General features: G+C 38.0%; 1 protein-coding gene, 1 long non-coding RNA gene and 1 other non-coding gene across 3 annotated transcripts; 2 read left to right on the top strand and 1 right to left on the bottom strand.

Moving 5' to 3' along the window:
- The first annotated feature begins 34,293 nt into the window (after positions 1-34,293).
- On the top strand, positions 34,294-34,400 carry LOC127124686 (small nucleolar RNA R71). Its single transcript, XR_007804146.1, has one exon. It is a non-coding gene; the product is annotated as a small nucleolar RNA R71 (small nucleolar RNA).
- Positions 34,401-39,209: 4,809 nt separating this feature from the next.
- On the bottom strand, positions 39,210-41,053 carry LOC127118930 (3-ketoacyl-CoA synthase 6). The gene has a single exon (XM_051049164.1). It carries the CDS (start codon positions 40,914-40,916, stop codon positions 39,435-39,437), a length of 1,482 nt encoding a protein of 493 aa, XP_050905121.1. The 5' UTR covers positions 40,917-41,053; the 3' UTR covers positions 39,210-39,434.
- Positions 41,054-41,619: 566 nt separating this feature from the next.
- LOC127121315 (uncharacterized) lies at positions 41,620-63,172 on the top strand. The gene is made up of 2 exons (XR_007803392.1): positions 41,620-41,806; positions 62,886-63,172. It is a non-coding gene; the product is annotated as an uncharacterized LOC127121315 (long non-coding RNA).
- The last annotated feature ends 8,917 nt before the right edge of the window (positions 63,173-72,089 follow it).

Raw genomic sequence — 72,089 nt, 5'->3', positions numbered from 1 at the left:
CTTCAGTAAGTAATACCACTTCTGTCCCATACTGAATGAGAAAGGCGTTGCTCCCATAAACGCGCGCATCTAGGTTCGGTACCCGGGGTACAAACTTTGTACTTAGCCACCATTGCTGGTGTATTCAAAGGTTATCCGGGAAACACTAACTCATTCACCTTAACCTCCCCCATCAAACATCAGAATTCGTTCGAATTCAGGGTCAGGCCCCTCCTCCGGGATCGGTCCCTCGCAATCTTTCGATTTGAGGACCTCGAGATGTCCTCATCAGGGAACTCAAACTTCCTCGGTTGATGATCCTCAATGGGTTATTGTATATCATGAATCAATCAGAATTATTTTCCATCTCGCAACCCATCCAGTCGATGCTAGCTTCTCAAGCACATACTTGACCAGATCCGTCTTGGACATCCACAAAGTGGTATGAACCAGCATAATGTCTCAGTCGACGAGCAGCCTATGCCAAAGTACATCAAGTTTTTTCGAGTAGTGAGTGTATTGTTTCACAGTCGATAAACTTTTTGCTAAGGTAAATTGCATGCTCTTTTCAACAAGACTCGTCATGCTGACACAATATGCACCTCATAGACCCCTCGAGGGCTGTCAAGTACCAGATTAACAGAATCAGAGGTTCCTGCAACTTATTCTTTTTGTTTTTCAAATGCCCCTTGGCAATCATTATCCTACCTGACCGTTTGATCTCTTTTCCGTTCAGGCACTTCTGGCTTACTTTTTTCTTTTTTTTCTTTTTTCCTTTTTTTTTCTTTTTTTTTTTGCAGGATCGACCTCGATTCCTCTTTAGTTCCCAATAAGCCTCGACAACTTACCGGACAGCACTCCACAAGTACACTGATTCGGACTCAATATCCGTCTGAGTTGTCTCAACCCGGTCAAACAACTTGCCCCGGATTCCCCAGATGCCCCACTTCTGCTTGGGACTTTGCCATCATGTCATCAACATGGCATTTGATTCCACGATGAATCATATCATGAAACAAAGTCACCCTTGACCTTCGATACGTGACACCGGCCTGATGACACCATCTTATAACAAGAAATGTGCCCCTTGGTGTGATGGACATTATTTACTTCATATCATCTAGCAACAATTCAATTCGACTTTGGCCAAGAAAGCCATCCATGAAGGTAGACACCGAGAACTGAGCAGTATTATCAACCAATACATCAATGTGAAGTACCGGGAATTCATCTTTCGAACTAGCTTTATTCACGTCTCGATGGTCCACACACATTCTCATTTTATCATCCTTTCTCGGCGCCAGCCGCTTCTCTGGAGGACAGTCCTCTCTTAATGGTAGCTTGTGCCCCCCAACATGGGTATTCCACCCTGGTGTATCTTGATGCAACCAGGTGAAGATATTACAACATTTTTCCAACAGGGCTACCATTCTGCTCTCGAATTGCCTCTGAAGCGGCCCCAACTTTCACTTCCTTTCTAACCTCGGCGGTGGCTGGGATAGCAATCTTGACTCGCTCCTCGTGCGGTTGAATCACCTTCTCCTCTTGTTTCAACAACCTGGCTAATTCCAACAGATCACTCTTCTTCGCCCTGTTCTTCGGCATGATAGATCGGATTGTCGAAGTCATACAAAGGTGTAACCGAATTGTTATCAATGAGATCAGGAGGATAGTCGCTTTTGAGGTCGGAACAAGACGAATCAAAAGGAAAGAAAAATGAAAATAAACATTGCCATTTTTATTTTTTAAACTGCAAAAATAAGTGAAAAACAGGGAACACCGTTTTTAATCACAAAAACATCCATTTATTCATGATGCAAAATGTTGCACAATGAAATACATGAGATGGCCCTTACAATGGACCATTACGTTTCGGGAAAAATGTATGGCTTTCATGCAAACAAAATTAACCCAGAAATACTACTCTTCGGGATGAGCGACAATGATGCTTTTGGAGGCTTTCCAGTTGCCTGGTACGCACGACTTTATCCATAACTCGAGCTCGCGGTCACAGTCGATCTCTTCACTCACTGAACAAGCATGATCAGCATCCAGCATTCCTGCACTGACAAATGTATACGGTGGACGACGTCCTCTATTTGGCCTAGACGACTCTTGATCCAGCTGATACCCGACCCCAAACATGTCTGCCTTTACCACTATGTCAATGATCCTGCCCCAGCCTTGGGCCTCTTGGTTCTTCACCACCTCTAGGGCTTGTTTATAAGAAGAGATGGACAGCTTCTTTTCTTTCTCAATACCAAGAGCGTTCTCCACCTTGACGGTTTCGATTGCTTGACTTGGTGTTTCAACCTTTTCACCGTCCATTTCTACTTCCATTATGCTCTGGATCTTATCTCCCATCACTACACACCCTTTTGTGGCGACAGCCGCACAACAATTATCAGCACTAGGGAAAACTCCATCCTTCATCGGAGGTTTTGGGACCACAGACATTGGAACCTTTAACTGATCCTCCTCAGTCACCTCCATTCTTCTCTTGTCTTTTTTCACCATCTTTACCCTTATAGGTCCCTGCCTGGGCACGGGGTTGACCTCGCCCTTCATTATCTGTGTCAAGCTGATGGTCTTGGAATCCACCAAGTCCTGGATGACATGTTTGAAAGCTCTACAACCTTCAATGTTGTGTCCGGATGCCCCGGAATGGAAATCACATTTAGCATTTTCGTCGTAGTTTGGAGGCCTCCGCTGCCGTTCTATGGGAATCAATATCCTTGGCCGGACTAACCCCAGATCCCTCAACCTTTTGAATAGAAGGGTATACGTCACAGGCGGCTCATCAAACTGACGATCAACCTTCCCCTTATTCACCAGGCTCTTAGCTCTTGGTGCTTTCTGTTGAGGTGGTGGGTGTTGCGGTGGTACAGGTGGATTACCAACAGGAGTGGTTACAGCGGCAGCATAAGGGTGATAACGATCCTTACCGCGTTCTTTCTTTGTCTCCACACCTCCTGATTCAACCTCCTTTTTGAATGGACCAATGCCAGATGGTTTCTTTGTTACTGTACCAGAGGGGTTGTTTGTTTCGGGCGACGGATCCTTTCCCTGAACTTTCTCCTTGATCATCCATTTCTCAATCTTTTCCAATCTCTCAGCCATGGCTTTCTGTCCCAAGGCAAGCCCTTGCACAACACTGAACAACTCCCTCATCATCTCTTTCATTTCAAGAATGTTGGTGTTGAGTGGATCCATCAGTTTGGATTTGTCGCCCCCAGCAGGATATCTGAGCAGACGAGCTATGCGCACCGGTTGACACCTACAAAACAGCAAATGGGTTAGTATGACTCACGCATGCAATGTCTGTCCGTACCAGGAATATCCTGTCCTTTGACTCTGGCGTCACTGAGACAAATAATTTTTCATCAACAACATTCTGACATCTGGATATCTCTCAACCAGAATCTTAATCAAAAATGGACCCTGAGTACGGATAGACATGGGTTGAATGCGAAATGATAATGATGCAAATGCATGAATGCAGGTCACTGTGTCATCAAGTCAACTGAAGACCCATCAAGTCTCTGAACCAGTCACAGTCATCTGAGGGACTAAGTCACCATAAATCCAACTTGGGGAGTTCTGAAATAAACGGAACCGAAGATTATATCACTATCATCACAGGAATATCCACTGAACAGACGACAACCAGATCCTCTGAACGAGTACTCTCAAATTCAACCCGGGGATCCGAAATAAACGGAAGCCGCTGATAGATATCACGGACAGAATTCCGGCATGACAGAAGTAAGTACTCACAAGTTCATCTGAACCAAAGTCACCATCAGTACCCAGAGTCACCCACAAGTCAGCAACAGTACCTGTAATGATCATTCCCTCCCCACTCACGGGTGTCATCTAGGCCAGGGTAAGGTCGAAAGAAACGCAACATAAATAACCTTTCGCAGAATATCATCATATACACACCCGAAGTATGTAACGATAATATCCCACCAGGGTCTGAACTGCTCGTGATATCAATGTTCCGCTAAGTGGCGCATACCACCCGCTTCCCATGAATCACTCTATTCCTAGGTTTCCTAGATTTCACTCATAGCCAAGGTATTGGGCCTTTTACCTTGAGTAACTCCCACCCCAACAGAGAGACAACACAGCACAGATGAATATGAATGAATGCAAACATAAATGCAAACAATAAATAAATGAATGCAATACATGAAACAGCAAAAGCAACCAAACCCTATCCTAGAGAGCGCTAGGAGAGACTCGCTTAGGGAAGATGGACCAGCAAGAGGTCAACTTCTCTATATCCCCAGCAGAGTCGCCAGCTGTCGCATTACGCGAAAAACTGGCGGGAAAACGAAACAACAGAGCCGCCACCGTGCGTTATTTATCCCAAAGGAGGGAAAGGAAACGCTCGAAGTAAACCTGGAAAAGATATGGTCTCGCGACCAGAGAGAGATGGGATCGGGAGTCGGTTATGCGAAGGGAAGGTATTAGCACCCCTACGCATCCGTCGTACTCGACGGGATCCACGCACAAAAGGAAGGATAAAGGTTGCTAAACGCTGCTCAAACATCAAACACTGGCTGAAAGAGACACAGAAAACAAAAGAAACTAACTCGGCAGGATATCGCATCCTGGGCCTACGTAGTCTGTCAGGCACAGACATCAGAGTCGACGTAGTTCGGGACGGGGGAAACGTGCTCGCTAGGATATCGCATCCTATGCATACGTATCTTCTCTATCTAGAGAAGAATCAGAGCACTCGTAGCTCGGCTAACGCACGCCAAACAAAACCACACAGGAAACCGACTGCCAATCGCTGGACTTACGTCAGGCTCCACGTAAATAGGCAACCATGGACACCGAATGCCAATCGCTGGACTTACATCAGACTCCGAACCAACAAACACACACTGGAAACCAACTGCCAATCGCCGGGCTTACATCAGACTCCAACAAGCAAACACAAACTGGAAACCGAATGCCAATCACTGGGCTTACATCGGACTCCAACCAGAAAAGGAGAAACAACTCACACAAACAAAACAAAAAGGGCGCCTAGAGAGATCAGCTCATCTCCTGCCTACGTACCTCATCTGGTATGAGGATCAGGGCGACGTAGTTCCCCTACGCAGGGACACAGGACTAGCCTAACCAGATACAAAGGGAGACACAAACTACTAGGGAGACTACGACTCGAGCCTAGAAGTTGTCATGCATACGATCCCTAAGTTAAGGTTGCTATCTAACTTGCATAGGGAGCAAGCTATCCTAAACAGCACAGGAAAAGCAAACAATCACAAATAGCACACACTATATACACACAAAGTGGGCTCACACAAGGGTTAGGCTGTGAAACACAAGCCAACTGTAATCGGGTGATGTTAGCTCTTAACCCTAACATTGAGAGTTAGGGTGAAGCAGATGAAATAGGAAGTGAAGATAAGACTTCACAACTCTTATCCCTGGCCTGGGAGAGCTTTAGACAAAAGAATGTGTGGGTTCAGAAAGTGGGAACCCTTCTACACATATGACTGACACAACTGTACAAGGATCTTGGGTTAATATCCACAATGCATCAACACAAGGTGTGTGAGCAAAGGGATGACTCAACAGAATAGCAGGAGATGGATTGCACATCTCTTGTATCTGCCAATTGCCTTATCAAAGGTCTTTTCCTGCTTGGGGACAAAAATAAACAATCACAAGCATTGCCTCTTAAGGAGGACTTCAGACAGGTGCCTGACCAAGTAACAGGCCAGGTCTTCCAGACTACATGAAGTTAGAGACATTATACCTCAATGATCAAGCTATCAAGCAAAGCAAAAGCAAGTTCACAATGAACTATAGCAACTAAGGTACCTGAAAACAATCCAACATAATCAGTACTCAACTCAAACAAAAGTCAAACAGACAGTTACAAGTCAACAGTTAACTGTACAAACAGACAACAAGCAATGCATCAAGCAAAGCATAAGCTCAACTCAAAGGAGCTAATCCACCTACAAAACAACCTAATGTTAATCAATCATCAATCAAATATCAATCCAAATGAGCAATTGAATCAAGCTCCTCAATGCCATATGCTTCTTGTCCTGAAAACACAACTCAAACATAAGCACTAACCACTAGGACATGGCCTAGGGTCAAAGAGGGAGAAACAAATCAAAACAGAACATGAAAATTGGCAAGAATCAAGATTAATCCAATAAGAACAAAATCCAAGTGGTCTCATATCCATAACATTCACCAATTTCATTTCATAAAGCAAACATGGCAAAGCATGCAAGTTCAAAGCTCATAGAAGCAACCAGAATGAATCAATTAACATTAACTCAACACTAATTCAATAAATCCCAAGAAAAATCATGGCTAAACAGAATTAATCATAGGATCATCACACCAAAATTCAAGTCATTTGGATAAGTGGAATCATGTCAAATAAAATCCATAAAGCAAGGCAAGGCAAAACAAGCTCAAATAGGGCACAAACCCATGCATCAACTTCACACAAGCATAAAACAGAATTGGTACAAGATAAATGCATCAAACCAAAGCCATAGCAAACTTCAAAGAGTCTAGAAAACATGTGCAAAATTTCAAGCTCATAGGATAAACATCAAGAATTTCACAAATCATCTAAATTCATGACTCACAAAAAGTCTACAAATGGTCAAACAGAAAAGAAATTCTCAAACAAATTGGAAATGCATCCAGAAATTCCACAAAATTTCATGATCAAACTTAACATCCAGAAGAGTCAACATGCAAAAATTCACATCAATTGAAGTTCATATGGCATGGTAAATAAAATCAGCAAATTGGACAAGAAATGGTGTGACACACATTGTCACACCTCCAATGATCAGCTCATATCTCAACAACCAAACATGCTAAAAATACTAACTCAAAGCCAAAAGATCAATCAAAGTGTCTAGATTAAGCATGTAAATTTTCAGCTCCATTGGATTAAGCATCATTATTTCACAATGAAAATGGAAAAGCATATCAAGAAAATACACACATGAACAATCCCTAAGCCAAATCAAATTCCATCCAGGCACAAATTATGGAAAAATACTCATTAAATTCTAGACATCCTGAGGAATATCATGGAAAAAATCTCACATTATTTGGACAATCCATCATGAAGTTATGAATTTTTATAATGAAGAAAAAAAATTGAAAAACATGTGAAATGGCATAGTATGGACAAGGAAGCATAAATGAATTAAAATGTAAAGCCAAATGCGAAATCACCATCTGCCAGAATCGAACCGTGTGTGTTTAAAAATGGCGCCACTTAAGTGAAACGCTGTGTTTCACTTAAGTCCACATGGCCATGTGAAACTCGCTACACCAATCAATCTGCCACGGCGTGTCCAAGTGGACCAATACATGGAAAATAACAGAAATTCACATGCACAACATACATTGAAGGATCAAACATGCTTCTGGATAAGAAAAATTAGGGTTCATGCGTGTTTTTCATCAAATCCAGGCTCAAGAACATTTTATCACCAAAATCAAAAATGAATACATCAATAGCTTCATCTTTCCAAGCACATTAACAATCCATGATCAATTAAACCTAATTCGTGCTAACGTGTCTGGATCGAACAAAAGAAGATTCACATCTCAAACTTAAAATCAACATAACTTTCACAATTCTTGATGAAAATCAATGCCACAAAGCTCAGAATACTCATGGATACAAGATCTACAAAAAGCATAGCATAATTTCAACAATTGCAAGGATCGAATTCTAACCTTCAAAGGATTGCAGAACTAGATTCGTGTTTTTCAGGCTTTGGAAAGTTGAAACAGAAGTTCCTTAATGCTCAGGTAGATGAATGGATGAAGGAATGTTGCTCAATTGTCCTTGATGATGCTCAAATTTCCAGCTGCCATGGATGAAGCTTGCTTCAATAGTTCAAGAATTTGCTCCAAGATGATGAATGCTTGCTTCAATTCAACTCCAAAATGCTTGTGGATGATGGAACAAACAAAGATCAAGCAAGGTTTGTGAAGAAATTTGCAGAAAAGTGGAGAGAAAAAGTTTGTGAGATTTGCAATTTTGATCTAGATCTGGTTAGAATGAAATGTTAATCCCAAATTCGGTTAGAATTATCCTTATATATGTGATGTTAATCATTTTTCCTAATCACAATTAGCCAAGACCAAAGTAATTAAGTGAAATGCAAGCTTATGCAAAATGGCCAAAGTCACCTCATGTGCATGGAATGCATGCTACAGTGCACGAGTTTGTGCTCAATTCACCTTGAAATATCATTTTTAGCCAAATGCCAATGAAACCATGTGTGGAAAATACTTAGTTTTCAAATTCAACTTTTCCCTCCAAAATTCAAATTCAATTCAAGTGAAAAATGCCAAAATTTTGTGATGAGAATTGATGAAATGTGATGCATGATTATGATAGCTCATGTTAAAACAAGATTGTAGCAAAAAATCCCACTTCATTTGGCCTTGTGGTGTGAAAGTTATCCTCTTTTGAAGTTCAAATTTGCTTGACAAAGATCAATCCATAATTTCTCATCCACACGTGGGAAATTCATGTTCTTGGACTTTTTGGAAAGGTGAGAGCAAGATCTTCAACTTTCATGTTGGACAAAATTTCATTTGAAGCTCCCTTGGACATGTAGTCTTGAGGAGAAGACCTTTCCATTTTTGGCAGTTTGAAATTACAGGTCACTTTCTATTTTTGGAAAGTTTTCATCTGACCTCAAATTCTTCAATCTTGATCTTTGAAATGTCAAATGAGACTTGTATGGACATGAATGAGGCCTTTCCAACCATCTCCCACCTTCAAATCCATGATTTCATGCACAGTTGACTTTGGTTGACTTTCTAGGGTTTCAGATGCATTGTGCAATGATTGATGACTTCTGAACATCCAACCTTTGGCCAAACCACTTCAAAATGATCCCTAGGTCATATGAACTTGTTGAATCAACCCTAGGGCTTTGCTTCAATAGGAAATGCACTTTCTTGCTTGCTTGACTGGATCTCCTGACCAATCTTGACTGATGATTTTGCACTTGGGCAATGGACAATGCAATGCTATGCAGTGGACAATGTTAATGTTAATGACCTAACATGAAAATGAATGTACAAAATGGGGTTCAAATTTGAAGTGCTACAACCGGTTAGTAGGTAGAAGACCACAAAGATAGGACTTACAACTACCGGTTAGTAGGTAGAAGCCAACAAATTCCGTTGAGGATAAAATGAATGAGTGTCGGTTAGTGAGCAACTATTCATTTATACCACAGGGAAGCACAAGAGACAGCCACAAGGAAGCCAGTTTAGGATCGATCCAAAAAGGCAGACTGAATCAAGACTCATCCTAATGAGGAATGAACTCAATAGGGAAAACCCATCCCGTTATAAGTGCAGGGAGGGAACGGAAACAACCGTCATCCACGAGAATATAACTCAGCGGGGAGCGCAGAAGGAAATGACAGGCACTTTCTGCTTAAGGGGTCGACTCTACATGGAGAGATCAGACACACCCACATCTGCTAGGGGAGGATCTACTGGGGAGATTCGTATCACTAATTAGCAGGAGACGACCATCAACAGATACATGGCAATAGATGCAACATGAGTACCTGAATGTTATGATTATACATGTATGCATTATTGTTGATTCCTTAGGATTGGCATTAATTTTAGAAAACAAATAATGTAATCATCTCTGTTGTGTTAATATGTTGGGTTGAAGAAATTCAACATCTGGACCAACATGTCATGTACGATGTCACGACATCAAGTCTGTGACATCGCACATGTGTAAAAAATTGAATTAATTAATTCAGTATATTTTCTGGGATCAGCAAGGATATCTGGTGAATATCCTAACTCCCATGTGGAGGTCTTGAAGACTAAATCAGAATATATATAGGCTATAAATATGAAGATATATATGGAGAGAGTTTAGGAACTTGAAGACCTTGTTTGTAGCAGAATTTTTCTGCTGAAGTTGTAACAGCAAGAACAAGTCTGCTGCAATCTTCTGAAGGCCCAAATCCAGTTGGGTGATTAGGTTATAAATAGCTGATTGTAATCTAGTTTTTGTAAGCCTCTTAGAATGAATTTTTAGGGGTGTGTGTAAGGTAAACCTCCCAATCTGTGGGAAGGTTACCATGTGTATCTCAGTGGTAAATCCTGAGAATGTTGTAACTCAAAGCCTGTAGGCAAGAGTGATTTTGTTCTTGAATGAAGCTGTGAAGCAAGTTCAAGGTGTGTTAACATTACATTGTATTTGTAGTGATAGGAATGGAAATTGGAGGTTTCTATCTAGGAGTTCCTAGGTATAGATTGCATTGGGTAGGGATTAAGTGATGAGTTGTAAACGGGTGAGTTTAACTCTGAATTGATACTACTAATAGTGGATCTTCTTCCTGGCTTGGTAGCCCCCAGATGTAGGTCATGTTGGACTGAACTAGGTTAACAATTTCCTGTGTTTGTTTTCCTTCTGCATGTGTTTTTATTACTGTCATAACTCAGCAGGTATTCCAGTCAGCTTATCAAGATGATAACAGACTTGGCATATAACCTTCTGTTTGAATGTCAATCAGAATGTTGTAACATTCATCATGGACAGTAGATACTGAATGATGAGCAGGTTAATTTCAGTTCAGTATTTATTTAAGTCTGTTCTTTTCAAGGATAACAGACCTAGCTGAAGGATCATTGTGAAACTGTCAAACTGGATGTTTTGACAGTTGATACTGAAGGTTGATACCGAAGTAGAGACTAGTTAGTCTTTTACAGTACTGCAAACTTAGCACAGTACAATTCCAGGAACATAACAGAATCAGCTATGTTCTGGATGTCGAACTGAATGTTGTGACATTCATTCCCAACAGCAGGTGCTAAAGTGTAGGATGATTAGTTTTTTCTGGTTCAGTGTTTTTCTCAGGCTATTCTTCAGGGATTCAATAGCTTAGAGAAAAACCAGGAAACCAACTACTAACCTACAATTAATGAACCTAACAAATAGCCAAATTGTTAGTAATCTAATAAGTGGAAATTAGATTAACATGTTCAACCTTTAATTCAGGAAATACAAGTAAAAGATACACACACTGGAACAATGTAACAGATGATGTCCACAAACAACAGTAAGACATCATGCTGATAACTATGGAAGAAAACAACTGAAGTGAGTGCTAGGTTTGACTTCTGTTGAGTCTTTCTTCCTGAAGCACAGAACCAGGGGTTCATACATTCTAGGGTGACATAGAATGAGATGTCGTGACATCTGTGAACCTGTGCATATTAGTACAGTGGTTAATAACTATCTTGCTGTATTAGTTACAATGTTAGATCAGATGTCATGTCGTGGTGGATAACATCTGAATTCTGACTACACCAGAATTTCAATTGGTATCAGAGCAGGCATCCTGTTCTGCTTCTGGATGAGATCCATGGGTGATACTTTCTGGTATCTTGCAAGGAGTTATGTTAGTACTGATGCTGGAACCTGTGAAAGGTTCTGTAATTTCCCTGAATGGTCCCTTGAAGTAGGTGGATGGACTGTTCATGACAGGAATGGTGTATACCTGTCTCTGGAGGGTGGAAATTGGCCTGTATGTGGGACTGTTGTGCCAGTATTGAATCACATTCAAACTTGGTATGGTCTTGGAGGCTGATCTGGTGAAGTGTGTGTTCATAGGTTGAGTTGTATTATGATTTCCGCTGCATAATACCTGGCAAAACTCAAACTCTGATGTTGTTTCCCCTCATGTGGATGAAAGGCTGCTGTATTCAAGATCTCATCATAATCTACTGAAGATGTCAAAGATACTTGAGTCTCCTCAAGTCCACTCATCATGACGTTCTCACTTCAGGATAGTAAGAATCACTTAATCACTGATTCTTTTACTCACTTGAGTAGGGTGTATGAAGACCTTGAAGACCTTCAAGGAAGGTTTGTTCCAAGGAGGTGGAACTAATGGTCTATGCGATGTTAGAACATGTTGTTCAACAAGTACGCAGCTACTGGTTGAAGAGCAAATGGTTTTAGGTATCAAACAAAGGGATACTTCTGTTTGGAACCTACTCCTGACCTGGAAGAGGAGACATCTGTGTGTGCTAAGTTGACAAGGGAAGGGTCAACTGTATGTGTGCTCAAGAAGGTCACCTTTAGAAGTCTGATCTCTAGAAGTTGAGCTGGTTGAGATGTGGCAGTGCGCAATCTCCTGCTGTTTGGCATATTCCTGTAGATTGAGCAGGGTTGGATAGGTGTTCCCTGAAGTACTATGTTGTGTTGGAAGACAAGTCCCCTGGATGTTATCAGTCAATAATGGGGTAACCTGATTGCTGTATCATCTACGAGGATTGGAACCATGAATCATGTTATTCAAACACCACGTGCAGAAGTGGCAGTTCTGTCAAGGAGTAAGAATATGAAGATTCAGGGGTTGGTTGAAGTAGTATGCCCTGGCAATGCATAACTACTATTGACTGGTATTGTGTGTCTCACTAGTACTTATGGTCAGCTGGAGTCTGATTGGAGGAGTTAGTTGCCACTGGTAGGGATAGTGTATGTCATGTTGAGACATATGTGTACAATGCATGGATATTGGTGTGGAGTGTCCATGATTGTTAATTTGAGGGGGAGCCTTGGTTAACCTCCTCAAGTCTGGTCAGCCTAGGGTCTGGTTGGCTGTTGACCTGTGTCACATGGGTTCTGGTGGTTGTGTGACACATTTGCAAGGAAGAATTCATCTCTCTTATTCCTAAGGGTGAATTTAATCTGGGAAGACTTTCAAAATTGTCGAGGTGCTTGCAAGTAGAAGATGTTGACACAAGAAGAGTACTTTCAAAGTAGTCTTATGGTGGAAGTATCTGAAAGGATAATTGGGAAAGGATTTAAGATCAATGTCTACTTGTGCCAAGTACAAGTGTTTAATTGATTATCCTTGGAGCTCAAGATAACTGATGTTCTTAAAGATGTTGGAACATCACTTCTTCAAGACCCTGTGCAGAATCACAGGAAGGATAGTACATTGGCTTATGATCTATCTCTTTGGTGGCAGCAAAAGCATATGATCTCTGAAAAGGTTTCCTGGCAAGAAACATGTTCAGCCTTGGTACATACAAGAAGAAGAAGACATCATAGTCTTGATGGTGGTTACTTGGATCAGTTTATTTCTGATCTAGGTAAGGAAGTGCATTAGCTTATGCACACTGTGGAGTCAAGAACAAGTGGCAGCATTCTTGACATCATGGAAACAGCCTTGCCTTAGGATGTGGAATCCTTGGTAGAGCTGAAGGGTTAGGTTCTAACTGGTCCTTCTAAAGACTCATACATCAGAGTGTCTGATGTCTTTGGAGAAGAAGCAGGGATTCATCAAGGTGTGAGCTTGGATGACTTAACTGCAAACCTGCAGGATGGAGGTTGTTTACTCAAACTTGGTTCCAAAATCAAGTCTATGAGAACATTGAACTCTTGTTCTGTGAAGGGAGGAAGTTCTTTCAAGTGGCAGAAGAAGGAGCTGAATTCAACAGCTAGATGTCAAAACACAATGTTGTGACATTTGGTTCAACATCAGACTCTTAGTTGGTGAAGTGGCACATCAACTTAAGATAGAAAGGTCTACAGGGTTGTAGATTGGATACTTCAAAAAGCTTGAAGTTCTAGTCTCACTTGAAAGGTCAGAATATCTTTGGGAGAAGTCTGATAAACTTGGGGAGGTCAAAAAGCAGCATTTGACCTTTTCATATGAGGATTCATGAAGGAGGTAATCAACCAGTGGCAATTGGTTTACCTCAGAAGTGAGTTCGAAGAATCAAGATAATCAACATATGGCAGCTGATTATTCTTGAAGAAAGTCTGAGACAAGTTACTCTTGAGTAGAAAAGTAGTAAGTTGAAGACTAAAGGAGGTGCTTTCTATTCATCCCTTGGAGCTTGTGGTAGGAGTTCTGAGCCATCTATGGAAGATTATCTCTTGTAATGGGATGAAAATGTATATGTCCCAATTTAGGTCTGGGGTCTTCTTAATCAAGCTGATGACTCAGTGATATCTGAAGACTATCAGATGGTGCTCCTCGTTGTGAAGGATGTCCCAGCTGATGTTAGAACATCTTGTGAAGTGGTCTTCTGTTCTGGTTAGAAGAGAGATTGACACAGAGTGTGAATGTGTTCAGCTAAGAGGGTTGAACAGAGGGTGTGCTCTTGAAGACATGAAGATGCGTCTTATGTTTTCCATTCATCAAGTGGTCTGGATTCTCTTTGAATCAGGAAGTATGTGAAGGTCCAACTTTGGGGTGTTGGATATGCTCATGTGTGATCTCCAAGTTTCAAGAGGAGAGTAGGGCGTCCATGACAGGGGGAGTTTTGTCCTTGAAGCTGCAAGTAATCATCAAGCTTGTGGTCTATGTGTACTCAGATAACTAGGTATGGCACCTTGTCAGTTATCAGGATACTGTGATGTATGTCAAGGCTGAGTGAGCTGAAGAATGTCTGACCGGATGTCATGACATTGACCTGGACAATGCTGCTAATTCCTTCTAAAACTTAAAGTCAGTAGGAATTATGAAGGTGAGGTGTCAAATTCTGGTAAATCAGAATAAGCCAGATGGCTACAGCTGTGTGGTACAGGGGGAGTAACCATCTGCTGAAGTGTGGGAATTTGACTGTATCAGTGCCAAATGTCAAGTCTCTACTAGAGATATGACTGGAACCTTGGAAAATGTTGAATACTAGCAGAATGTAGGAAAAAGCCACGTGAAATGTTAAGACATCGCGTGCAACGTGTCTGACTGCATATATGGAATAGTCTTCATGCACTGGAACGGCTGTTTTGGAAAAGAAACAGTCAGGAGCTATAAAAGGTATTCAAAGATAATCTGAGATTTTGTTGGAGATTCTCTGACTGTTTCTCAGCAAAAATAAATGCATCTTGACCAAGCATTTATTTCTACCGGAAATTCCTAGGCACGGGCTGGACTATTTAAAGGATGCAATAGCCCTCTTCCTCTCACAAGAAAAACACTCCATTCTCAGAATCATGGGGTATGTTAAGGTTTGGGCAAGCTGCGCCTGGATCTGGTTTTGTGAAGGGTGCCTTTACAAATGTTTCGCTAAAAAGGGGGAGAGAAATATAATCCTGGGGTTGAGAATGTACCAAAAGCAAGCCAACTGTGGATGTGGCAGCAAACAGAAGTTGGCATCAGGCACAAAATCCACCAACTGGGGTTTCCACTTGTGTCTTGTGATCTGAGTTAAGAAGACAGTTGTGCCTTGTGATCTGAGTTACATTGTCTATGTACTCAGCATTACATATTCTTCTGGAAGCTCTCTGGTTGAGGGGAAGGGTTCTGGTACAACTGAGTATTGTCCCTCTTCTTCCCCATGTACACCAACTTTGGTGTTTGTGGTGGTGGAGCCAATGACGGAGATGAAGAGCATTCCCAAATTGGGATGTTTTGTCCAGTGTATTGTTTATTTGTTTTAGCTAAAATTTGCCAAAGGGGGAGATTGTTGATTCCTTAGGATTGGCATTAATTTTAGAAAACAAATAATGTAATCATCTCTGTTATGTTAATATGTTGGGTTGAAGAAATTCAACATCTGGACCAACATGTCATGTACGATGTCACGACATCAAGTCTGTGACATCGCACATGTGTAGAAAACTGAATTAATTAATTCAGTATATTTTCTGGGATCAGCAAGGATATCTGGTGAATATCCTAACTCCCATGTGGAGGTCTTGAAGACTAAATCAGAATATATATAGGCTCTAAATATGGAGATATATATGGAGAGAGTTTAGGAACTTGAAGACCTTGTTTGTAGCAGAATTTTTCTGCTGAAGTTGTAACAGCAAGAACAAGTCTGCTGCAATCTTCTGAAGGCCCAAATCCAGTTGGGTGATTAGGTTATAAATAGCTGATTGTAATCTAGTTTTTGTAAGCCTCTTAGAATGAATTTTTAGGGGTGTGTGTAAGGTAAACCTCCCAATCTGTGGGAAGGTTACCATGTGTATCTCAGTGATAAATCCTGAGAATGTTGTAACTCAAAGCTTGTAGGCAAGAGTGATTTTGTTCTTGAATGAAGCTGTGAAGCAAGTTCAAGGTGTGTTAACATTACATTGTATTTGTAGTGATAGGAATGGAAATTGGAGGTTTCTATCTAGGAGTTCCTAGGTATAGATTGCATTGGGTAGGGATTAAGTGATGAGTTGTAAACGGGTGAGTTTAACTCTGAATTGATACTACTAATAGTGGATCTTCTTCCTGGCTTGGTAGCCCCCAGATGTAGGTCATGTTGGACTGAACTGGGTTAACAATTTCCTGTGTTTGTTTTCCTTCTGCATGTGTTTTTATTAATGTCATAACTCAGCAGGTATTCCAGTCAGCTTATCAAGATGATAACAGACTTGGCATATAACCTTCTGTTTGAATGTCAATCAGAATGTTGTAACATTCATCATGGACAGTAGATACTGAATGATGAGCAGGTTAATTTCAGTTCAGTATTTATTTAAGTTTATTCTTTTCAAGGATAACAGACCTAGCTGAAGGATCATTGTGAAACTGTCAAACTGGATGTTTTGACAGTTGATACTGAAGGTTGATACTGAAGTAGAGACTAGTTAGTCTTTTACAGTACTGCAAACTTAGCACAGTACAATTCCAGGAACATAACAGAATCAGCTATGTTCTGGATGTCGAACTGAATGTTGTGACATTCATTCCCAACAGCAGGTGATAAAGTGTAGGATGATTGGTTTTTTCTGGTTCAGTGTTTTTCTCAGGCTATTCTTCAGGGATTTAACAGCTTAGAGAAAAACCAGGAAACCAACTACTAACCTACAATTAATGAACCTAACAAATAGCCAAATTGTTAGCAATCTAATAAGTGGAAATTAGATTAACATGTTCAACCTTTAATTCAGGAAATACAAGTAAAAGATACACACACTGGAACAATGTAACAGATGATGTCCACAAAGAACAGTAAGACATCATGCTGATAACTATGGAAGAAAACAACTGAAGTGAGTGCTAGGTTTGACTTCTGTTGAGTCTTTCTTCCTGAAGCACAGAACCAGGGGTTCATACATTCTAGGGTGACATAGAATGAGATGTCGTGACATCTGTGAACCTGTGCATATTAGTACAGTGGTTAATAACTATCTTGTTGTATTAGTTACAATGTTAGATCAGATGTCATGTCGTGGTGGATAACATCTGAATTCTGACTACACCAGAATTTCAATTATGCATGATAAATGTATGATGAATGCTGACGAACAGACATGCTCAACACACATATATCCAGGAATCAACCATCTGGTGCTACTCCTCCAGAGGGAAGGCCAAAATCACCAGAGAGCAAAAGAAAGTCTGCTGGAGACTGGGACATCAGGGAACAACATCATCCTGGAGATCAGAGATACCAAGAAGCAACCAGATCTCTGATGAAGATAGATAGGCATTGATAAAGCTCATCATGCCAACAACTCCGCTGAGGAATCTATCTGAGGGAATGCCGGATTACTGGGATGTCAATTCACCAAATACCGAATCTTCCAAAGACAAGCACCCATGTCGGGGAGAGGAGAAGACTGCTCTGCTGGAGAGACGAAAGTTGAAGTCTTCAATAAACGCTCTGCTTGGGAACTGGCCCGCAAAAAGGCTCGAACAACAACTTTGCTGGGAATGCCCCACGGTAGGGCTCAAACAGCACTCTACTGGGGATACACCACAATAGGGCTAACAGGGAATTGGAGGAAGAATGTTGCACTGCCGGGGACATGAAGATGAACAACTTCAACCAACACTGCACTGAGCAACCTCGCTGAGGAGAAACCATAGGAGGTTCTACAGGAAAAAAGATATAGTTATGCTCGAGATACGAACAAATGTCTTACCTGTTGGTAATCATACCACCCTTGGGAGAGCACTGCGGATCTCCTAAGTATCCTTCCATCATTGTGAATGTTCACTTTGTTTAAGAATAATTTTTTGAAAAATTTGTTTATTTTGAAAACAATGATACTTTATCAATTAAAACATGCAAAACATTTGTTGAGTTGAAACAAATAAGAGTGCAAATAATTGGATAAAAGCTCAAATTGATGTGATGGAATGGTAGTCTGTAAAGGGCAAGACTCCATAGATCTATACAAGTTTGAAATCGGTGATATATATTGGAGAGGGCTTCATTGAACATAATGACCTTTTCTCTACCATTCCGAATTTCGATGTATCCAGAGCTTCAGTCGACGACGAATCGAGAATTCCTGACGGATGACAGATGTAGAGCACAGTCTTGTCATGATGCAGTTACTTGCCAAATCCCTAATTTTTGCCTAGATTGCCCCAGTGTGAGGTGATCAATCTAGCGGGATGCAAATTCTTTTTTTTTTCTTTCAATGTCTCTAACTTTTGCCTGGATCGCCCTTTCGGGTTTTCAATCCACCGAGACGCTCCTTTTTGCCTAAGTCGCCCTTTGGGGTGTTCGACTTAGCGAGCTACTTTGTTCTTTTTTTTTTTTTTTAGGCGAAGTATTTCTTGACTGCATCAGAATTCACAGGACGAGTGAACTTCTCCATCCATTGTTGTAAATGTCAAAGTACCGCCTGAAAAGGCTCTCTTGACAACATATGGACATTCATAGCTTGGGGTTCACTTGCCCCTGGAATCGGGCATGAAAGACAAGACTTTCTTGAGCACAAGGTCACCTTCTCGGAACACACGAGGCTTGACCTTCTTATCGCATGCTTTCTTCACTCTCTGCTGATATAACTGACCATAACACATGGCAGTTAATCTCTTCTTTTCGATCAGATTCACTTGGTCGTAATGACTCTGAATCCATTCAGCATCAGTCAACTTGGGACTTGAGGGTGCTATTTTTCCTTTTGTTTCTTTCTTTCTTTTTTCTTTCTTTTGATTTCTTTTGATTTTGATTTCTTCGGATTTTGCACCCTCCTCTTTCTTTTCTCTTTTTTTTTCTCTTTTTCTCTTCTTTTTTTTTTGTAATGCCCCAGTTGGCTGTTCTGCTGATTCTCGAGATGCAGCTGAGTGATCTTCTTTTCTTGCTCAAGTCGGGAAATCTCGTCAGGAATCCCTTCAACATCATCTTCTTCCGTTTCGAATACAGGGAATTCAAAATTGGGAGATGACGTCGGATCATTATGTTCAATGGGTTTAAGAATCAACCTGCATAATGATTTTTATATGAAAAGCTTTTTGGAAATCAAACAAGACAATCATTATGCAGATGAAAAGATTGCTTTTATTCTTGTTTTTAGGGTTTTTTGTGATCACCAATTTCATGCAAAAAGTGAAAAGGGAAAACAAATGGAAAAACAAATGTTTTAACATGAATTTATTTGAATGAAAATATCATTGCTCAAAATGCTGCCAACAATGTCATCACTTCTCCTTTTGGCATGGGAGAAGGTTTTTTAAACAAAGTGATTATTACTCTGACTTGGGAACAACTGTAGGAACACCCACAGTGACCCAATTGTGACAGATCCCTCCAGGGATGACAAATGTCAGTATCCTTTGCACCAGCAGCTTCTGCTTTTGAACAACCCTTTTCGTTGAAGACCTCAGAAGACAAGTCAACGCCAGCCCGGGACTTGTTATCTTCAAGCTTGATTAACATTGGGACCTAAGTCCTCAAAGCTCAGAATCCCTGATCTGATAAGGTCCTGCACCTTATTCTTCAGCTGAAAGCAGCTTTCCACATCATGACCAGGAGCACCCGAATGATACACACAATGCTGATCAGGCTTATACCACCACCGAGGGTTGACGGGTATAGCCGGCGGGTCTCTGGGAGTAATCAAGTTCCGCTCTATCAAAGAGGGATACAACTCTGTGTACGACATAGGGATCGGATCAAAAATGATCTTCTTCCTCTCATTACTTGTACTGGCTTGACTACCATTATGAGGCTGGTAAGCCTGCTGCTGAGGACGATGTTGCTGAGGTTGATATTGCTGAGTTGGTCTTCTCTGCTGTTGTTGAGTTGCTGGAATGGTCACAGCAGCAGCCTGACGATATTGTCCTCTGTTCACATTCCTTCGACGGTGCACAGCATTTGTTTCACTCTCTCCCCTTTTGGGTGCCCCAGAGTATGTCTTTTTAGAATTCGAAGAACTTGAAGAGCTAGGATCTTGTATCTTTCCTGCTTTGATAAGACTCTCAGTCCTCTCCCCACAGGCAACAACGTCAGAAAAGCTACTGAACAGGCAACTCCCCATGCGGTCCATGAACACACCCTGCAAGGTCCCGATGAACATGTCAGTCAGCTCTCTTTCCAACATTGGAGGTTGCACTCTTGCGGCTAGCTCACGCCACCTCTGGGCGTACTCTTTGAAGCTTTCAGTTCTCACGACTTCATCATCCTCACTGAGGAGAGTGAACATATCCTCCTGTCGGCCAACCAACGGAGCAGGATGACGAATCGGAGCCCGGGTACCTCTAGCATTGACAGTCTCTGCAACAAGAGGTTGTTCACTGACTCTGATCCCTCAATTCATCCCCTACAGCGTAGCCATTGACGGGAGCAGCAGTAACATTCTCATGAACGGGTACACCCACTGGCGACGCTCGGTTGGACTGCGGAATCGCAGTCTCCTGTCTCTGGGCTAAGGCACGCAGCTCCTCTTGCCCTTGAACAACACCTTGCATCATCGTCATAAACTGGGCCATGTTTGCCCTCATCTCAGCCAATTCTGCCTGTACTTGATCCATACTTCTCTGTTGATTGAGTCTGGTTGAATACCGATGCGGTCTCTGATCAGCTATCCTGCCTGACACAGGAACCAGAGTGAGAAGTCACGAACTAGAACACTTGTTATGCAAAATGATATTAGTATGATGCTAATGCATATGATGCACATGATATGCTCATTTCTCAGGCATTCAAAGAGCCTGATTCATCTTCAAAAAATGGCAACCTGCAGCAAGAACAACACAGGAAGCACAGAAACAACATACACAAGAGCAATGAGTACAGAGTGAAACCAACAATCTCATATATAAATGAGCAACAGGATCATACAGCACAATCAACAAAGATCCAAATGATTCAAAAATACAACAATGAATCCCATCCAACAAGCCTGGAGGTGATTCCCAACATAAACATCAGGAATACAAGCTAAGACAAACGACTTCCAGGAATGAGCGTCTTCAAGTAGTGACACTGGTCTATCAACAAGTCACACTCTGAACATTTTGGTAAGGGAGTGAGCTTCTCCTTCAACTGTCTTCTGAGCTCCACAACTTCTGCTCCAAGTTGGCTCTCTGATGCATGTTTCAAGTTGACTTCCTTCTTCAACTGGATATCTTTGTCTCTGAGTTGCTTCTCCAGGTCTCTGATCTTCTTCTGATAACTAGCTTCAGCTCTCTGCAACCTCAAACACTCTCGGTGCTCTGCATTCAGCAAGTTCTCCATCTCTTCATAAGATCTCTTCTTGCTCCTTACTCCACCCATATCTACCCCCTGGATGTCTCTGAGTTGATGAGTCAGGTTCAACCTATCATCTTTGGCTTGATACAACTCCATCTGGGCATCTTGCTCTTTCTCCTTCAACCTGCGATTCTCCATCAGGGCTTGCTTGTACTGCTCAGCGGGTACATTCTCAGCAAGAATCAAAGGCGGTTGCACTTGCAAAGGATTCATTCTATCATAGGGTAACAACAAAGTTTCCACTCTCTTCTTGACCCACTCAGTGTAGTCAGGCATAGCAATGGCAAACTTCTTCCCTAAGACAGCTCCATCTTTAACACCAATAGACTTCCAAGCTCTTCCTATTTTCTCCAACCTAACAGGGTCACTTCGCTTCTCAAAATACACACTCTCAGCTATCTCAGCATCGAATGGTCTTCCATTCATCACAAACCCCAACTGGCGAAGAGACAGAACTGGGTTGTAATTGATGCAACCCCTAATCCCTACAAGTGGCACGTTCCGGAACTCTCCACAACTCATAATAACATTCCGCACATCCATCCGGTATGACTGCCATCTGATATCATATGAAGTAAGAGACATGACCCTCTGAGTCCACTTGTAAGTGCTCTGAGCATCCACAAAAGGTCCACTGACTGGCAGGAGAGACATGAACCATCTGAGCAACAGTGGAAGGCAACATCTGATAGCTCCACCCTTACCATGCCTACTGTGAATAGCATAGTAAGTGTCAGCTAACAAAGTAGGAACCGAGTTTCCTCCAAGACAGATAATGACTGCAGCGTAGTCCACAAAGTTGGGCATACTCGGGAACAAAACAATCCCATAGATCATAATGGCTAACTGAGCATGAAAAGCTTCCCAATTTCCCTTCTCTGCTTCTTCTCTAGCTACCCTCAACAGAAACTTCAAAGGCAACCCTACGACATCCCCACTGGACTTTCAATTATCACTGACCTCTTTGATACCCAAATGGAGGGCTCTGGAAACAACTCTGAAATCAACCTCTTTATGCACATCCAAGAAAGGAACCTGATATCGGATAGGAATACTCAGCAAGATGGAATATTCCTCAAGAGTAGGCGCCAACTGATAATCCTGAAAGGTAAAACAACGAAGCTCTGGGTTGTAGAACTGTAGAAGAGTCTGCAACGGCACTGGATCAACTACCATCCTCAACAGTGTCAGAATATCCCCATACCGATCAACGAACCCCTTCTGATTACCACTGATCACAAAGTTGCTCAACTCCATCAAAGACGTCAAAGGCTCACGGTGAAAAATGTAGGAGCAAATCTTCCGTTTTAACTCTGGGACTGTTGCCATCTCTATCAGTGAATAGACTCTGGAATGTACCTGAGAAATGATATGCATGCAGAGATTAGCTTTTTTCTTTTTTCTTTTCTTCTCTTTCAATTCTTTTTTATTGCGTATCTTTTTGAAAATAAACATGCTATGATGCAAATGATGCAGACAATGTAACACCCTTCTAAAATACCCCAAAATTTAATTAAAATAATAAACATATAACAATCAGAGTAATTATGTCATTCAAGGGTGTCACACAATTATTCAAACTATTCACCAATTATAAATGTCATGCTCTTTATTAATTCAAAACATAAGCATTTGCATAAAACGCAACGGATAGAGATCTCATCAATCATGTACAACATGTAACATTCACATGTAAATTATTCAACAAAATAAAACGTCCCATCCCGATGTTACATCTATCAGAGCACGACCCACTAAGGAGACTACACTAGACTCCAATCATTAGCTCCCACTCAACTCAGTTCTCGTTACCTGAAAAACAGTTGTAAGGGTGAGTTCCTCAATCGATATAATAAGCATTATAAAATATCATGCAATGTTAAGTAATTTAACACATTAATCACCCTAATCACAACATACAATCAGTAACAGCACATCAGCTCACATCATACTCAACATTCCATAATACACAAGTATAATCTCAAATCATACTCTACAACAACACAAACACACGTATAATATTGGAATACATCCATTCATATTATACGCCATACATACATTATGCAATGAGACTCAACACATGCGGTACCGACTATTCTTGAACATATAGTCCAAGCTCACCGATCAAATCCAGATACGGCTACTAAGCTCACTAGTCCCACTCATTTGAGATCTAATGACTCACTCACTAATTCCTCACCATGGGAATTAGCTACAGCCCCGAAGGCTAGACTATGCACACTAATCATCTAGCATGCCAACATCAACAACAAATCCACCATGATTCACTCACTAATTCCTCACCATGGGAATTAGCTACAGCCCCAGAGGCTATGCCATGCACGCTAATCATCTAGCAATGCAACATCAACAACAATTCAAGAATAGACATATGCTCACACTCTAAGCCATACAACAGTCCATTCACACATACATGCATAATATATACATTCACGTCAGTATGCATATCATCACACATCATCAACATGTAAATCAATTAAACACAGTATTAGCACACTCTACTAATACCGATACTGCTCAAAACAGCGGGATATAATCCCTATTACATCATACGCCAACATAGGTCAACTCTCAATTATGTACACAACATTAAAAAGCCAATTTTCCACTCTGCAACAGTGTTAACCGGTTAACGCCCTGGGTTAACCGGTTAACGCAGGCAAAACACATTTTCTGGCAAAACGCAACAGTGTTAACCGGTTAACGCCCTGGGTTAACCGGTTAACGCAGGCAAAACAGCACATTTTCACCAATTATAACAGTGTTAACCGGTTAACACCCTGGGTTAACCGGTTAACGCAGACAAAACAGCAGTTCCTGCGCTAACACAAGGCAGAATGCAGAATTCTCCGCATTTCCCGCCGTTGGAGGACTTCCGGACCTCCGATTCCGATTCCGTAAAAAACTATACGTTCGGAATTTCACAACTAACCCAACCACAGATTCAATTACAGTCTAAATACAGTTTATCCCACATAATTCTTCAGCATCAACAATCCCAATTAGGGTCAAATTAACGGCTTATCACTACCCATCACATATTATCCCATAATACCCATTAATCGACGATAAACCCCCCTTACCTGATTAATCCGGCAAATCTTTGAGCTCCAAGCTTTTCTCTCTTCAACCTTCAGCCCTTGCTCTGTCTCTTTGCCCTTTTCCTCTTTCACGATCGTCTCTCTGTTTTCACGTGAAACTTTCTTTTTACCAAAATGGGATTCTTTCTCTTATTTCCAACATATATATATTTTCCGAATAATAATAATAATCCAAAAATAATAATAATAAAATTTCCAATTATTTAACTAAATTAATAAATAAATTATTAACTCAATTTAAATAATTATTTTATTATTATCGGGGTGTTACAGACAAGACTGTCAGGCTGTGCGTCTCGGAACACAGTATCAAAGCTTCGGCTTGAACTCGGAACCACAATTCATCTGAAACCCAAAGTCATCTGATAAACTGTCATCTGAAGAACCAAGAGTTACCAACAGGACCACAAGTCACCAACAAGTCACCGACAAGTCACCAACTGTACCTGTAATAATGATCATTCCCTCCCCACTCACGGGTGTCATCTAGGCCAAGGTAAGGTCGAGAGAAACGCAGGATAAACAACCCTTTCAAGAATATCATCCTGTGCACACCCGATGTATGCACCGATAATATCCCATCAGGGTCTGAACTGCTCGTGATATCAATGTTCCGCTAAGTGGCACATACCACCCGCTTCCCATGAATCACTCTATTCCTAGGTTTCCTAGATTTCACTCATAGCCTGGGTATTGGGCCTTTTACCTCGAGTAACTCCCACCCCAACAGAGAAACACAACACAGCCAGATGCACAGATGAAAATGAATGCAAACATTAATGCAAACATAAATGCAAACAATAAATAAATGAATGCAATAAATAACAGCAAACAACAACCAAAACCCTAACCTAGAGAGCGCTAGGAGAGACTCGCTTATGGAAGATCGACCAGCAAGAGGTCAACTTCTCAACTTTTCTCCCCAGCAGAGTCGCCAGCTATCGCATTACGCGAAAAACCGGCGGGAAAATGAAACAACAGAGCCGCCACCGTGCGTTATTTATCCCAAAAGAGGGAAAGGAAACGCTCGAAGTAAACCTGGAAAAGACATGGTCTCGCGACCAGAGAGAGATGGGATCGGGAGTCGGTTATGCAAAGGGAAGGTATTAGCACCCCTACGCATCCGTCGTACTCGACGGGATCCACGCACAAAAGGAAGGATAAAGGTTGCTAAACGCTGCTCAAACATCAAACACTGGCTGAAAAGAGACACAGAAAACAAAAGAAACTAACTCGGCAGGATATCGCATCCTGGGCCTACGTAGTCTGTCAGGCACAGACATCAGAGTCGACGTAGTTCGGGACAGGGGGAAACGTGCTCGCTAGGATGTCGCATCCTATGCATACGTATCTTCTCGGACTAAAGAAGAATCAGAGCACTCATAGCTCGGCTAACGCACGCCAAACAAAACCACACAGGAAACCGACTGCCAATCGCTGGGCTTACGTCAGACTCCACACAACCAGGCAAACATGGAAACCGAATGCCAATCGCTGCACTTACATCAGACTCCGAACCAAACAAACACACACACAGGAAACCAACTGCCAATCGCTGGACTTACGTCAGACTCCAACAAGCAAACAAGACACAGGAAACCGACTGCCAATCGCTAGACTTACGTCAGACTCCAACCAGAAAAGGAGAAACAACTCACAGAAACAAAACAAAAGGGCGCCCGGAGAGATCTGCTCATCTCCTGCCTACATACCTCATCTGGTATGAGGATCAGGGCGACGTAGTTCCCCTACGCAGGGAAAGAACTTCTAACCTAACCAGAGACTGGGAAATGACAAACTAGAAGGGAGACTAACTCGAGCCTAATAGTTATCATGTAAATTCACCATGGTCCTAGGTTGAAGTTTCTATCTAACTTGCACAGGGAGCAAGCTATCCTAACAACACAAACAGTCATACAGAATCACAAATAGCACACACTATATACAGACAAAGTAGGCTCACACAAGGCTAGGCTTTAGTCAAGGGGTCATGTCAACCTCGACAAACAAGCCACTGTAACAGGGTGATGTTAGCTCTTAACCCTAACATTGAGAGTTAGGGTGAAGCAGATGAAATGGGAAGTGAAGATAAGACTTCACAGCTCTTATCCCTGGCCTGGGAGAGCTTCAGACAAATGAAAGTGGGAGTTCAGAAAGTTGGAACTCTTCTCCACATACGACTGACTCAACAAAGATCTTGGGTTAATATCCACAATGCATCAACACAAGGTGTGTGAGCAAAGGGATGACTCAACTGAATAGCAGGAGATGGATTGCACATCTCTTTTATCTGCCAATTGCCTCATAGAGGTCTTTTCCTGCTTGGCACAAAGATAAACAAACACAAGCATTGCCTCTTAAGGAGGACTTCAGACAGGTGCCTGCCCAAGTAACAGGACAGGTCTTCCAGACTACATGAAGTCAAAGAGATTATACCTCAATGCTTAAGCAATCAAGCAAAGCAAAAGCAAGTTCACAATGAACTTAAGCAACTAATGTACCTGAAAACAATCCAACTCAATCAGTATACAACTCAAAAAGTTAAACAGACAGTTAATAACCAATGGTCAACAGACATTGTCAAACAAGCAAAGCAACCATGTGCAAGGCACAAGCTCAACTCAAATGAGCTACAAGCCACCTACAAAACAAGTCAAGATTAGCTAATCATCAACCGAATAGTCCAACTCAAGCAAATGAATCAATTCCCTTATGACCATATGCTCCTTATCCTGAAAACAAAGCTCAAACATAAGCACCAACCACTAGGACAAGGCCTAGGGTCAAAGAGGGAGAAATAATTCAAAACAGAACATGAAAATTGACATGAATCAAGCTCAATCAATTAAGAACAATATCCAAGTGGTCCCATGTCAATAGCATCAACCAAATTCATTTCACAAATCAAATAAGGCAAAGCATGCAAGTTGAAAGCTCATTGAAGCAACAGAATGAACAAATCCACATTAATTCCAAAATGGTTCAATTAATTCCAAGAAAAATCATGGCTAAACATAACACACAACATGATCAACACACCAAAATTCAAGGCATTTGGACAAGTATAAGCATGGTAATCAAATTCCATAAGGCAAGGCAAGCACAAACAAGCTCAAATAGGACCACAATTGGTACATCAACTTTACACAAGCCTAAAACAGAATCCAAACATGATAAAGACATCAAACCAAAGCCACAACAAACTTCAAAGTGTCTAGAAACAATGTGCAAAATTTCAAGTTCATATGATACACAACCATCATTTCACAAATCATTGAAGTTCATGACTATTCAAAAGTCCACAAATGGCAATCCAGAAAAGGAAATTCCAAAAAAATCAGAAATGAATCTAAAAATTCCACAAACATTCATGATCAATCCTAACATCCAGAAGTAGCATCATGCAAAAAAACACATCAATTGGCATTTATTTGGCATGGCAAAGAAAAACATCAAATTGAGCAAGCAATGGTGTGACACACGTTGTCACACCTACATTAACCAGATCATATCTCAACAACCAGAAATGCTAAAAATGCAAACTCAACACCAAAAGGTCCCTAAAGATGTCTAGTTTAAGCATGCAAAGTTTCAAAGCCGTTGGATTAAAATCCATCATTTCACAAAGCATATGGCAAGGTAGGTCAAGAAAACACATACATACACAATCCCTAAGCCAAATTAAATTCCAACCGTGCACAATTTCTGGAAAAATAGTCATAAAAAACTAAAAATCATGAGGAACAACATGCAAAAATTCCCAGGTCATTTGGATCATCCATCAATGAGTTATGAATTTTGGAAGTGGAAAGAAAAATAAAAAATGTGAATGAAGCATGTTCATGAATGGATGGAATAATATGAAAAAAATGCAAAAGGCCAAATTGGATATGTCTCAGCGGGGAATCGATCTGTGTTGACATTTGAATTGAGGCGCTCAACATATGAAACGCGCCGTTTCATTAAAGTTGCATGGCAATGAGATGCGCTCGTAGCCAATCATTTTGACACGCAAGCCTCGGCATAACCAATACATGGCCATTAACATAAAATCTCATGCAAACAGGCGTGGACAAGATCAAACACAGCCTGGAAATAGAAAACCCTAGGATTCATACAATGTTCATACGTGTTCTTGAGCTCAAGAACAAAAGTGCTCAGAAATTCACAACCAGCACACCAATGGACTCGTCTTTCATCATACATCATAGATCAATGATTAATTTGTTCTAATTCAACCTAGGTTCAAAGATTCGAGCACGAAAAGTTTCATGCATCAAACTTAGATTCAACATAACTCACTCATCTCTCCATGAAATTCGATGATACAAAGCTCAGTGTACTCCGTATTCAAAGATCTACCACATGCATATCACAATTTCAAGAATTAAGGCACGCAATTTCTAACCTTAATGGAAGTGCAGAACTGGATTTGCTGCTTTCAAGCCTTGTAATGTCCAAACAGTTGGTCCAACACTCTTGTACAATGGAATGGATGAAGGTTTAGAGGTTAAGCTTGCACGATTTTGCTTGAATCTTCAACTGCCATTAATGGAGGTGAGCTTCAACAGTTCCAAATCAGCTCGAAAATTGGTGAATCTTGCTTCCAAAAATGTCCAATTATGCTTGTGGATCAAGGATTGATCAAGAACAATGCAAGGTTTATGGAAAATTTTGATGAAAAAGTGAGAGAACCAAGTGAAGAGAATGATGCAAATGGATCTAGATCTGAGCAAAATGAAGTGTTAATCTCATTTCTGTTATGATTATGCTATATATATGTTGTGCTAATGAAACTCTTAATCACAATTAAGCCAATGCAAGTGGATTAAGCTAAAACCAAGTGTTTATGCAAATTGTCCAATTCACCCTCATGTATGTAAAGCAATGCTACAGTACCCGAGTTTGGCTTGGAATTCATTCAAAAATCTGTTTTGAAGCAAATGCAATTGGTGGGAAGTGAAAACAATGCATAATTTTCAAATTACCATTTTCCCTCCAAAATTCAAATGAAAATGCCATGTTTTTGTGATCAAAATGCATGGTATGTGATGCATGAATTGGATAGTACATGACAAGAGAGAAATATTGCAAAAAGAACCACTCCATTTGGCTTTATGGTTCAAAAGTTATGCACTTGTGAAGTTCAACTTTACTTGACCATGATTGATCTATATCTCTTCAACCACACATGAGAAATTCATGATCTTGGACTTTTTGGAAAGGGGAGGGAAAGATCTTCAACTTTCATGTTGGACAAAGTTTCATTTGAAGCCTGCTTGGTCATGTAAACTTGAGGAGAAAACCTTTCCATTTTTGGCAATTTCCAATTACAGGTCACTTACTATTTTTGGAAACTTTTCATCTGACCTCAAATTCTTCATTGTTGATGTTTGAAATGTCAAATGAGACTTGTATGGACATGAATGAGGCCTCTCTAACCATCTCCCACCTTCAAATCCATGGTTGAATGCACAGTTGACTTTGGTTGACTTTCTAGAGTTTCAGATGAACTGCATCTTGACTGATGAGCTTTGAACATCCAACCTTTGGCCAAACCACTTCAAAATAATCCTTGAGTCATATGAACTCATTGAACCAACCCTGAGGCTTTGATCTCATGGAAAATGCACTTGCTTGCTTGCACAACTGAATTTCCTAACCAGTCTGACTGATGACATGCAATGAACTATGTAATGAACAATGCAATGTTAATGACCTAAAATGAAAATGTATGTACAAATGGGAGGTGAAAATTTGAGGTGCTACAGAGGGTTGAAGGCCCAACCATAACCATAGGTGTAGGTCTCGGGTTATCATAGGGCATGCGGTACGCAAAAGCTCTCCTCCTCATCCACGAGGTATAGGGTTCCAAAGCAATACAATTCTTCGGACCAAGCTCTTTCATTCCCTTCCTATGGATCTTGCGCCAAGCGTGAACGATTATGCCCTTCAAGTTTTAGGGATCTTTACCCTCTTGAAAGAATACACCTTCTAACAAAATGTTATTAGGTTTGTCCCTTAAGGGGAACCCAAGCTGACGACGTGCCAAAATAGGGTTGTAGTTAATTCCACCACATGTACCAAGAAGAGGCACATTAGAGAATTCACCACAAGATTCAATGATTTGCACACCATCATATACACGGTTATACCAAAAGATATCACCATTAGTGAGAGACATAAGTCTCGTGGACCACCGTAGACATCCTTTGTTCTCCTTGAAGACGAGCGTCCGTGGCAAGTGCGAAATAAACCACTTGTACAATAGAGGCAAATAGCACACAATGGTACCACCACCCTTTGCATTCCTCATATGCAAAGAGAAATAAGTGTCGCCCAACAGAGTAGGAACGGGATTAAGAGTAGAGAAAATCCTAATAGCGTTCACATCCACAAACTTGTCGATGTTGGAAAATAACACTAGCCCATTGATGAGAAGTACAAATATGGCCTCCAAGGCATCCTTACTCATGGCCTTCCCAAACATAGTAGCTTGAGCAATGAGGAAATCAGAAGGGAGACCTTTAATTCCACCTTTGATAGTCATATGAGCACCAACAATAGATTCTTCTATATGCAACAGATCAGCAATCTCTTGGGAAGAAGGAACTCTCTCCAAGCCACTGAATGGTAACTGATCTAGAATAGGTATACCCACAAGATAGGCATACTCCTCAAGCGTAGGCAAAAGCTGGAAATCCGAAAATGTGAAGCAACGGTACAAGGGATCATAGAACTGCACCAACACACTCATTAGACCTTCATCCACTTGAGTAGCAAGAATAGACAGAAGCTTCCCATGGCGAGGTTTGAACTCCAAGGGATCTAATACATAGGATGTCAAACTCCTTAACTCTTTCAAGTCGGGTAGTCTGAAACTGTACTTCTTCGTATTCCTTCTTTGCTTATCCATGTCTGAAAATTTGCAAATAGACCTCTTAAGTTCCTTGAAACTTTTCTCATTGTTGATGATATGGATGTGTATGAATGCATGAATGCATGGATGCGACAATCACACTCAAGGATCAAGAAAATCACACCACACAAAGGTCACAGGATGGATCAAGTCATCCTTAATATCAATCGTCCATTTTGGTGGATTATGGTTTACACCTTATCAACACCCAAGTTCCATTGATATTAAGGATATACAAGAACGGATCAACCATGAATCAAGGGTTTGTTGCAAGTCACGAGCATGGAGTCTCGGTTAAGAACCACCCAAAGGGAGGGTACTATGGTTAAACCTGACAATCATGTTATACAAGAGGTTCCCATAGTCATCATCCCATCTTTCAGATATTATCGGCAAACGTTCCATAAGGGCATGTAAATGTTGTCTTCTCTTGATAATCTGGGTGAATAGGAATTTGGAAAAATCTAGAGTATCCATCTAAATAAAAAAAGTAAGAATGTCTAGCTAGACGTTCAAGCATTAGGTTAATAAATGGAAAAGGGAAATGGTTTTTCCTAGTTACTTTATTAAGTTTTCTATAGTCGATGCACATACGCCAACCGTTTTCTATACGTTTAGCTACTTGTTCTCCTCTCTAGTTTTGCATGACCGTGACACCTCCCTTTTTAGGTACCACGTGTACAGGGATGACCCACTTACTATCATAAATTTGATAAATTATTCTAGCCTCTAGTAATTTTAGCACTTCCCTTTTCACTACATCACTCATTATGGGGTTTATCCTCCTCTGATGATCTCTAGAGGGTTTAAAGTCTTCCTCCAGCATTATCCGGTGCATGCACACAGATGGACGTATCCCTTTGAGATCTAAAATGTTATAACCTAGAGTTGCGGGATACTTTCTCAAGACATCTAAGAGTTGATTGGTCTCGTCACCATTTAAGGTAGCTCTCTAAGCTCTATTGATGGTTTCTTAGGACATGGCTCCTAGGTCCATATAAGGTTTTGTTGATCTATATAAGGTTCTGTTAATCTTTCAAATCCGTCATCCTCCATTATGGGGGTCGAGGGTAATTTAATTGTTTCAGGTTGTTCTCCTTGGTCTAACTCTCTTATGCATTCATCAATGATATCGGTGGCATAACATGAGTCATCTATGACTGGTGCCATTAGGAATTTTGATAGTATAAATTGTACTTTTTCATCACCTACTTCAAAAGTTATATTTCCTCTCTTGACATCTATTATGGCTTCACTTGTTGATAAGAATGGTATACCTAGGAGGATTGGGATTTCGTCGTCTTCTTTAATGTCCATGACAACAAAATTTGTTGGAATATAGAGTTGGCCAAGCCTAACTGGGATGTCTTCTAATATGCCTATTGGAAATTTAACGGATCTATAGGCTAATTAAAGGGATATCCTAGTTGGTTGCATTTCTCCTAGGTTTAACCTATTACAAACGACTAAAGGCATTAAGCTTACACTGGCTCCTAAGTCTAGAAATGCTTTATCGATAACATGATTCCCTAAAACACAAGGTATAGAAAAACTTATGGAGTCTTTCTCCTTTTTAGCAAGTTTGTTTTCAGCAATAGAGTTGCATTCCAAGGGTTTAGGATCATCAAGTGTACGTTTGTTGGTTAAGATGTCTTTAAGGAATTTAGCATAAATGGGTATTTGGGTAATAGCCTCAGTGAATGGAATCTCAACGTGGAGTTTCTCAATCACTTTTATGAACTTTTTGTATTGGTTATCTAATTTGGTTTGTTTTAATCTTTATGGATAAAGAATTGGTGATTTATAAGGAGGGGGTGGTACATATACTTCGTTATCCTTCACTCCTTCCTTATCTTTGGTTTCTTCATCTTTTTGTTTCTCAGGCTCTACTGGTTCCTCTAGTTGTTTCTCATGTGTAGTCACAACAACTTTCTTTGGGGGTTTTGGTTTATTCAACCTAGGCTTTACAGGTTCATCATAAGTGGCTCCACTCCATAGGGAAATAGTCTTAGCATGCCCCTTGGGGTTGGGTTGAGGTTGTCCAGGAAATTTCCCTCCTATCGTAGTTTGAGCAGCTTGTTATTGTTCCACTTGAGAGATCTGGGTTTAAATCATTTTATTATGGGTAATCACAAAAGTGACCTTGGTGCCTAATTGTGTAATCAACCCATATATATGAATGTTCTGGTTCATGAATTCTTTGTTTTGCTTAGTTTGAGCTGTAATAAAGCTCTCCATGATTTTCTCAAGATTTGATTTCTGAGGAGCAGCTTGCATAGGTTGGTTCGGTCTTTGGGCTTGGAATCCTGGTGGTCTTTGAGGTGTAGAGTTCTGATTAGGGTTGTTATTCTTATAGGAAAAGTTAGGGTGATTCCTCCATCCAGGGTTATAAGTGTTTAAATAAGGGTTTCCTTGGACATAATTGACTTGATCTGGGTTTGATTAAGCTAAAAGATTGCATTTAGTTGTGATGTGTCCTTGGGTTCCACATATTTCGCATCCGGGTTGAATTTCAGCTACGGTAGTTGTAGGGTTAACATATAAACTTTCGACTTTTTGGGCTATGGCGTCCATTTTGGCATTCATATGGTCTAGGCAACTAACTTCGTAAATACCTCATTTGGTTTCTTTCTTTTCTACTTATGCTCGTTCAATTCCCTATTGGTAATGGTTTTATGCCATATCTTCAATGAGAGCGCAAGCTTCGGGGTATGGTTTGTTCATCAGCGCAACACCGGCGACAACGTCGATGGTCATCTTTATGTTATAGATAAGTCTTTTATAAAAGGTAGAGTTATAAGCCATTGTTCTAAGCCATGGTGTGGACAAGCTCTTAATAGTTCTTTATATCTCTCCAAAGCTTCGAAAAGTGATTCGCCATCTTGTTGAGTGAATCTGGTTATTTGGTTTCGTAGGATAGCGGTCTTACTCGGTGGAAAGAATCAAGCAAGGAATACTTGCTTTAGGTCATTCTAAGTGGTTATTGAATTTGCTGGAAGGGAATCTAGCCATGATCATGCTCTATCTCTGAGGGAAATAAAATTGTTGAATAAACCCTAGGTTGAATAAACCAGAACCCCCAAAGATGAAGAACCATGATCGCCTCAGGAGAAGCACTATTGGTTTTTAAGGTATCAACTAATTGGATGAAAACTTTTAAATGTTGGTTCGGGTTCTCAGTAAGGAGACCTGGGAACTTGTTTTGTTGCACTATTTACAACAAAGAGGGTTTTAATTCAAAATTATTAACTGGAATAACTGGGTTTACAATACTAGAATAGGGCTTTTCGTTAGAAGGCAGGGCGAAGTCCTTAAGAGGTCTTTGGTTTTGTTCTTCGGCCATTGCTCTTCTAATCTTGTGGAGCAAAAGACGAGTGCTAGCGTATCTTGCGGGATCTTCTATTGGATCTACTAAATTTCTGATACTGTGAGATCTTCACATTGACCGGCAAAAGGGGGCGCCTTAATCTAGACGATGTAACAACAGGGTATGAAATTTGACGTAATTGGTCCCCGAGAACGGCGCCAAAAACTTAATGCGTGCTTTCTGCAAGTATACGGAATACGTTAGAGTAATATAAAAAATTATTGATCCCACAGAGATAAATGTCAATCTATCGATTACTATCACTATGGTGTTTATCTAAGGCTAATAAAACAGATGTATAGAATGCACAGGAATTAAAAATTAGTGAAGATAAATTCAGAGGAAATGATACAGGAATGTAATTCACATCGATTAAACAGTACTCCTATTGTTTCTAAATAGAATTACTTATGGGGCAATATTTTCTTCATTGAAAAAGAGTTAATTAAAAAGGAATTGTCGTGTTAGCATAATCAGAATCGGACCTAACCTCTAATATATACTAGCCGCTCACGTTGCACCAGTTGTGTATTGCGTTAAAGTGAAAAAGTCATTTTTTATATAATTACCTCTAAGGCTCAGTTGAAAAGTGCTTTTGATTGAAAACTTTTAACATAAAAGGGTTTCCGGCATATGCTCGGCCAACTGGATCCTAAACATATAAACGCATCCGAAAATAGTTTTAAAATCACTTTCTAATAATATTAAAATATCCTAATTAATTTAACAAAGCGCTTTCGATATTTTTATCAATTAAAAGCTAATCAAGTTTTATCTTAAATGTCGGACGACTTTCGATCTTACCCGACTTAATCAGGATCTACTTTCGTAGTAACCAATCAAATTAAACACAAAAAACCATGTACTAAAATCAAAACAGCTCCTAAAGTATTCATACATATACAACATGCAGAGTACCATCGAAACGACGGTCCGCACGTTCCAGCACTAAGGATTTAGATGGACATGGTTACGTTAAACAACATAACATATAATTGATTTATGGAATAAGTCATTTAGGGAAATAAAGTGATAAGTGTGCAAATGGTTTTAAAAGTGAACCACGGAATGAATACGTTCAAAATATGGTTTGAAAACGAAACTTTTGCGATGATAATAAATCTAACAAGTAATCGTGCGAGGAAATTAACAAATTAAAGGAAGAGAGAGAAATAAACAAATTAAAAGCGGAGCGAGAAATAAAAAAATTAAAGGCATTGCGAGAAATAATGAAATTAAAGGCAGTGCGAAAATAAACAAATTAAAGGCGAAGCGAGAAAATAAAAAAATTAAAGGCAATGCGAGAAAATAAACAAATTAAAGGCGAAGCGAGAAATAAATAATAGTAATGCGAATTGTATTAAAAATGTGCTCCAAATCAGAGACTTGAATCTGGTACAAACTTGAAATAAATCTGACTTGAAAGTAAAATGATGGAAAGATTAACTTCTACTCTACGGTACTCCAAACCTGATTACAACAATGATGCAATAATCCTCTGATGTGAAGAATTACTTCTTTAACAGTGTGATTCTATGGCCTATACTGCAACTAGACTTGGATGCCTAAAACTAAAAAACTAGGTCCTATTTATAGTGTAACAATGCCTCAGAGGTTACATAACACTTTCAAAATTCGTGTGGAGAAAAAATCTCTAGTCATGGGCTCTTCCAAGCAACCGCCCTTGACTGAGCGTAGAATAGGAAGATGGCGCTAGACATCTAGGCATGACGTCCATCATGTGTGCAAAGTGTGGAAGATGTGGTCTTATGACCGTTGAAACGTGGGTGAAAGCCTACACATCATGGCTACCCACATGGCCAACGCCATGTGGAACGCCATGTGTGTATTTTCCACTAAATTTTTTTTATTCTTGCTCTTTTCGCTTCCTTTTTCCGTGAAAGGCTTTATTTAGGCAATGTACCTGAAAACAAGACAAATGGTATTACAAGGGAGAAGATAAGAGTTAAAGAACCAATATGGACCTTTTTAAAGTTAAGGGACCAAAATGAACCTCGAGGTTAAGATACATAACTAAAAAGAGTATTAAACCGAAAATATGTCATGAGATCCAAAGTCTATGGTTTGCAAACCCAAGAAATCCATTTATGGCCTTAAACAGGCTTCCCGTCAATGGTATTACAAATTTTATAAAGTAATATCCTCATTTGGCTTTGAGGCTAACCCAATTGGTAACCGTGTATACCTAAAGTTTAGTGGGAGTAAATTCATTTTCTTGATACTATATGTAGATGATATCCTTTTGGCAAGCAACAATATAGGCTCATTGCACGAAACCAAGAGATTTCTCACAAATAAATTTGAGATGAAAGATCTTGGGGATGCCTCATTTGTATTAGGAATTCAAATACTTAGAGATTGTTCTCGATATATTTTAGGATTGTCACAAAGGAGTTATATTGATAGAGTTCTGGATAGATTCTCCATGAAAGATAGTAAACCAGGAGACACACCCGTTGCTAAATGAGATAAGTTTTTTCTCAAACAGTGCCCCACTACGGATCTTGAAAAGGAAGATATGCATAAGGGTCCATATGCTTGAGTTGTGGGAAGTCTTATGTATGCTCAAGTTTGCACCCATCCTGACTTAGCATTCATTGTAGGAGTTCTTGGCATATATTTAAGCAACCCTGATATGTAACATTGGATAGCAGTAAAGCATGTCATGCACTATCTGAAGAGAACAAGAGACTTCGTGCTCACCTATCGAAAGTTAGATAACTTTGAGATCATTGGGTATTCTTACTCATATTTTGCAGGATGTCTGGACAGTAGACGTTCCACATCTTGTTACATCTTTCTCTTGGCTGGAGGTACCGCCTCCTAGAAGTCTTCCAAACAGACTTTAATGGCTCCCTCCACCATGGAAGCAAAATTTATGGCTTGCTTTGAGGCATCAAATCACGCGATTTGGCTGCGAAACTTTGTCACAAGCCTACACATCATTGGGAGCATCGAAAGGCCCTTGAAGGTTTATTGTGACAATAGTGCAGTTGTGCTCTACTCCAACAACAACACAAATTCTACAAAATTAAAATTTATTGATATCAAGTGTCTTGTTGTAAAAAAAAGGGTTCAAGAGAAATAAATTTTGATGAACATATAGGGACAAACTTAATGTTAGTTGATCCAGTAACCAAAGATTTGATACCTAAGGCTTTTCATGGATATGATCGTCACATGAGTATTGATTTTGAGATTGTCTTAAATTAGTTGGAGTTTTTTCCTTATTTTTCTATATTCTATACTTTGGTTTTATTTTGGTACAAATTTTATATTATGTTTAATTTTCTGCTGAAATAAAAACTTATGTGATACTATTGTTATAACAATATCAAATTTTTGTTATGTGCAGTCTTTATTGTACAAACTTATATATTTTTCAAACTTGTACTTTTTGGGGTTTAATATTATTTTCAAACTTGTACAAATTTCTACTTTAAAATTTGTATGGTGTTGCTGTTTTGAGTATTATCTTTTTAGATAAAAATAAATCAATTTTACATTATATTGTGTTACTTACGGCCGGTTAATACATCATTTTGAATTTATCTATATACTTTTTACTTTCTTATAAAATTTTAACAAAAACATTATATTCTATATCTACATTGTATTTTACTTTTCATCAATATGATAAACAATAAAATATTATAATATTATTTATTTTAAAAAAAATTATAAAAAAAATTCTTTTTTAAATATTAAATTATACTTATATAAAATTATATGATTAGCTAACTTCATAACTTCATTAATCAATATTTTGTATTTTATTAATCAACTTTGTTTACTCTTAAAAAAATATTTTTAATATTTGAATGTTTATTAATCAATTTCATAACTTTATTAATCATTTTTTTATTTTTTATTAACTAAGTTTATTTTACTACTAAAAATTATTTCTAATTTTCGAGCGTTTATTAATCAATTTCAGAAATTCATTAATCAATTATTTATATTTCATTAATCATTTTTATTTCACAATTTAAAGACCCTGTCAAGGACAGTGTTCACGGGAGAGTGTTCCCGTACGTATTGTTCATAATATTGTTCATAAATATACTTTTTTTATTAATAAAATGTATTATTCATTGAATAAATACGGTAAATAATATATACTATATATAAGCATTGGTCTATGATTATGGTGCATGAATAGCTGAAATTTTAATGGGGTCTTTATCTGTGCTTTGCAAGGACTCTTATACTAGTAATGGTTTAAAATTTAAAACTTAAAATAAGCAAAATGAAAAACTATAAAAATCAGTTGTAACTCTACTCATTGATTTTCAGCTCACTATTTGATATGACATGAGCAAATAGGACTCAAAACACATAAGCAACATTAATGGTTTTGTATACGCAAATTCCAATTACTTTTCAATGTTCACATAAGAAGAAAAAAATACAAAGAAACTGAGTAACAATATAATAGAGAAATAAGAAATATCTAATCTGCTTCTACACAAGGAACATGGTAAATCAAATTAATCAAACCACAAATAATCTATATTTCTTTGCAGCATATATATCTTTTTCTTTTTCTTCTTCTTCCATAGATTTAAAGCCTAACAATCTCAGGAATATGAACAGGATAACGATCAATGCAATCTTCCCAAGGTCCATCAATGGGTGTCTTAATGCTTCTGTTACATTTCCACACAGCACTATTGCACTTAAATCCACTTCCAAAAGCTATTTGCCATATTCTATCTCCTTTCTTCATCCTTCCTTTTGCTTCAATATAGTTTAATTCATACCATAAAGACGAAGAAGACGTGTTCCCGAATCGGTGCAATGTCATCCTCGAAGCCTCGACGTGTTCCGATGATAGCTGAAGATTCTTCTGTAACTCATCGATCACGGCGCGGCCACCAGCATGAATACAAAAGTGCTCAAAGGCTTGTTTGAAATCAGGAATATAAGGCTTCCATTTAGGGTTGAAAACTTTCTTTCCAATGAGTGTTAAAAGAAAGAGTAACTGTTCTGAAGCTGGTAGAACAAGAGGGCCAATAGTTGTTATATTTGATTTCAATGCTTCTCCTGCTATAGCCATGAGATCTTTTGAAAGTGAAATTCCTACTTTACCTTCTCGGTCTTCTTCTTCGAAAACGCAACGGTAAGCTTTATCGTCTGCGCCTTTGTGTGTTCTAACAACTTGGAGTAATCTATATTTAGCTCTTTTGTGTTCCTTTTTTTTGTTTGATAAAAGAATTGCAGCACCACCCATTCTGAATAAACAATTTGGTAAGAGCATTGCTCTTTCTTTTCCTTGGTAATAGTTTGGTGTAATGATTTCTGTGCTCACAACAACCGCGTTGGAATTCGGATAAACTTGGAGAAGATCACGCGCTAAATCGATGGAGATTAAGCCCGCGCTGCACCCCATTCCGGAGAGGTTGAAGCTTTTAATGTTGCGTCTAAGTTTGTATTTGTTGATCACCATGGCAGACAAAGAAGGAGTTGGAGAAAAGAGGCTGCAATTGACTATAAGAATGTCTATGTTATTAGGTTTGAGTCCGGTTTTCTCGAACAACGAATCCATTGACGAGAAGATAACAAGCTCGGCTTCACGTCTCGCTTCTTCCATGGTCGGATTAGGCGGGATATAATGGATTGCTGGAGGCAAACTTGTTTCCTCTCCAAGGCCCGACCGTTCGAGCATCCGCATTTGGAACTCGACGCTTTTTGGATTGTCCTTGAGGATTATTCTCGAATGTTCCATGAAAGTAGCGAAAGGAACGCGACAAGTAATCGGGGGTTTGAAGCAAGCGTAATCGACTAGGTAGATTGTGTATGGTTTAGACATGAGGTATATTGTTGATATAAAGATGATGAGAAACATAGAGCATAGGATATGTATGATATCAAACTCAAGGGAGTTAAAAAGATTGAGAGTTTCGTAAGGGCCTAAACGTAGTGATTCTATGAAGATACAAACCATGATGGTTAAGAATGTAAGGGTGATAATATGGTTCACAAAATATTGAAATAAAAGTTTAGCATGCTTGTTTTTTGAGGAATTTTGCAACATTGAAGGCATTTTAGTTAGCACTTTGATGAAAACAAGAAAAGGTTATATGATATGTTGATTGGTATGAGAGTTGAGAGAAGAAAGAGTATGGAATTTGATGAATGATAATTAGTGTGAGGATGTGGTTTTAAAGGGATGGATGGACCTAAGAAAAGCAATGGGGCAGATGAAAAGATTAAATGATGAAAGTTGATTCACATCTCTCAACGCTCATTGAAATTTGAACATCAATTTTCTTAACTTCCATTTCCATTTCTAACTAAACCTTAAGACACTTTTTCAATAATAATGTTTTGTTATCAAATGTAAATTTTGTCCTGTTTGTTTACTATTCATTTATTGCAATGGTACTTTACGTAATTAAAAATGCAAAAGGAAAAGGCAAAAGAGGGGTTACCTTATTTAGCATTGAGTGGTGATTCACAAAACCATCTCATGTATAGTAGTTAAAAAAGAAGGAAAATAAATAAACCGAAATGAGTTAAGAATTGTTTTTATTAGAGGTTTGGGTGTGTTTGTGTTTGTGTTTATTTTTGTATATGTATTTAATAGTCACAAAAATAGTTTGATCATAAATTGAAATAAATGAATTGCTTCAATTGTGGTTATTAGGTTCTGGTTGTTCTCATGAATAGGACCTCATAGTTTTATTAGAACCTTGCATATTAGAGACCCCATCGACAAAAAAATAAATAAGAGTCAATTCTTTTAAAACTGATCCATAAAGCAGTAGTACTATGTGATACAAAGAATGTAAGAAGACTAGGGTGAAGAAGATTTATTATTGTGTCCTAGCAACAGCAGTACAAAGCTATTGATGTTCAGGAAAATTAAAAAGACAAATGAATCCTATATGTTGAGATGTATAGAGTTCATAATTCAATGAACAATATTTACAGGTTAGTTTGGTTTCCGATATATTTTTAATAAATATTGTTTTTTTTAAACAGATTTTAATTCATTTCGAAACCAATGAAATAAATATATGATTTAGTTTGGTTTCTAATATATTTTTTCAAACAGAATTTGATTTATTTAGGAACATGTTTAAAATTAATTTTGTAATATAAACTAATTTATTATCTATAAACTCTTTTTAAAACTGGATTTTGGTTCAAACTGATCTAAATTTTGAATTAGTTTTAAAATTGGTTTTCAGCTAGATGATTTTAAAACCAGATTTTCAATGCATTGTGATATGAAGTTTTATGGTTAACCTTTTTATTTATTATTATTATAGAATGAACTGATCTTTAGTAAAAATAGAACTTATAGAATTATATTGGACATTGTTGAGTTTCTTTTTTAACATATTAGAATACAAAGACATTACGTAAAAGAAATAACATCATAACTATGTTAATACTCCAAAACTTCCACCTATATAATTTGGGGACTAGACTTTATCTTTAGGACATATGCATGTGGACAAATAACAGTGGCTTCATTAAAAACATTATTAGGTGTAAAACACCCGAAAATATATCATTTATTAGCTAAGATCGACAAACAATCAATTTAGGATCACTCGTTATAAGATTACACAAGTGGGATTACAGACGAATGTAATTAAGATAGTTGAATCTTTCTGCAATCAACTTTAGTCTAAAAAGGTCATGGAAATGTTACAATCAATCAAAGAGTAACTGTTATATAGTTACAAGAATTTGGGCACAAATTTTAGACACACTCACTAAAAAATAAAATTTCAAAATTAATTTTTTAATTATTTTAAAAAATTTAAGAGAATAAAAAGTAAAATTAACAGTTTGTGAGTGTGCATAATAGATATGTATTTGGTGTTCTCTCAATCAAAACTCAATTGGACTTAAAAATTGAAAAGTATACTTATATTTGATATTTAATGTGCCACTGTAAACATATAGTAAGAAGAAGAAAGCATGTTCTAAAGAAGTTGATCGCATATGGGTAAGAATTGACATATGGAGAATATAAATTTTCTTAAAAATTAGTAAGAAGAAGAAAGCATGTTCTTAAAAATTAGTGATTTTATAAATTTTATTTAGAATTTTTTTTATATGTATATATATTTAAGTATAGAGAACATAACAAAAGATATTAAATGGTATAGCAGTAAGGCTTTAGCTTCGTGAAATTTGTGGAGATAAAGTTTGATTACTAGGTATGACACCTTTAAATTTTAGTTTACGAAAAAATAACACTAAAATCGGTCTCTAATTTCAGTCACAAATTCGGACGCTAGATTTCGGTCACTAAATTCGTCGCGAAAGCTTAGCGACTAGCACTTTTACAATCGAAAAGTGATAGTCGCAAATCGGTCGCAAAACATTATAGTGATCAATTTTTACTTTTTCAGTCTCTAATTCGGTCACTAAAAACGAATTTTCTAGTAGTGTCGGACTCACTCTACTCTTCTAATGTCGTCACATGAGGTCATGACCGATTTTTCCTTTGATTATTTTCCTATCTCTTGACATTTCTATTTTCACTCAGGGTATAAATTTAGTTAGCCCTAATTATTACTAAGTGCCTTAGGACTCAAAGAGAACACGTGTTCACCATTAACCTCTACATCCCTAGGCTGATATCATTAAGTGTGGCCACTTTCTTGTTCGTCACTTGCGTCCCAAAATAGAAAAAAAAACTTTCTTCTTCAAAATCACTTCAATCTCTACTCCTTAACAAAACTCTTTTACACTTTCTACTCATTTCTCTTCCTCTTCTCTCACTGTCTAACTGCTAAAAAACCCAGATGATACCCCAACATTTTTACTATTTATTTTTCATTTTTATTAGTCAAGGTATTAAATCAGGATTGTGATGTGTTTCGGGGACATAGATGTTTGATTTTTTCTATATTTCATCTAGTGATAGTGATACTAATTTGGTATCTCCGTCCTCAAGTTTTGTCAAATTTATCATGGAGCTCTCTACTTCTCCCTCAATTTCCTTTGTGATGAATCCTTGAGTTTGGATTCCTTTGTCTTGATGAAGATGAGGCCTTCTAAGTAAGCTTGGAGAATTCTAACATTGATAACAAGGTCGACGTGATCTCAGAGCCTTTTTTTTAGGCGAGAGAGTTTTCATGCAACAACCTCCAAGGGTGGAGAATGAGTATTTCAACTTTTACATTGGTGTTATTGAAGACTTTGGGTTTGGAATCCCCTTCACCATTTTTTAATCTGACATTCTCTGGATACTCAACACCTCCCCTTCTTAGCAACATCACAATAGTTAGACGTTTTTCAGAGGATTTGAGATCCTTTATTGGGGTCTCGACATCTCACCCATGCCCGTGATCCTTTTTCATTTTACGAAACAAAAGATGTGGTCTAAGGTTGATGGTTTTCTGTGAGGGCTATATCAAGGTGGAATCTTCTTTCTTCATACTTCTCCCACTACAAGAATTGAATGAATAAGTTTGTTAGGGTTATAGGCAGCGCCCAATGCCTCGAGGTTTTCTATGAGGAAAATGGGTCGTATAGGTTTCCTCTCTACTAAAAGGGCGAGCTCCTTGCCATTACTAGTTATGACCTGACCAAACTAAGTGAGATGAGAGGGAAGCAATTGAATTCTTAAAGAAGTTCCATATCATATGGGTGAAACATATACTTATATATGATATGGATTACCACCCTTGGTTTATGAGCTTTTATGGGTAAGGTATTCCTCTCATGAGTGTTATTTTTTTCTAGTTAATTCTGACTAATTGTTTATATGGCTGAGAACAAGGCTATGATGGCAAAAGCCAAAGCTGATAGTGGTGAAGTTCAACATATGCATCATAATGATCCTACCAACTTCTAAACCCGCGGGAGAAGAGAAAATTTGTGTGGAGGGAAAAATTATAAATTCCATTTCTTTGACCATAATCACACCCAATCTCACTAACGATGGAATATACTAACCTCTAACCAAAAATAGGTAAGGATAACCCCAACAAAGAACCAATCGACATGGATGACTTTGCCTCGGTCTATTTGGAGGTGGGCAGTGCTATGGTGGACGGTGGTGGTGGTCATAAAAAATAAGGCTTCTCCTTTGCTCCTAGGACAGAAGAGTTTAATTTTTGGGATAAGAGCTTCTACTAGATAGCATTCATCTACTATCATCTCAATGCTACTAGTGATGTTAAGAAGGCAAGATCCTTGGGGTTCAAAAATGCTCCATCTTCTTGGGACTTACCTGATGAGCAGTGGCACATCATTCGAAGATTCATACTTATGATCCCAAACATAGAATGATCTAAAGGTCGATCTGAAGAAGATGGAGGAAAGCCAAGAGGTTGAATAAATCCTACTAACCTCTTCCAATGAGAGGATAACTACTCCCAAGAAAGATTTGAAATATGGCCATTCTGCTCTCCTGAAAGGTGAAACAAGAAAGAGATTCTCTTGTGGGGAAAGAAATCTTTGGAGACGTCTTAACATAACCAATATAACAAGCTTGTGGAAGATGAGGTTGTGGTAGGTGTAGCGGGGTATTCGTTACCCTTAGAGATATTGACTAAATCCAAGGTAAATCATACAAAGTCGAGTCGCCACCGCACTTCTATTTATCCAAAGGAACGGTTAGAAAGCGAACAAAAACCTAATAGTTTTAACAAAAACTAGTAAAAGAAACAGAGATCTGGGTAAGGGGGTTGGTTATGCAATGGGAAGGTGTTAGGCACCCAAAACATCCTAGGTACTCCTAGGGAGCCCTTTTCATACTTGGTAAGGTTGTTGTTTTGTGAAAATTTATTTGTGCAAACATGATTGGAAATATGAGAAGAGAATGTACAAGTTATTTACATTTTGTGTTTGGATGGATAAACCCATTGCCTACGTACCATCTTGTAAAAAGATTAGGATCAAAACCTCGTAGTTCGGGGTAAAAATCTCAAAAATGAGTTGGTGAGTTGATTGGTCCAAAAGCCTTAAGGTCTTTTATTATCAAAGGGAGAAAACTCAACCAAACCACAAATCCACCATGTGAGGATAGCTTCAACATGCTAGTGAGGGGTTAACCCTATAATAAGCATGGAAGACTCATTGTCCATCACTAAGGATATAGGTGAGTATTACATCTACCACAAGGATAACTCAAACCTAATAGCTAAAGGTTATGAAAGATTTTGATTAAGAAAGTGGCCATTGGAACCACAAAAACAACTTGAAGTGAGTTATATTTACCAATTAAAAGTATGTACAAAAATGGTCAAAGTGGATTTAAGGATTCAATTCAAAATACGTGTTATGAAAAGAAAGTTTAAAAATCAAAAGCATAAGGCTTAAGTTTCTAATGTTGAAAACAAATGTTAAATGTTTGCACAAAAGTTTTGGCTTGGGTTAGAGTGGAGGGAAGAAGAAGAAGGGCTAAGTCCCAAAGAAAGGAAAAGATGAGGGATAAAGAAATAAAAACCACAATGGAGTTCCTCTCTTGAGATCATATTGATGATCCAAGTAGCTCCCATCCTTTGGAATAAGCAACCACAAAGAAAATATTTCAAGCAAACAAACACAAGGCCATGCTTCCAAGAATCCTCCAATGGCTTTTGTATTTCTGACTTTGGATGCTCATGGTAATGGTCCTCCAATTAAGCTCAAATGGAAACTCCTAGCACAAAAGCACACACATCAAAAGTTTCATGGAGTAAAACAAGAATGGACAAGAGTGAGTTTAGAGATTTGGTCCTTCTAATCCATCTTCAACATTAAGATCCTTTACTCCAATTTTGCATAAGGAAAGTCCTAGAATCTAAGTCCAATTCTCCATTTCTTTGCATAGGGAAAGTCCTAGAAACTAAGTCCATTTCTTTGCATTTTGGTTCACAACAATCAAAACAAGACACAAGCATAATAGTATATACACAATCATGTGCTCAAGTGAGCAAAAGGCAAATGGCATTAACATAAACATGTGCTCAAATGAGCAAAGAGAAAAGCAAATGGATAATATGTGCAAGAATTGTAAATTGCATAAAAATAAATTGCATAAAGTAAATGTTAATTGTCAATAGTTAGTGTTAGTAGTTAGTGTGCCATAAGGAAAATTTAGCGCTATGTTAAGCAATCGTAATTGGACTTATGTAGAAGTCACAACTATCTGAGGCCGGTCAATAATAATGTAGGAAACAAGCACAAGTTAGGAGTCTTGATTAGTGAACCAAGTCCCAACAACTTGCCATGCCAAAAAGAAAATGAGAAATGATCTTGTATTGGTTTAAGCCTTTTGCATGATTTAAAAGACAACATATCCTTAATGCAAAGCCATTCACTTGATCAATTGATCGAGATGAATTAGATTTGAATCAAGGAAGGTTAAATCTCCCTAATCAATACTAACTTATCAACCTTCAACTCATAGATCAAAAAGAAAAGAAGAAGAAGAAAGAGATGAATAATAGAAATGGAAATGACAAAATGGTAAAAGAAATAAATGCATTAAATGAAACATCATGTACCAATCCTCATATGTTGACCAATAACATTGAAAGTCAAAGTCAAACAATCAAAAACAGAAGTGAGATGATGATTGGAAGTCAAGAAATGAATAAACTATTTTTGGCATTTTTTAATATAAGAAATAAACTTGAATTAAAATAAATGGAAAGGTCAAACTTCAAAATCACTTCAAATCAACCTTGAAAGGTCCAAGTGATTTATCCTAAGTCTAACAAGGTCAAACAAAGTTTGACAAAAAATTTCAGCATTTTTAAAAGTCAGAAACTATTTTTAATCAATTAAAAATGAATAAAATAACCTAATTGAACTAAAATCTCAAATAAATCTCAAGTCAATTCAAAAATTGATGAGAACATTTTTCATAGATCCATCATCATTCAAATAGGTTAGGAAAATATTTTTGCATTTTTTGAAGATCAAAAACTATTTAAAATGAATTAAAAATAACCAGAAAAGAGAAAATTCACAAAAAATATCAAATGACAAAATAAAAAAAAATAAAAATCAGAAATAGAAACTAGAATTTATTTGGGAACTAATCCAATTGGTCCCATAATTTTGGGATAAAAAATGAAAGAGATATTGATTTTTGAAAATAATTGGAATTAAAGAAAATAAAAGGAAAATAAAACAGAAAATAGAAATTGTAAAAAGCGTGGACCGTCTGATCTAAGCTCATTAATTGAGCTGGCAAATCAAGAGGCCACGAAGCGCGCGCCTACCATGGATCCAAGTCAATGCGTGCACATGTGAAACAATAGGAAGTCATAACAAGCAAGGGACGAGATTCAATCTGGGAAATAGATCCAATGGGCAAGGTTTGATCTGGAGATGATGAAGCCACCGGAGCCACCATCTTCTCCGGTGAGCTCCAGGATTCTGGCCAAATTGCAGAAATTAAAGAGGCAACCAAAACGTGTGATCTATACATCAATAGAAAGCTAGGATGATGTACATCATCCCTATACCATCCATTTTCCTTCTAGATCTCTATAATGTGAGAAATCAGAGCTGGAAAAATCGGGTGTTCATCATGAACTTAATGAATTGCAAAAATCAAAAGCATAAACATGATGCCTCTATTGAGAGGACTTCAGCCAACACAAAACCACAGCCAATAGGTCAAAGGATTAGGAGAATCGAAGAAAATACCAGTTGGAGTTCAAGTTTGAGTTCTGGTGATTTGAGCTTGAAACCTTGCTTGCTTTATCAAAACAGAAGTTCAATGAAGTGTATGGTGAAGGTCTAGAAGCACTAGATCTGAGAATTCAACCAGATGAAGTTGAATTTCAAATCTAAAAAAAATGAGAAAAGTGAGCTTGCTTCTTTAGTGATGGTTAGGGAAATATTGCTGCAGCATTTCAGGTTGAGATTGACGTGTCAAATGAGTGAGCATGGCAAGGTATTTATAGCTGGACCTGATGCCAAAATGAGAAGAAACTCGTGTGCATGAAGCTTTGGGTCCTCCATGCATGGGCCTGTACAGGCGCATGTGAGGCCCAAAAGCTAATGGATTTGCAAGCTGATAGCACAATGAATTGATTTGGACGTGTAATTTGCCTTGCAATAGCTTGCATTTCAAGATTCAATGTGAATTCTCCATTTGCACCTAAACAATCATTTCTTCGAAAGTGCCATTTAGAAAATCCAAGCATAGGCATATGGGTAATGGTTAGAAATGTCTTTGTATGAGGAACAATTGTTATGTTGGACAAAAACTCATTTGGAGTGGGGAAATTTATGAAATTTGAGTTTAAAGTGTGATGTGCAAAACATGTCAATGCAAGGTTTCTAATTTTGGCCAACTTTCAAGCCCCTCTGTTTTGAGGATGCAAGCTTCAAATGGAAAAACCTTAAATATCAAAGTTGTATATCTTTTAAAGACAATCAAAATAGACTTAAAGTTTGCATCATTTGGATTTTTGATGAAATAGTTATGGGCACTTGAAGTTGGACTTTTTTGACTTTTAATGCATTTGGTCAAAAAGAACCTATAATGTCTTGCATTATCACATGTGTTTCCTTTGAGATTTTGAAATTTTGTTCAACATAACATTTGAAGTAGACATCTTAAACTTTCCAATTAATTTTATCCCACCTCCAAATCATAAAAAATGAATGAGTTATGTCCTTGGGAAGTTGACCCAAAATTAGGGTTTCAGTCAAAATGACCTATAATGTATTGGAATGGAAGATGGTTTTCCAAGCTTCAAATCAAATTTTGATGAACATGAAAGTTATTCATATTGCCCTTAAGAACATTTTGGCTTTTGGAAACATCTCCATTTGACCAACACATCAAAGGTTAGGTCTCAGTGCATTTCAAAATAGTCAGATGAATTGACTGATCAACTTATGCCTCATATCTTGATGAATTGATGATTGAGGATACTCAAATAAGTTCAAATATGCATGAAATGAAGAGTTAAAGAACTTCCCTTGATTGTATTTGACCATGGACTGAGGTTGCTTCATGAGCAAGGCATTGTGGTGCACAGATGGATTAGGGTTTCCTTGAAGAACAAGGCCTCAAACCCTTTGACTTGCTTTGATCAAAATGATGAATTGAGATGCTAGGAAGGCATATTTGATGGATGAGAGCCTTTGGAACCATTACCATGCTTGCTTTCATCTCCTATTGGCCATATCATTGCACAAATGATCTCCTAGAAGCTTTGACCTTGTGATTGCTCAAGCTACAAACAAAAGATGTTAGTGACATATTTTTGTGCTTTTGGTTAGTAAACAAAAAATGAGAAAAGCAATGATATTCAATTCAAGCATGTTTGGTGATCTCAAACCACTCACAAGGAGTCCCACCTAAAGGTAAAGGGAACCAAGATGCTTATGATCCTTGAGGCAATGCAAATGCAATGTTATGATGCCATGAGGGATCTTAGGGACAAAATTGGGGTCTTACAGTAGGCAATCTTAAAATGTATCTTGAAGAGGCTCGAATGGACAACCTCATCTCGAGGGATCAAGGGTTTTAGAAAGAAAAAATCCAGACACTTTATTTGTACCCTGAGCTTGATCTCAATGAGCTGGATTACTTTAAGGTAATTATGGATGGTCATTTTATGGAGGAAACTGACCCCGAGGTCGACCAGAGTTTGAATGACGTGCTTGAGACACGTCTTTGGAATAAGGGGGGACCACCAGAGAAACCATTATGGAGGATAAAAGCCCTTTAGTGGAGAACTCATCTGAGATCTCCCCTAACATATATGATTTTTTGTTGTTTGTGTTTTATTGTACTTTCCCAACTAATCTTATCTCTATGTTGAGGTATAATTTTTTAATTGTAATTTTCCTTATATAATTCATATGTGTTATGTGTCACTTTTGCATGTTTCCCATTATTAGTTCTCTATGTTAGATTTTAAATTTTGTATGTGTGTTTGGCCAGTGTATTGTCACAAGGAGAACCTATATAGTTCTTGCTTGGTACTCCAATATGAGTCTTGCATAAGCGCAAGGAGAGCCTGGTTGCTTCCTGCTTTATGCTCCAGTACAAGACCTAGATAAGTGCAAAGAGAGCATAGTAGGTTCATGCTTGGTGCTCTAGTAGAAGTCTTAGATAAGCGTAAAGATAACCTGATGGGTTATTGCTTATTGTTCCAATAAGAGTCTTAGATAACACAATAAAAGTCTTGTGGGTTTAATAAGAGTTTTTTAATAAGCTCTAGGAGAGCCTGGTGGGTTTCTGCATTATGATTTTGTAAGAGTCTGGATTCCTAGCCGAGCTTGATACTTAGTCAAAGACATACAATTTATTTAAAACACCTAAGGTGCCTTGTTAAAAAAAATATGTCTTTGTAGGGGAAAGAATGTTATACTAAGGTGTTATTATTTTATTGGGAATACTTATTTGTTACATATTCTATTGGTCATACTTTTCTTTAACTATATTAATGTATCATATATACAATATTTCAAGTTTCGAGAATTTCCTCACCCTCTAGGATTTCAAGTTTATATGTCGTTCGAGATAATTTATGATGTTACCCGGTATGGTCCTTCCAAATTGGGAAACAACTTACCTTTATTGGTTATAGCCATTACCTACTTTAGAACTAGAACCTCTCTTTCATTTCTCTAAGATTTACCTTGGTGTTCTACCTTCTTGATGCTCTTTACTTTGCTACAAACTCCTGCATCTGAGTCATTTCTCTAACATCTTTAATCAGGTTGGAGTAGCTTCTGATCTCACCTTAGTTTTCTTCCTCGTTAAAATGTCCTCATTGACACGTCGTCGTGTTGATATCTATTAGGACCATTACATCTGAAACATACACCATTATGAAGAGGGTTTCTTTGGTTAATTAATAAAAGGTTATGTGACATGACCATATTTCCTCATGAAGTCATTCTAACCATAGTCATTTAGATTCATATAACTTATTTCTTATACCAATAAGTATGATCTTGTTGTATGATGCTTCTTGACCATTTGCTTGGGGATTCTCGATTGAGATAAACTTCATTTGGACTCCTAGCTTCTTGAAAAAGTCGACCACGGAGGAATCGGTGAATTGTGTCGCATTGTCAAAGACAATGGTTTTTGGTAGTCTGAACCTTCAAATGACGTTTCTATAATCGAAATACATACCCTTATTGTGCTTATCTTGGCCACTGCTTCAGATTCAACCTACTTGGTGAAATATTCAACCATGACCAATGTGAATGGCTCTAGAATGTCCACCTCCACTGGTAGAAAAGACAAGGTGAAGTTATTGAGTGTAGGACCTATGTTGGGGCATGGATGAAGTTTGAAATCTATGACATTCATCACATCGATTAATAAACTTAACACTATCTTTAAACGTCTTTGTCTAATAGTATCTGACTCTTAAAATCTATCTCACCAATGCTCTTTCCATGATGTGGCTTCCACATATGCCTTCATGCACCTCTGCTAATACTAGGTCTACGTCACCTTCTGCTAAGCACCTTAACATATGTCTGGATCCCCCATCCCATAGAGCGTGTTTGTCATTATGACATATCTAGCCAAAAGTTTTATTATCCTCTTATCTTCTCCCTTGTCTTCTACTAATTATTCGCTTATCAAATACCTGATGATGGGTGACATCCTCCCTTTGCTTATATCTAACACCATCACCTATGAGGCTTTAACCTCTGTGCTAAAGACATCCAAGGTCTTTTGAATTACAGTTTTATTAAGATATGGATTTTTTTCTACGTATGAGCTTTGATAGTAGGTCATCTTGAGTATTCTCCCAGAGAACATGAATTATCTCGCAAGACTGGAAACCCCTGGTGATCTCTAGAACCTTCAATAAGTATTTTGACAGTTGAGCTTCCTTAATTTGATAATCACACCTGATCTGGTTGGTAACTATTTGGGAGCCAATCCTTGCTTGGAGATTAGTGGCTCTCATCTCTTGAGCCAACCTCATCCCTACAATTAAGGCCTTATACTCTGCTTGATTGTTATTGACCTTGAAGCCAAAAAAATGGTTGCTATAACAATACCTTGTCGGGTCCTTCCAAGATAATTTTGACACCACTTCCCTTCAAATTTGAGGACTCATCCACTGATAAAGTCTAGAGATGTGGGACTTCCGCTTCCACTAGCGTGTCAAACTCGACCAAAAAATTCGCTAGTGCCTGGGGCTTAATGCTTATTTAGGTACAAAAGAGGTATCATATTTTGAGATTTCAACTACCCATGCTACCATCCTTCTAGCTAGGTCTTCCTTCTTTAGTACTTGTGTGATGGTTTAGTTAGTATTTACAATGATCGATTTTTCTTTAAAAAATGGATGCCAAAGTTTCCTTCAAATCTTTATTATGTTGCCCTTCATCCGAGTTCTTAACGACCATATTGTTAATATAAACCTCTAAATTCCAACCTATCTGCTCAGAAAAAATGGTGTCCATAAACCTCTGATATATTACCCCTGTATTTTTCAATCCGAACAACATGATCTCGTAGTATAAGTTGTTGTGATTGGTCATGAACATTGTCTTTGGCGCATCACGAGGGTTCTTATCTAACTATAACCCAAGTAGGGGTCCATAAAGCTTAGCACTCGGAATCCGAAGGCACTATCAATTAGTCAGTTAATGCTTGGAAGACGATATAGGTCCTTGGGGCATGTTGGGTTAAGGTCGGTGAAATCTACCCACATTTGTCATTTTTCAAATGTTTTCTTTACCATCACAGTGTTAGCTAACTAGGTTGGATAATTAGTCTCTTGTATGAACCTGACTTCCTTCAATTTTCTTACATCTTTCGAGATGACTTCTCTTTTATCTTCTCCATCTTTACACTTCCACTAAGTGACAATATACCGTATCTAGATCTATCATGGACATATCGATTAGTGCTCATGCGGACATATATAAATTTCTCTATAGTAGTTGCACAATATGTGCCTCCTCTTCTTTGATCAACGTAGTCCTTATTTGTGCTATCTGATGGCTTTTGAGACCTATCTGCATGAGTTTTGAAATAACACTTTTATTTTAAATCATCTAGAGCATGACCATTCTAACTTCATAAATGGTGGGGTTTTTTTTCATCATTAAATTCACATGTAAATCACCAAGTTAAAATTTAATATAAAATTATTTTCTTAATTCAAGATTTCTTAATTATGTTTCAATTTATCATTGAGTTAACATTTCATTTGTTTTAAAACTACTTATACTTTTTCTTATAGTTTGTGTCATGAAAATGTGAAATAATATTTCAATTATTTCATATTATAAAAAAATAATTTTATAGTTTTCTTTAGGAAAATGTGATTGGACTTGTTGCACAGTGATTATCCTTTTTTTTCTTATTGTGACTGAAAAGCTAAAGTAATTGTTTTTTTTAAATCATTCTTAATGGTTTCAAGAATATAATAATTTAAGAAATAAGGAAAAGTACATTGGTTTGTTTTTGTTGTGATAGCTAGAGAAGTAAAACCGGTAAAAAAATGTTTTTATTTTTAATTTAAAAATAGAATTATATTAAGATCCACATGATTTAATAAATTGATTTTATTAGTTTTTTATTGAATTTTAATTATGTGTTAAGGATTTTTTTTTAAATATGATCGATAAATTTATATTATAATAATTTGTTATATTTATTTAAAACGAAAAATATATGTTTATAAGTTTAGAGTCACATATTATGATTTAACTTTTATATGTAATTGTTTTAAAATAAAATTTTCACTACATTACAAATTTATCTCTATATTATCCAACATTAATTATATGATGAATTGATGGTTTCAAATGCAAATTACAATATTAGATTAATTTATTTTTTTAAAATAGAATTATATTAATTAATTTCCACCTCTATTGTAAAAGGCTTAAGTGATTTTGTTGTAGATATTAGTTGAAATAACATAATTCTTATTTTAGGTATTACCACCTCTATTTTTTATTATATTTTTTCTGTAATTATTATAAAAAAATTAGGAAAACTATAAATCACTTATTTATATATATATATATATATATATAATATATATATATATATATATATATATATATATATATATATATATATATATATATATATATATATATATATATATATATATATATATATATATATATATATATATATATATATATATATATATTAAAAGAGTGTTGTTTCCTCCAAGTTCAACTAAGATGTGACTTACCTTTGAAAATTATGTAATTCATATTTTGAGATTAAAGATATTTGTTTTATGATTTAAAGAGAGAAAATTAAGTGAAATATGCTTAGTTGAAGTGATTATTGTGTTGTTAGAACATTTACTTTAAAATAAGACCTGAATCAATTTATTTTAAAATACTTTTTAGAATAAGAACAAATTTTTATAATGGGTTAAATCCCGAGCATATTATTAATATATATAAAATGTATTTTATTAAATTTTTACAATGTGATTTAAAAATAAAATGTTAAAATGAACAATTGACTTATATAATAATATTCTTTGTTGTAAATAGTATGATAAAAGTACTATAACCTTATTTGTCAAAATAGAAAAAATCTAAGATTATTTTAAAGAAATTATATTGAAAAGGTATATCAAAACTTCTTATCTTTTGGTTTTATAATTAAAAAATATTTGTAAGAAAAATTGATATATTTTTATATATGTTTTACAAAAATAATACATATTTAAATAGGTGTTTGTTTATTTTTTTTTTGTATTAGTTAGGATTTAAACTCGTGATCTCAAATAAAGTCTCAATTATTGAAGTTTAATTCTATTTCAATTAGAGTTTTATTTAAGTATCATTTAAGAGTATCATTTAAGATGCATTTTGTTTTGACAGTTAAGATTCTGAGTGTATATGTACTGAACTTTTGTAGAGTGTGAATCAATTGTAACATAATTTCAATTTCAAGATTTACATTATCTCTCTTCCATCTTCATCATCTTCATATTCTTCCTTTTTGTGCACCAACAATTGATATCTAGAGCTTCGGTTCAGATTCACGGGAAACACCAAGAAAAACACGAGTGAACGTGAGACATGTGTGATTGATTTCGGTTCTGAAATTCACAGTGAATTGAAGTTCAAAATCGTAACATAATCATATTTATTGATTCTGAAGATTGGGAAACACAAATGTTTGGTGAGATCTGAGTGAATTCTTGCACAAGATCGAAGATGAACAGTGGAAACAGTGTTGAATACAAAGCTTCCAGTATTTGATGGAAAGAATTGGAATTGAGGATAATTCATATGTGTGTGTTGTTTGACGCTCAAGATGTTCTTGATCTCGTCAATGACGGTTATGCAGTTGTTAAAGCAAATGCAAATAAAGCACAAAGGAACACGCATAGAGAGATGAGGAAGAAGGCTCAGAAAAATTTGTTCTATATCCATCAGTGTATGAATCTGAATGTGTTTGAGAAGACCGTTGATTCGACAATGGCAAAGGTTGCGTGGGACACACTAATATGTTGCTATGAAGGTGATGCATCAGTAAAGAAGGTGAAGCTTCAGTTTTTGCGTAAGCAGTATGAGAATCTCAACATCAAGAATAATGAGAAGGTACCTAATTACATCTCTAGAGTGATTTTAATCACAAATGAGATGATATCTTTTGAAGAGACTCTCTCTGAACAATAAATCATTGAGAAGATACTGAGATCACTTACTCCTCAGTTTGATTACATTATTATAGCAATTTAACATTTTAAGGACCTCAGCACCATGAGAATTGAAGAGATGCAAATGGCAAAGGTTGCGTGGGACACACTAATATGTTGCTATGGAGGTGATGCATCGGTAAAGAAGGTGAAACTTCAGTTTCTGCGTAAGCAGTATGAGAATCTCAACATGAAGAATAATGAGAAGGTACCTGATTACATCTCTAGAGTGATTTTAATCACAAATGAGATGATATCTTTTGAAGAGACTCTCTCTGAACAATTAATCATTGAGAAGGTACTGAGATCACTTACTCCTCAGTTTTATTACATTATTATAGCAATTGAACATTTTAAGGACCTCAGCACCATGAGAATTGAAGAGATGCAAAAAAGTTTAGAGGCACAGGGGTTGCGTCTGATTGAGAGAAACTCTGAAAGAGACGTAGAGTAGGCTCTTAAAGCATCTTTTGGCAAGAAGAATCAGAAGCAGTCTTAATCAGAGGCCAAGAAGAGACATGGTGGTAGTTATCAAAAGCCAGAAGTCTCCAACTCTGATAAGAAGAAACATTAGAAGGGAAAGGAGAAGTTTGACAAGTAGAAGGTTCAATGTTACTATTGTAAGAAGTTTGGCCACTTTGTTGGTGACTGTTGGTCAAACATGGAAAGAAAATCAGAAGAAGAAAATATAGACATAAGAGAGTCTGATGATGAACATGTTCTATTGATGTCTTCTGAATTTGATGGTGGATATTTGGTAGAATGATGGTATATGGAAACTACCTGCTCAAATCACCTAACTGGAAATAAACAACGGCTGATTAATTTTGACTCTAGAAAGAGGACAAAAATTAGATGTTCTAATGATAAGTATATGAATGCTGAAGGAAATGGAAAATGTTAAGGTCAGAGTGAAGAATGGAAAAACTGTTATGATCAAGGATGTTTAGTATGTTCCTGGCATGAAAATCAATATGATGAGTGTAGGTCAGCTAATTGAGAAAGGTTTCTCAGTTACTATGAAGCCCGATCTCTTGAAGTTGTACGATTTTGGTCAGAAGTTGATTTGGTTGTCTGAACAGGGAAGCTATAGAACATTCAAAGTGAATATGGAAATAACTGAAACTAAATGCCTTAGTGCAGAAGGTGCTAAAGGTGACAGTGGGTTGTGGCACAAGAGATTGGAGCATCTGAACTTCATAAGCTTAGGTCATATGAGTTCTAAGAAGCCGACACATAGAATTAATATTGTGAAGCCTAAGAATTCACGTGAGATACGCATTAAAGGGAAGCAACCTAGATTTCGATTTGCATCAGAAGTGGCTCCAAGAGAAAAATATGATTTAGGAGTAGTGCATTCTGATGTATGTGGACCATTTGAAGTACCTCCACTTGGAGGAAACAAGTACTTTGTGTCATTTGTGGATGAGTTCACAAGAATGACAGAGTAGCACTTATCAAGTTTAAGCATGAGGTGTTTGGTGAGTTTCAGAAGTTCAAGGTGAATGATGAAAAATAAAATGGTCAGAAGCTAAAAAATCTCAGAACTGGTGGTGGAGGTGAGTACAACTCTATAGAGTTAGAAGGTTATATGAGGAGAATGGAATTAAGAATGAGATTACTGCTTCATACACTCCTCAACACAATGGTCTTGCTGAAAGAAGAAATAGAACTTTGCTTTATATGACAAGGAGCATGTTGAAGGAGAAGAAGCTCTCTCACACCTTGTGGGGAGAAGTTGTTGTCACTGCAACATATGTGTTTAACATGTGTCTAACTAAGAAGCTAAAGGAAATTCTTCCTTTTGTGAAGTGGACTGAAGATAAGCAAAGTGTGAGCCATCTGAAGGTATTTAGTTATGTTTTTTATAAATATGTCCCAGATGCTAATATAAGGAAGTTGGATGACGAAAGCATAGTCATGTTGCTTGTAGGGTGCCATAATACAGGTGTATATAAGCTCTAATGTCCTATTACCAACAAAGTTGGATTCAGCAGAGATGTCATTGTGAAAGAATCAGAAGCATTGGATTAGAACAAGTCTCAATCCAACTCTGGTGTAGTGTTAACACCTGAGTTAACTTCTGAAGATATTTCAGACTCTAAAGTCGAATCTACATCTGAAGGAGATTATGAGTCTAAAGATGAGTTAGAGTCTGGAGATGACTCTGATTCTGAAGGCGAGTCTGACTCTGATTCTGAAGGTGAGTCTGACTCCGAAAGTGAATCTGATTCTAATTCTGATGATGATCCAGACACTAGTGGTAATCATGCCTTTAAAGGTGATCCTGACTCTGAAGGTAGTCCAACATCTGATATTGTTCCAACATCTGAAGGAGACTCTAAACAAGTTCAGAGACCACAAAGAATCATACAAATACCAAGAAGATTTGTAGAGTTTGACATGTTGCAAGATACTGAGATAGACTCTGAAGGGGAATTCATTCAGTGTTCCATGTTGGTAGACTCTGAACCAGTAAGTACTGAAGAAGCTCTCAAGAAGAAAGTGTGACTGAAGGCCATGAAAGAAGAACTTGAGGCTATAAAAAGAAGCAAGACTTAGGAGTTGACTGAGCTTCCAAAGAACAAGAAGTCCATCAGTGTGAGATGGGTTTACAAGGTGAAACTAAATCCATATGGATCAATTGGCAAACACAAAGCAAGACTAGTAGGTAGAGGATTTCTACATAAATCTAGATTATATTACTTTGAGGTGTTTCCTCATGTGGCTAGACATGAAACAATCAAGCTACTAATAGAAATTGGCCTATAATGCATTTAGATGTGAAATTTGCATTTTTGATGGTCCTTTGACAAGAGGAAGTTTATGAAAGAGAATTGCAATCCAAAACTATGCAGAAATTAAGATTTTCTCCTTTAATGATCCTTACGAATGGGCATGATTAGTGATAGAAATCGTTACCTCTTGTGGCGATTGAAACCTTTGATGCAGATCTAAGGAGTGATCACGAACATTGAATGGTGACAACAGATGCCTTCGGTCTCAGTGCTAGTTGCTACGAATGAAGGCTTTGAGTGAGAGAGAGGGAGAGAGATGAAGAGATAGATAAATATATATATATATATATATATATATATATATATATATATATATATATATATATATATATATATATATATATATATATATATATATATATATATTATATATATATATATATATATATATATATATATATATATATATATAGAGAGAGAGAGAGAGAGAGAGAGAAGAGAGAGAGAGAGAGAGAGAGAGAGAGAGAGAGAGAGAGAGAGAGAGAGAGAGAGAGAGAGAGAGAGAGAGAGAGAGACAGACAGAGAGAGAGAGAGAGAGAGAGAGAGAGAGAGAGAGAGAAAGAGAGAGAGAAATGAAAATTTCATCTAATGAAATGCTTCCTCACAAGGGTTCTATTTATAGAACCACTTTGTAATATCCCAAAATTTACCCTTCATTTTTCCTGGAAGCATGGGATTATGTTTCACACTTCATTAGCATCATACTAGGTCATACTCATTGCATACTGCATTAGTGACATGGAAATCAGTTTTTGATTGATCACTCCTTGACAGAAGGAGCCCACACAAAGAAAGATTGAGAATTGAACTTCATTCTTTAAGTATACAAGTCTCAAGGTTCTCAGGGGGATCCAGGTGTCTTATTATGGTCTTCAGTTCATCAGTGAAGGATTCAGAGCTATCAGAGTGCTCATCTGGATTTAATCAGAAATTAGGGTTTCATGGCTACCTGCAATAGGAAATGTTTGGTTGGAAGTAGAGGAGCTCATCCATGTCATGATTGGAGAGGCATCTTGGCCTAGGAAGACTCACAATTATCTCAGAAAAATCCATTGGCAAGCAGTGCAATCAGTTCCCGATCATTTTTGCCCTAAAATTAGGGTTTGGTATAAAATCAGTTTATTTCTGATTCCTTGGGTAAAACTCTTTTCCATGTCCTTCCATATGTCCACAAGGGTCTACATACAAAAAATCATTCTTTAATTTGAGCCAGAAGTGCTTCAATTAATCACTGAAATCGGGATCAGACAGTTTGGGAAAAGTCAACTTCTGACATCTTGAGAGTGGAATCTCAAAATCCATGCCTAATGGAGCCTACGTGTGAAATTTGATCAAGTTTGAATCATGGATTCATCATTTAATCAGGAATTGGAAAAGTTACTTAATTTGGAAATGGTTGACTTTCCATTTAGGGCAAGTTTTCATGATTGTTACACTCACTTTAAGCCCATTTTCCATCAAGATAAGAGCTCCATTTTAAAATTTCTCCAACATAAAAGTTGTTCCTCTTGTTCCAAGCTTTCTAGAGATATAAAATTTGCTCCATTTGGATCAAGATTGAGAAAGTTATGCTTAGTCAAAGTGAGACATATTTTTAGGACACTTAGAAAATTTTCTAAATCTCAAAATCTTCAAAGTTTGTCAAGACTTCTTGGCCAATTTTCTTGTACTTCAAGGCACCAATTGAAAATGTTTTCTTCATAACAATTATACCTTTTCATATCCTCTTTCACCTCCTTTTGGAATAATCTCATTTGGATCCATGGTTTGAGAGATACATTCACCTAAAATGGGCACCATGACTTGATTTTCTAGGCAGATTTTAGGCCAAACTGGTCCAACCATTTTGGCATGGTGAGACCTGAACTTGAGGCCCATTTTTCACCTTCTTCCACTCCTTATTTTCACTTGTGCTCAACATGAAAGATGGCATACTCCATGAGACCTTTCTACTGTTTGCATTGTCTCACTAATTGGTGACTTGATCATCAAGTTACATGGCCTCAAAGTCACCCCTTTGGACTGTTTTCTTGCCAAACCAAACCAACCAAGCATGCTGCACAAACCAGCCCACGTTTTTGTCACCTCATTTGGCCATGCATTGAATATTCACTCACTTAAGTTTGGCCCAAAATAACACAAACCTCATGTGTCCATTCCTAATACACCTTACTTTGCATTTTTTGCCCATAAACCAAAACAATTATTTCTGAGCCCATTAAACATTAGATCCATCATACTTAAAGCCTAAAACCCTAAACCTAAAGAAGAGGCATTGGAATTTCGTTGCAAGCAAGGCAAAGTCACAAGTCAAATTCCATTATTCTCATCAAGCTCTCAAGTTGAAGTTTCTTGAAACAAAAAAGCAGCATCATCTTCTTCTATTTCTCTCCACAATCAAAGGGGCAGTGGACTTAACTTCCACTAGGTAATCCTTACTCCTCTTCCACGGCCATGAATTGCTTACTATGCTTATTATCACTATTGTTTACCATGCTTGTTTCATACCATTACCATGCTCATCATCATTACCATGCCAATCATATGCTTGTGTTATTGATATTGATTTGTGCTGTTGAGTTTTTTGCCTTTGCCCGTGTCCATGATCAAGCCATCATTTAACCTAAAACAAGTCACCATGCTAATCTACACATTTTGTACTTGAGTTCTGGTTTTTATTTCATGTCATTGGGTGCCCTATGGTGGTCGTATTATTGAGTGGAAATTGAAGAAAATCCACTGCATTTTTCACGTGTTCTTGCATGGCATGGCATTAGGGTTTGGTTGGAGGAAGAAGATGACCGCGTGTCATCTTATGAACCATTGGATCTATCATTCGCGTTTTAATCTGAGCCATCCATCATTTTTTGTCTTTTAGTCACTTAAAATAAGTTACCCAATTGATAACATGTCACATGATTTTTTAATTAAAATGTTATTTCATTTTTGTCACGCATGGCTTAAGCGCGTTTGGATCATGGGCCAGCGCCATTTTCTCTCCACACCCCCACGCTCAAGGCCCATCAGCACTAACACACCTCCTTTCATATTTCTTTTTTTTAATTCACATTTAATTTCTGTTTTTGCTTTAGTTAATTTAAAATATTTTCTTTATTCATAAAAATATCCAAAATATTTTCCATATCTCTTAATGCCTTATTTAATTTTATTTAATTTTTATTTTCATATTTATTTAATATTAGTATTTTATTTTAATTATTTATTCCAAGTGGTCCGTTTTAGCATACATTTTACTCTTGATTTTATTTTTTTGTCTTAAAATTATTTTTAGCTTTTGATTTTTGGGATGAAGGTTGACCACTGTCCCATGGTTAACCTGACCTTTTCTTGGAATTTTATTTCCCATTTTAAATTTATTTTGGATTTATTTTTGACCTAGTTTGGTTGGTTGACTTTTGTTTTGACCTCTATTTTATTTAAATTAATTTATGAACCAATTTTCATTATTTTTAAAATATTTTTGGGGGATGATGATATCCTGACCCCACCTAACTTAGTTTAATTTTTCATAATTTTCTTAATTAATTTACTATTTATTTGATATTTATTAAGTTGACTCGAGTTTTCAATTGACTTCTTTATGATCGATGTTTGACTTAGGGATTGCTTATGGCAATTGAAGAGATCTTTTGATCCTCCCTTGTTCATCTCATATGCCATGTATTAGAGGCCTCTCATCTTGATTTTATTTGGTCCTTACCTCATTTCCTGATTTAAATTATTCAGTGGACCCTTTTTGTGCATATTTTCATCTGTCTGATTCATCTGTTATCTCTTATACTTGTTTCTTTCATCCATGCATACTATTGCTTGATTGTTTAACATGTTCACACTCCCATACATTATTTAATGCCCCATTATTTCATTCTTTGATTCTTTGATTTGATTATATCTTTGTTTACTTATCTGATTTAATTGGTTAACTGTTGCCTCCTTGTATGATGATTGAGGCCTATATTCTTATTGTTTGATAACTGTTGCCTACTTGTATGATGTATGAGGCATATATTCTTATTGTTTGATTGTCATGAACCATCCCCATTCATAACAAATGCACCCCTCTCCCATGAAGTTTATAATATTTATTCTTTCATTCTTTATTCCTCTGTTAATACGAGAATTAAAATGAACACCCGATAATCATTTCAAAACAAGATCAAAAAGCTTGATCCAACGTCGAGTAATCATTTTCAAAACTTAACAGAATCAACACGTATTCATCCATCCTCTTGTAAGTCGATTGCCTCAGGAATCGCCATTTCTCTTGTAAGTCGATTGCTTCAGGCATCGCCATCTACCTGTAAGTCGATTGCCTCAGGCATCGCTATCTACCCTTATCCGTGGCTCCTCTCCTTGCTCCATCCGTCGACTCTTGTTCCGTTTAGGTAGCACCCATTAGGTAGAAACCTTTGTATGATAACATAGGTAGAATTCCCTTATTCTTTGCATGCTAACATTAGGTAGATGTTCCCTTTTGTAAATCCTAAACACATAGGTCCATATTGCATGACAACTCTAGGGCAGAGCTTCCCCACTTTTAGACCTTCCGTGCGTCTCCGATCTTGTGGCATGTCAATCCGTTATATTGCAAAGAGGTAACTGCCTAAGACTCGATTCAGCAAGATGCGACACCTACTGCTAGGACGTTGAACACATTTCCCACTTTCCTTTGACACAGCTGGTGTCTTCTTTTGTAAGTCCATGTTCAGTTGGCAATCCTTAACCCCTAGTTAGGAGAACTACGACAACTCTGATTCTCATGTTCAGATGAGATACGTAGGCACGAGATGCGATGTCTTGCCGAGTTTTGACTGACGACTAACAACTAATCCTTGCTTGCTTTCGCCCTTGTTGTGATTCTTCTCTTGCCCTCGTTGCGATCGAGACCTTCCCTTTCTCTTGCCCCAGTTGCAATCGAGACCCTTGTTCCCATAGTTAGCTGAACTACTTTTTGCTCTGATTCTCATTCAAGATGAGATACGTAGGCATAAGACGCGATGTCTTAGCGAGCACACTTCTCTTTAACCCATAGGTAGCCGAGCTACGAAGACTCTAATTCTCATACTTGTAGCGGGGTATTCGTTACCATTAGAGATATTGACTAAATCCAAGGTAAATCATACAAGTCGAGTCGCCACCGCACTTCTATTTATCCAAAGGAATGGTTAGAAAGCGAACAAAAACCTAAAAGTTTTATCGAATCAAAAACTAGTAAAAATGTCAGAGATCTGGGTAATGGGGTTGGTTATGCAATGGGAAGGTATTAGGCACCCAAAGCATCCTAGGTACTCCTAGGGAGCCCTTTTCACATTTGTTGCAAAGGTTGTTGTTTTTTGTGAAAATTTATTTGTGCAAACATGATTGAAGAGATGAGAAAAGCGTGTATGTTTATCTAATGTACTACTTACTAAAAGAAGGGTCAAAAGAAAATGACTCGCACGGACGTCGCATCCACTGCATACGTATCTCATCTGAATCTGAGAATCAGAGTCTTCGTAGCTCGGCTACCTATGGGTTAAAGAGGAGTGTGCTCGCTAAGACATCGTGTATTATGCCTACGTATCTCATCTGGGATGAAAATCAAAGCAAAACTTAGTTCGACCACCTATGGGGTAAGGGTTGTGTTTTGGGGTGAACGACGTTACTACGCAATCTACCGGATGCTCGACCTTTGGAGACTTACTCGCCTGTAGTAGAAGGAGATAACATGTTCTTAGGAGAAGAAAAATCAATGAGTTTGGGGTGTTTAGGGATGCTCATGCAAAAAGGCAGTCCTAGATGAAGGAATCGTGCTACCTTAAATGACATGCCACGAGAGGCTATACGAAACCTAAGAAATCGGTAACATGCGGGAAAAGTAACGGGATCGAGAGATCTACCATACGGATAAAGATCCGAAGTAACAACAATTAGATAAATAAGAAACCCAAAGACTCTTCCAAGCTAAACACCATCAAAGAAAGCGAGTCAGTACAGGTAATCGGAATAAACCTCCAGGTGGTATCCCACAAATAAAGTGGAACACCAGGCAAGCCATCTCTGCAAGAGTCATATGAGCCCACACAAAACAGAACTCAACAAACAGGTTAGAGAAACAAGATAGGGTAATCAAGAGTTGCCCCCAAATCAAAATGTAACCACATGAATCATGCCATTAAAATTCACAAAAAGCTCACAAAAAGCAACCAAGGGTAGGAGGCCTAAACCTCTTGTCAAACACATGCATCAAAAGGGTATCAAATTCACCCATAATACCTCATACATTTAGAGCATTCAAATTAAAAGCATAAAGTAATGGGAATAAGACAAACCTGACTGGAGAGATCGAATGAAATTAAATTGACCGGTTGGGTTTGCAAAGCAATCTGAGGGTTTATATGAGAGGGAATTGGTTCTTTGCCGATGAGTTCCCTTCAGCCTCTGGAGGTTGCTCTGAACTCTGTTAGCTCTTCTCTCACTATCTTTTTCCCTGCCAGGGTAATAGGAATAGAATTCTCTTTTGTTTCACTGAAACTCTGAATTTATAACCTGATTTTTGTGGACCTGTGGGCTCAAATGAGAGAGACCCAAGTCCAAAAATTTTCTGTTATATTTTATTTTTCTTTTTTTCATTTTTCGTTTATTTTATTTTTTCGTTTTTTTTAAACATATGGGCTTCGCCTAGCGAGCATGACAGTTCAAGAAATTCCTCTGAGCGTAGGTGATTCTGGTGGCTTTTCTTGGGACTCGCTAGGCGATCCATTCTGCTCGCCTAGCGAGCATGACAGCTCATGGACAAACTTTTGCTCCTTCAAGATTAACATTTTGACTGACGAATACCCCATTTGAACCTGGTGGAAGTATCTCAAGCCATTCCCTTGTGTTGACTGATCATCTAAATAGAACCCACAAAGTGTCTTGGATGATACTCAAGCTTCAAACAAAAGATGTTAGTGACACATTTTTGTGCTTTTGGTTAGTAAACAAAAGTAAGAGAAACAATGATGTATAATTCAAGCATGCCTGGTGACCTCAAACCAATCACAAGGAGTCCCACCCAAAGGCAAAGGGAACCAAGATGTTAAAGATCCTTGAGGCAATACAAATGCAATGTTATGATGCCATGAGAGATCTTAGGGTCAAAATTGGGGTCTTACAGATGCCCCTATTTAAGGTCATTCTAGCCGGAGAAGTGAAGGTTAAAATCTTCGTCTCCACGGGGTAGAATGGGCTTAAATAATAACAAAGAGACGAATTTTGGTCCCTAAGAGACGTCATGATGCAAATGTAGGTATGATAAATGGCAGCACTCTGTGGAGATATGTGTCCACAAAAGCAAAGAAATCAGAAGCCACTGATAATCCATATGAGCAATTCACTCCATAGGACCAAGACCCTGGGGACTCTCCTGGGGATAGAAAAGGGATAAAAATGCGCGAGCAGGTCACGACTCAAAGCGTGGGGAACAGAATTCCAAAGGGAAAAGATCCAATGGAAAGACTCAAGCTGACTCGAAGATGCATGTATTGGGGAATATGCCAATACAGCAAAAACTATCCACAACGGATACTTCGGATAAAATCCGGATGAAAACAATCCACTAAGGGACTTCGCTGGGGATGTCCACAAGGACACTCCTGGGGAAGCAGCGGGACGAGGTATTACCGGTTACTGGGTAATAAGCTCAAGGAGACATGTGATCTGAATGCCAGGTATGAGGGTGAGAGATACAACATGCTCAGGAAGAGATGAATATCCAAGACCGATATAAGGGTGAGAGATATCAAAACTTCAAAACCTTTGAGGAAAACCTAAAAGGTATACTTCAACTCAGGGATTCTGACTCCACAGGGGACAAAAAGTCATAATAGGGAGCAGAGAGGAAGGAACACCAAGGATACCGGTTACTGGGCATATAATAGGTGACCAACCAAGGCGTGAATTGGGGAATATTCCCAAAACACTCATCATCCAAAAGAGGGCTAAAAGCAAACTCGATTACAGGATGGATATTCGACTCCACAAAGGGGATACGAATCTTACTCAACTGGGGAAGAACAAAAGGCTTCAGACCCGAGAGTGCATGAGATATACTATCTATTACCGTCAGAACGTAGATAATATACTCGCATGGACGATTATCCACAACCGGTTACTGGGTTAATAAAGGATAAATCAACCGAAAAGAAAAGGCATCGGGATACCGAAACTAGGTATATAATGATGACCAATTCAGGGGAGAAACAATCGTTACCAACAACAACAAGGTAGACGAGAGATGACCCGCTGGGGATAAATTGCGTAATCAGGACAATTATCCAAGCAGATGAGGGGATATCATCACCGAATATTGGATGAAGATAATTGTCACCAATTAAAGATGAGCAAAAATAGTTACTCTGCAAAAAGGGAAGAAATAGGGTTTACAACTACCGGTATGAGGGTAGAGAAACACAGACTCCGCCGGGGATAATAATTACTAATTATTGAGCAATTATTCATTTACCACGGGGAAACAGGAAAAGAGTCTCAAGAGACCGATCTAGGATCAAACTAGATAGGCACACCAAATCAAGACTTGTCCCGGTGAGGATATAACTCAATGGGGAAAACCCTCCCAGTATATGTGTTGGGAAGGAACAAAAACAATCAACATCCACGAGGATATAACCCGGTGGGGAATATGGAAGAAAGGATAGACGCTTTCTGCTTATGGAGCTGACTCTATATGGAGAGATCAGACACACACATCAGCTCGGGGAAGTATATCACCAAATAGCAGGAGACAACAAACAACGATATATGGCAAAGAATGCAACATGAATATCTGAATGTTATAATTATGCATGAATATGCGTGGTTTATGTATGATGTATGCTGACAGACAGACATATCTAACACAACCAGGTCCAGGAATCAACCACCCGGTACTACATCTCAAGAGAGAAAGCCAAGTTCACCGGGGAGTATCCAATCTGCTGGGGATCAGAGATACCAGGAAGCAAAGAACTCTGCAAGGGATGAATCATCAATCATTCCAGCTGGGGACGAGAGTTATCACAGACAAGGTCCACCACACCAACAACTTCTACTGGGGAATTTATCCGAGGAGATAAAGGATTTATCGGGATCAACCACCAAATACCGCTCTTGCCCAGAGAGATCCAAGCTGCTGAGGAAGAAAGATTGCTACTCTGCTGAAGGGAAGAGAGGTGACTCTCAACAAGAAATCCACTTGGTAGGATAAACCACAAGAGGTTCCGGAGGGAGGAGATACAGCCATGCCAAGAATATGAACAAAAATCTTACCCTGTTGGGGGTCGTACCACCCTTGGGAGAGCACTGAGGATCTCCTAAGTATCCTTTCGTCATTGTGAATGTTCACTATGTTTAAAAACAAATTATAAAAAATTTGATCGTTTAAAACAATGATATTTTCTTAATCAAAACATGCAAAACATTTGTTGAATAGAAACAGATAAGAGTGCCAATAATTGGATAAAAGGCTCAAATTTATTTGATAGAATGGTAGTCTGCAAATGGTAAGACTCCATAGATCTTTACAAGTTTAAAATTGGTGATATATATTGGAAAAGGGCTACATTGAACATAATGACCATTTCTCCACCAATTCTGAATCCGATGTATTTGAAGCTTTGGTTGATAATGAGCAAGAATCTCTGACGGACGATAGCTGTAGAACAAAGTCTTGTCAGGATGCAGTTACTTGCCAAATCCCTAATTTTTTCCTAGATTGCCCAAGGATGAGGTACTCAATCTAGAGGGATACATATATCATTATTATATATCTTTTGTGTCTCTAACGTTTTCCTGGATCGCCCTTTCGGGTTTTCAATCCACCGAGATGCTCATTTTTGCCTAAGCCGCCCTTTCGGGTTTTCAACTTAGCGAGCTATTCAGTTTTTATTTTTTAGGCGAAGTATTTCTTGACTGCATATGAATTCACAGGACGAGTGAAATCCTCCCCATCCATAGTTGTAAGTATCAAAGCACCGCCTGAAAAGGCTCTCTTAACAACATATGGACCTTCATAGTTTGGAGTCCACTTGCCCCTAGAATCGGGCGCGAAAGACAAGACTTTCTTGAGCATGAGGTCACCTTCTCGGAACACACGAGGCTTGACCTTCTTATCAAAAGCTTTCTTCATTCTCTGCTGATATAACTGACCATGGCACATGGCAGTCAATCTCTTCTCTTCAATCAAGTTTAGCTGGTCATAACGACTCTGAACCCATTCAGCATCAGTCAACTTGGCCTCCATCAAGACTCTCATTGATGGGATCTCCACCTCTACAGGGAGTACAACCTCCGATATTGACTTAGCGATCATATCGTCAACGTACACCTCAATCTCCTTGTGCATCATGTCATGGAACAAGGTAGTCATAGCTCGTTGATACGTGGCTCCGGCGTTCTTCAAACCGAAGGGCATCACTCAATAACAGAATGTTCCCCAAGGTGTGATGAATGTTGTCTTCTCCATATCCTCGGGTGCCATTTTAATCTGATTATATCCGGAAAATCCATCCATAAACGAGAATACCTTGAATTTAGTCATATTGTCTACCAACATATCAATATGTGGTAGAGGGAAATCATCTTTCAGACTAGCTTTATTCAAGTCTCTATAGTCCACACACATCCGGACTTTTCCATCTTTCTTAGGCACGGGCACAATATTGGCCACCCATTGAGGATATGTAGAAGTCACCAGAAACCCCGCATCAATTTTCTTCTGAACTTCCTCTTTAATCTTTACTGCCATATCAGGATGAGTTCTTATGAGCTTCTGTTTCACAGGCACGCACTTATGCTTTAGAGGTAGGAAATGTTGCACAATATCAGTATTTAGACCGGGCATGTCTTCATATGACCAGGCAAAGACATCAACGTATTCTCGTAGCAACCTAATCAACCCCTTCTTAACAGATTCTTCCAGAAGTGCCCCAATCTTTACCTCTCGCACACAATCTTCAGACCCCAAGTTGACTGTTTCCAAATTCTCAAGATGCGGCTGAGTGATCTTCTCTTCATGCTCAAGTAGTCGGGTGATCTCATCAGGAATCTCTTCAACATCATCTTCCTCTGCCTCAAATACAGGGAATTCAAAATTGGGAGATGGTGTTGGGTCATTATGTTCAATGGGTTTAGAAATCAACCTGCATAATGATTTTGGATATGAAAAGATTTAGAATTCAAACAAGGCAAATCATTATGTAGATGAAAAGATTGATTTTATTCCATTTTGAGGTTTTATGTGATCACTAATTTCATGCAAAAGCGAAAAGGGAAAATAAATGGAAAAACAAACATTTAACATGAATTTATTGAATGAAAATATCATTGTACTTATGCGCCATCAATGTCATCACTCCTCCTTTTGGCATGGGAGAAGGGTTTTTAAACAAAGTGATCATTATGTTGACTTATGGACAACTGTTGGAATATCCACAGCGACCCAATTGTTGCAGACCCCACCAGGGATGATGAAGTTGCCAGAATCCTTTGTGTCTTCTTCTAAAACGGCAACAGCCTCCTCATCTAGACCAGTGTGGATGAAACCTCCACTCTTGAATAACCCTTGCTTGTTGAAAGTACCAGAAGAAAAACCTATGCCAGCCCGGGACTCGTTGTCTTCTAACTCAATCATGTTTCCTAAACCAGTGTGTAAGACCCCAATTTTGACCCTAAGATCCCTCATGGCATCATAACATTGCATTTGCATTGCCTCAAGGATCTTTAGCATCTTGGTTCCATTTGCCTTTGGGTGGGACTCCTTGTGATTGGTTTGAGATCACCAAGCATGCTTGAATTATACATCATTGTTTCTCTTACTTTTGTTTACTAACCAAAAGCACAAAAATGTGTCACTAACATCTTTTGTTTGAAGCTTGAGTATCATCCAAGACACTTTGTGGGTTCTATTTAGATGATCAGTCAACACAAGGGAATGGCTTGAGATACTTCCAACAGGTTCAAATGGGGTCTATTCGTCAGTCAAAACGTTAATCTTGAAGGAGCAAAAGTTTATTCATGAGCTGTCATGCTCGCTAGGCGAGCAGAATGGGTCGCCTAGCGAGTCCCAAGAAAAGCCACCAGAATCACCTACGCTCAGAGGAATTTCTTGACCTGTCATGCTCGCTAGGCGAAGCCCACGTGTTTAAAAAAAAAACGAAAAAACGAAAAAATAAACGAAAAAATAAAAATAAAAAAAATAAAAAAAAATTAAAATAAATAAATAAATAAATAAGTAAATAAATAAAATATAACAGAAAATTTTTGGACTTGGGCCTCTCTCATTTGAGCTCACAGGTCCACAAAAATCAGGTTATAAATTCAAAGTTTCAGTGAAACAAAAGGCCATTCTATTCCTTTTACCCTGGCAGGGAAAAAGATAATGAGAGAGGAGCTAACAGAGTTCAGAGCAACCTCCAGATACTGAAGGGATCTCACCAGCAAAGAACCAATTCCCTCTCATATAAACCCTAAGAGTGCTTTGAAAACCCAACCGGGCAATTCAATTTCATTCGATATCTCTAGTCAGATTTGCCTTATTCCCATTACTTTATACTTTTAATTTGAATGCTCTGAATGTATTAGGTATTATGGGTGAATTTGATACCCTTTTGATGCATGTGTTTGACAAGAGGTTTAAGCCTCCTACCCTTGGTTGCTTTTTGTGAGCTTTTGTGAATTTTAATGGCATGATTCATGTGGTTACATTTTGATTTGGGGGCAACTCTTGATTACCCTATCTTGTTTCTCTAACCTGTTTGTTGAGTTTTGTTTTATGAGGGCTCACAT

The sequence above is a fragment of the Lathyrus oleraceus genome, chromosome 2, assembly GCF_024323335.1.
Source record: "Lathyrus oleraceus cultivar Zhongwan6 chromosome 2, CAAS_Psat_ZW6_1.0, whole genome shotgun sequence".
NCBI lineage: Eukaryota > Viridiplantae > Streptophyta > Magnoliopsida > Fabales > Fabaceae > Lathyrus > Lathyrus oleraceus.
The sequence above is the reverse complement of the archived record's forward strand: the minus strand, read 5'-3'. Positions and strand labels throughout refer to the sequence as shown.

What these genes read in the sequence shown, in the direction of transcription:
- LOC127118930 (XM_051049164.1), bottom strand. Translation starts at nt 40,916, where the DNA reads ATGCCTTCAATGTTGCAAAATTCCTCAAAAAACAAGCATGCTAAACTT.